A 56,116-nucleotide genomic window follows, 5' to 3' on the forward strand; every position below is an offset into this window, starting at 1 on the left:
CAGAGAGAGAGGGAGTCACAGACTGAAACAGGCTCCAGGCTCTGAGCTGGCAGTCAGCACAGAGCCCGACGCGGGGCTCGAACCCACGAACTGCGGGATCATGACCCGAGCGAAAGTCGGACGCTTAACCGACTAAGCCGCCCAGGCGCCCCTTAAGTGTCACGCTTTGTAGTGAGAGCAGCTGTGGCCAGAGGACACGGGTCTATTTTGTACTGTTCAAGAGGGAAATAATCAGCGAAGCGAAAACAAGGACAGAGCGCTAACTTCAGCTGGAAAATAGGTGGGCTGCATGAACACGCTCGAGCTTAACATAGGTAATAGTGACCTTACAAGGTGCGACTGACAACTGCATTACTTATTATTGTGCTTGAAAGGTTTCATTACAAAGTATTTCTAGGTATTCCGCCTGCCAATTGTTTGCATTTTTCTTACAAGTTGTTCTAGTTGCATAACAATATGCAATTATTTGTGGTCTGAAAGGACTGTTTTACAACATATTTAGAAATCACTAGTATTTGGACCTGCCAAAACCCTATAAAGCCAAGTCCCTTGCCTACATAGTCCATGGGCACTTTCAAACGCTCCCTCTCTGTAAAGAGAGCTTTCAGACTATTTTAACTTCCCGATCTTATACGCTGGTAACCTTCGCCTGCTGCTCATTTAAAAAAAAAAAAAAGAAAAAAAAATCATTGGTATTTCCATACTTACTTACACCGGGTCTAAAAACTGTGTACTTGGCATCTCACAAACCTATAATTTTAGTCACCTACTAGCACTGGCACTTGTGAAATACTCAAAACTGGGATTAGAATTACTATCTTGAGAGCCTAGCAGGTTAAGTAAAATTTGGAGCTTCGAACTTTCGGGATCCTAGCTACTCCAGTACGGAGCGGCTCTATACCAGGTGAGCCGGCAGCCGTTGGCAGGGGAGATGCTCAGAGGGGGCCCATCTATTCTCGCACCAAAACAAAGTTGTAAGCCTCCCCTCCATCCCCCAGACTGCGTGCAGTTTGTGACGTCCTTCCCTACCAGAAGATTCCTTAGGCATCTATTTTCTCCTGGATCAGATGGCGTGGGGGAGGAGAAAAGGCTCAGGGTGTCAGTTTAACCCAGACGGACTCTCTCCACCCTCCAGGGGAAATCCCACGCAGCCCAGGCTCTAGAAGCAATGCTATCTGAGTTACTGTTTTTCATAAAGAATAGTATCTGCAGCAAGAACAGAGCCGAAACATGGCCCGCATACCTTTTATTACAGAAAAAAGGACTCTGAGACACTCAAAGAGGCCTGAGCCTCAAAACCATCTTTATTCTCTGTACTTTTTATAGAACTGATGAGTTGGAGAATTTACTACATTTTATTTCTGAAATAGATTATTTCTCCTCTTTGCTTCTTTGGAAACGGGGTAATCCGACCAAGCATGAAGACTGAAAACTTGTTTTTCTCATCTCTTCCCATCTTCTGCTTTTACGTTTGCCGAATCTGGATTACCATAAAAGAGGGCATGGCACGTGAGAGGCCGCTTTTCTCACTTGATAAAAGATCTGAAGCCCCGAGAGCCTCCCCCTCCTCCAGGTCACAAACAGGACTCTGCATCAGAGGCGGGATTGCCAGCCAGGCCCTCTGCCCCCAACGCTCCGAACCACGCCTCACGGCCTCCAGGAATTTGCATACAAAGAAGCAACAGCCGCATCCAGGCGGTGGGTTAGCTTTAGTTGACGTGTACAAGGCGAAAGGCACTGACCTTTTTTCATTTTTCTTGACAAACCTAAACACGATGGAAGGCTGTATGTGGCAGATGGAGAGATAACAAAGCAAAGTCGAATCTGGTTGGCATGAACAATATTCGGGTTGGTACACACACAACCTCCGTGAAATCCGATGGCTAAAGGAGTTAATCAGGTAAAACATAACATATTTGTTAAAGCACACTGTGGACAGGTACATTCAAATGCTTACAAAAGATGGGAACCTACACTACGAGCAATAAAAACTTTACAAATGACATTAGCCTTTTAACAACACAGTATTTCAATAGTTTATTTTTGTTAATGATAGGGAGATGTTCTCAGCGAATTCAAATACGTTTGGAACAGTGAATGGATAAGCCAGAGCTAGAAAACTTAACCCCCCAGCACGATCTTTCAATTCCAGGTGGAAAAGTGGTTGACTGGAACTTCATCTCTCTTTATGACCCAAACAGTGTTGAAATGAACACATTCTGAACAGAACTGTAGCTGGTTCTTCCGTATTTCAAATGTAAAAGTCCTCTGATAGAGCAAATTCCATGTTTCTGCACCTGGTTTGACATTATTACAATAAAAGGCAACATGTGGATCCTAGAATATAGCGAGTCAAAACATCCGTGATGGAGACTTAAGAAATGAGCTTTTCCACATGACAGAAAACCAGTGATCAAACAAATTCAACATGATTATGGCGACTAAGGCAAAAACATCACGTGTGGTAGGGTCACAGTTCCTGCCTGGCACATGTATTAATACATTTTCAAATATCAAACAATAGAACACCGATACCTACTAAAACCAACTAGCACAGTAAGATTCCTAAAGCACTGTTAACTGTGAACATCGTAAGAAGCAACTCCCATGTGAATTCTGTAGCCAGGCACACCCTCTGTGCCGGACCAGCCGGACGGGCTGGTCTTCAGGCTTCTCCAGTATCTCGAAGTAAACTCCTGCTGAGCCCCAGCATTCCTTACGGAATTCACTGCCTCTTCTGTTCAGGCACTCATTTAGGGGGAGAGAGACACACACACACATACATTTCTCACAATTTTGAGAAAAACGGAAGGCCTTCATACATGTCAGTTTTTAGTTTTATCCAGTCATTAATTTTCTGCAGAGTTGTTTTTTCTTGACTTAGTATTTTTGCAAGTTTTTTCATTTTTTCTTCATTTCTTTCTATGTACTTCAGCCCTTCCAGCTGCAGCTGATTGAGCTTTTCGTTCCGGCTCTCATCTAAAGGGATGTTCTCACACATGACAGGATTAAATCGAAAGTAGGTGTCAGGAGGCAACAGGCCATCAAGCATTACATGGACCTCTGTTAAAACAAACACAGAGAGAACAGGGCAGATCAGAAAATGGACTTATTCTGCAATGATCTAATTTTACCCTTATTTAAAATGATCTTCTTATAGGGCAAATTACAAAGCCTTCCTTATTTCATCACTCCAGCCAATTAAGAGTAGGTTTCAGGAATTCATAATAATGAATCTAATGAAATTTATCTCCCAAGATACTTCTTCCTGTAATCCTGCTACTTGTTCGTTTGCACTCTTGTCTCTGTTTTGGGTCATCCTGTTGGCTACTGCTGAAAGGCCTTTCCAACTTGTTTTGTTTTTAATGTTTATTTTGAGCGAGAGAGGGAGGGAGGGAGGGAGGGGCAGAGAGAGAGGAGAGAGAGAATCCCAAGCAGGCTCTGCCCTGTCAGCTCAGAGTCCGACTCGAGGCTCGATTTCACAAACCTTGAGATCATAATCTGGGCCTATCAAGAGTCAGATGCTTAACCGACTGAGCCTCACAGGTGTCCCTCTTTTAGTTTTTAACTTTGGGTATCATCTTTATTGAGGCAGAACTTCATCTATAATAAAATTCACCGATTTTAAGTGTATAATTTGAGACGTTTTGACAAATGTATACCTTTGTGTAACCACAACAATCATGACATAGAACCTTTCTATCATCCCCAAAAGTCCCTTAATGCCTTTTTATAGTTCCTTCTCTTCTTACTCTTCGCCTTTTCTAGAATTTCATATACACAGGATCAGAAGTATATAGCTCTTCTGGAAATTCATCCCTGTCATAGTATGTATGTATCAATAGTTCTCTCCTTTTCATTGGTGAGTAGAATTCCACTATACAGATACACCACAGTTTGTTCTTTCCAGTTCTGTTTCTCCCCAGTCTTTAGCTATTTGGAATAATCCTACAGTAAGCATTTACATGTAAGTCTTCTTGTGGATATATGATTCCATTTCTCTTGAGGGAATACTCTAGGATGAAATTGCTGGATCATATGGTAAAAGTGTGTCTTATCTTTTTTTTTATTGAAGTATAGTTGACAATGTTAAATGTTTTCCAAATGGTCACACCATTTTGCATTCCAGCCATTAATATCCCAGAGTTCCCACTCTTCACATCTGTGAAAACTTGGTATTATCAGCTAAAGGCCATTCTAGAGAACGTGTGTGGTATCTTGTGGTTTTACTTTTCATTTCTCTAATGATGTAGTTTTTTATGTACTTTTTAGTGATCTGCGTATGTTTTTCAATAAAGTGTTCAAATATTTTGCCCATCTTTTTTTTTACTGAAATTTTTTATATGTATACATATATATCTCTCTATACAATTTAGACTGTTTATGTATTTGGTTCTGATAATGGATCAGATACATATTTTGCTAGTATTTTATTTCAGTTTACAGCTTGTCTTTTCATTTTACTAACAGTGTCTTCTGCAGAGCAAAGTCTGTAATCCAATACAGTCTGCTTTATGTATTTTTTTTCTTCTTTGGTTCATGTTTTGTGTGTCCTATCTAAAAAATCTTTACCTAACCCAATGTCATTTGGATTTTCTCCAGGGTATTCTTCTAGAAGTCTGACGATTTTAACTCTTATATTTAAGTCTGTGATCCATTTCAGGTTAATTTTTGCAGATGGTGTGAAGGGTCAAGGTTCACTTTTTTGACTATAGTTATCTAACTGCCCCTATACTATTGGTTGGAAATTTCCCCATTTAGTTAATCTTTTGAGCTTCCATGTATGGATCAATTTCTGTATTCTCTATTACGTACCACTCATTGATCTAAAGGTCTAACTTCATGCAAATACAACAGTCCTTTGCTTACTGGAGTTTTATGATTTGAGATCAGAGGGTAGAAATCCTCCAACTTTGTTCATTTTCAAAATTGTTTTTGCTCTTCTAAGTCCTTTGCGTACCTATGTAAATTTTACAGTCATCTTGTTAAATCTCCACCCCAGAAAAAGACTGTCAGGGGTCCTACAGCAATTGCATGGCATCTATAGATCCATTTGCAGTGTGCCACTGAAAGAAAACTATTTCCAATTCATGAATATGGTATATCTACTGATTTATTCAGTACTTCTTTAATTTCTTCCAGTAACGCTTTGCATTTTTTACTGTTGAGGTCTTGCACATTATTTGTTAAATAATTCCTTCAGGGTTCAGTATTCTCATGCTATTATAAATGATGTCTACCTTCGTATATATTTACTTTCGGGTTGTGAGTGTGCAGAAATACCACTGATTTTTACTGACTTTGTATTCTCCAACTTGTTGGTTCTAGGAGTTTTTTAATAGATCCCTTAGGATTGTCAATGTAGACCACGGTGTTACGTACAAATATTTATTTCACTTCTAATCTATCTGCTTTTAATTCCCTTTTATTGCCTTGCAGTGCTGGAAAGGACCTCTATGACAGTGCGGACTGAAAGTGATCTTACTCTGCTCCTGATCTTAAACAGAAAGTATCCAGTCTTTCACCATTAAATACCATGCTAGCTCTAGGTTTCTTGGGGTTCCCCCCCCATTTTTTATAAAAGTCCTTTGTCAGGCTGAGCAAGTATCCTTCCGTTTCTAATTTACTAGAGTTTTTATCATGAATGGATGTCAAATTTTGTCAGATGTCTTTTCCACATCTGATGAAACCATGCTTTAGTCTATTAATATGGTAAATTATATTGATTTTTTTTTAAATGTTAAGCCAACTGTGTATTCTTGGGATGGATCCTACTTGGTTATGCTGTATTCTCCTTTTGATATATTTCTGAATTCAACTTGTTAGTATATTTTAAGACTTTCAGCATGAGGGAACTAATAGGGAAATGGTATTTTTATGTATTTAACAAACGTTTTTTGTGGGGCGCCTGGGTTTGGTGTCAGGGTAATGCTGGCCTTAGAGAATGAGCTGGGCAGTACTTACCCTTCTTCTGTTTCTTCCAAGTGTTTATGTCGAATTGTTATTAATCTTATCAGCTGCATTTTTCATTTCAGATAGTGTATTTTTCACCTCTAGAAGTTTGATTTGGGTCCCTTCTGTATCATTCATTGCTCTCCATATCCAGTCTTCCGCCAACCCACTGAACTTACAAAGGAAATTTTCAATAGCAACGGCAGTGTCCTTGTCTGCTAATTGCCTACCTATCATTTGTTTCGTATCTAGGTCTGTTCTCACTGACTGGGTTTGCTCTTGGTGAAGGGTGTCTTTTCTTGGTTCTTTGTATGCCTGGTAATTTTTTACTAGACATCAAACATTGTGAATTTTTATTTTCGGTGTGTACTGGAATTTACTGCATTCTTTTAACAGTGTTTGATTTTATTCTAACAATGGATGCTATTAATTGGATTCGATGTGATCTTTTCGAGGATTGCTTTCAAGCAGTGCCAGGGTGGATGCAGAGCAGCCCTGAGTCTAGAACTAATCTGATGCCACTACCGAAACAACTCTCTTCTGAGGACCCCACTGCATAGCTCGTGTACCACAAGGTCCTTCTAATCTACTGACAAAAATCCAAGCTCAGGGTCCCAGGTGAGCTCCAAGAACTGTTCCGTCTAATCCTTCCGGGCGGTTCTTCCCCCTGCCTTGGGTAGCTTCCTCCCAGGCGTGCAGGGGACACCCCTGCACGTCTCCAAGGCACTCTTTCTGTGAAGCTGCCTCCTGCTGGATTTTGCCCACAAACTCTAGTTTCCTTGGCCTCCAAGAGCTCTAGCTCTGTATCCTGTTCTGCTTTCTTCAGGGTCACCCCTCCCTGTGCTATAATCTAGAAACTCTTTAGCCAGCAAGCTGGGCAAATGCAGAAATTACTTCATTTCTTTTCCTTCTTTCAAGGATCACTGACCCATGTCACCTCTAGAAGTCTGATCTGGGCCCCTTTGGTGTCCTTCATTTCAGACATCTAATGTTGGAAAACCACTGTCCGGTTCAGTTTGCTGATGGCTTAAGGGGAGAGGAAATGTATGGCTTCTGTTATTTATCATGGCTGGAAGTGGAAGTCTTAACTCAAACTCCAGTATCCTTTAAGACCTGTATCTAGTCTAATTTACTTCTTTTTTAAAAATTTTTTTTAAATGTTTTATTTTTGAGAGTGAGAGAGAGAGCACATACGAGTGGGGTAGGGACAGAGAGAGGGAGACACAGAATCTGAAAAAGGTTCCAGGCTCTGAGCTGTAAGCACTGAGCCCAACATGGGGCTCAAACTCGTAAACCCCAAGATCCTGACTGAGCCAAAGTCGGGCACATAACCGACTAAGCCACCCAGGTGCCCCTAGTCTAACTTGCTTACTGTAATCCCTCCACAATAACCTATTTTAGTTTTCTTCTTCCCCTTCTTAATTCATAGTCTTCATCATTTACAACTATTCACCACTTATTTAGTAACTGATAATACACTAGATGGAGCTAAATGAAATGGCGATTTTTATAGTTCAATAACCCATCTAATTACGTACATTTCAAATTTTTCATTAACTAGAGTGTAAGTACACTAGAGCGGAAGCAGCATTACTTATTTCTTGAAAATTCCAAATCAGCCCATCGCATGGTTTGCACCAGATACACAGAAGTATTCTGAGACTGGCTGATTCAAGCTCCTCTTTCTCAACACACTGCGTACAACAAGAACGTCATATACACCTAGATATATGCTTCCTGATAACAATGATGGTAATTCCGTAGTTTGATGAAAAATATTAAGAAATTTTCTTCTACTATTTTTTGGTTGCAGATCAAGCACCATTCTATTCTAACTTTGCACTTGCATGTATGCCACACGATTCACAGAAGCGGCCTCCTTCCCTTTTAAGAAAGCTGCTTTATGATGCCATAGGCATTTATTTCAACACATTCAGAAGTTTAGTATTCAGGGTGTAACTCAAATGCATCTGTGCTCTGATCTAATTAAGTAAAAATGTGATGGGGAAAAAAAAAGTATTTTATCGATTTGATAACAAAATTTCAGATAGTGAAAAATCCAGTCTATAAGCTTCTCTTGGGTTATCATTAATAGATAAAAGTCCTTAGTGGGGAGTTTAAGACCCTCCTGTGGGTTAATGACTTGGCCAATAACACGACGATATGCAAAGAATGAGATTCGGAAGCAAGGTGCTGTTAAATGCTAACAATTCTTTTTAAGAATCAAACAACAGATTTACAGAAGTTTTAAAAATAAAATAGTAAAATAAGGAGATCTAGACATCAAGGCCAAAACTGGACACTCCACAAATACTCAGTGACCACCTACTATGTGCTGGGCATTGCAGTCAACACAGTCAACTGGGTAAGTTTCTGCCTTGTATTCTTGCAGGACAGAGAGACTATAAGCAACTACACAAGCAAATATGTAATCCACATCCACATAATGAGAGAAATGCTCTAAGTTGGAAAAAAAGAGAGAAAGCAGCAGGATAGAGGTCGGAATGACATGGTGAGGGGGCTGGAAAGTAATCGGGACAGGTCTCTGAGGAAGGGACGTCCGAGCAGAGACCTGAACGAAACAGGGAAGCGAAGCAAGCACAATGTGGGGGAGACAGCACACAGAGCACGGCAACGGTGGCGGTCCCGAGGCAGGACACTTCTCAGCGAGTCCAAGGACAGCAAGAACTGAAGTGTGGCTGGACAACTGGACAGAGGGGACATGTGAGGAGAGGGGGAGGGATGCAGGTCTTAAAGGACCTGGCATATTTCAGTGATGGAGGCTTTGGGATTTTGTTCGAAGTGTGATGGGAAGCCCAGAGGGTTCAGGGCAGGGTAAAGACTGGATTGAGTTTACACTGCAGGAGTCTCCATCCAAACCTCTGTGCTAATCCTGCTTCAGACACTTCTCCCACTGCACACAGGCAAAGGTGCCACCAGTGCCCAGGTGAAGAACAGTCTCTCTTCTGGGGTCACTTAGAAGAAATGCGTGAGGAGAAACGGAAACAACGTAAGATCTGCTCCCCTACATTTATGAGCCCCCCATACAGATGCAACTCACTCTTCTGTAGTCAGCAGCGGCACCAAAAACTGTACTCTAGAAGTTACAGCGCTGTAAGGCGGCAGCAGACTAACCTTCTGTATCCGTCGCACTGTTGATAACGTTTGACAGCTTGGTTTTCAAGCTCGTGTACGTCACAGAGTTCCTCACGTCGCTCTCGTACCGCCCGGTGCCCAGAGACACGATGCACTCCAAGGGCACGTCCGGCCAAAGACATTTGCACTCGTGCATGGCGAGCGCGGAGGGGTTATTCAGAAGCAAGCCTCCATCCTGCCAAACAAAGTCAGGAAAATACAGTACAGAACTCTGAAAAGTGAGATTCCATTTTACAAATATGGAAAAATTGTATTTTAAAACAGTTCGAAATTTACTCACAAGGAGTGTAATAAACTGAACAAATTATTTAAAAACAAGAAGTTCCCTCAAGGTGTTTATTTTATATACTACAGCTTCACAAAGGGTAGTGGGAAAACCCACTGGCCTTATTACATCTTCCCTTCAGATTATGAAAGCTCTTTTAACTTCTTTGATTGCTATGCATATTTTTCTCAAAACTACTAAGATGAAAAGAATGACCTTTTAAAGATATTATCCTTGTTTAGCAGCTACTAAAGATTCTACATAAAACCTAACAGAAGAATCGTGGTTCTACCAAACGATTAAAACTAGCTTTCTGCTCACAAGTCCAATATAACCAAATTAATTCAACTAATTTCACTGAAACTTTGTTAACAATACAATTTCAAAGTATCATACTCATTAAAACGCAATATCCTCTAAACAAAGTAGGCAAACCTTGTACTGCTAAGCATTTATCAATCGTTAACTATTATTTTGAAGAATTTAGAAGGAAAGAAGGGTAAACCATGCCGAAAGAGTACTGCAAAACTGTAGTAGAAAAAAAGTATACAGCCAACCTTGCATTGCTGGGATAAACCCTCTCTCCATATCAGTGTATCCATTCACTTTTGAAAAAGTATAAACTGTTAGAAAGTTACTCCTTCTAATAAGCCCAAATCCCACTTCCTGTAACTGTCTTCCATTAATTTCAGATAGTATATTCTAAAGCCACACAGACTTGGTCATCTTCTAGGCCCACAGTCCAGTCATTCACAAATTATTCGCAGGTTTTTGATGACCCACATCCTTTGTGACTTTGGACGTGCTATCTCACTCAGAACATTCTTTCCCCGGCCCCCTCCTTGCTCAACTAACTCCCATTTATTCTTCAAAACGTGGGCCAAAAGTAACTTATCCAGCAAGAACCTAAGTGAAATAATCCTAACATGTTGAGTTGAAAACAGTCCATCTCTACTGGAAGATAAGAGACTGCCCAATTTGTACTAGAACACTGACAAAGAATTTTTTAAAAATCGGTTTTCCGCTAGAACACGAAGAGAAGATACAACCTTAAATTGGCCCTATCGCAGTACACATTAGAAATACAGGCACCAAGATTATAGTAGCACAAATATTTTGGGGTAAAGATCTATAAAAAACTAATTTTTTTTCTTGTGACAGACCCATATTTTCAAAATTCCTTTTCAGTGTACTACAGCAAAATTATGGCAAACTAGGACCTTTAGCAAATGAGCCACTTTGCATGGCTAAGTTTTCCTTAGAGCACAGCATGTGTACAGGTGTGTGTACTTAATAAAACCCTTTCTGCAATAAGACACATGCTTCTCAAAAAAGAATATAATAGTGTTTTAATTTTCTTGTGAGGATTCAGAGCTGTGGGGGGAAACATAGATCAGAAATAATGATACTTCCAATTCCAATCTCAGCTCTTGTATCTCCTGTTTGGCAGAGGCATCACGACTTTTAAAAATACGGTGCAACTAGGGGCGCCTGGGGGGCTCAGTCGGTTGAGCGTCTGACCTCAGCTCAGGTCATGATCTCACGGCTTGTGGGTTCGAGCCGCACGTCAGGTTCTGAGCTGACAGCTCGGAGCCTGGAGCATCAGAGCTGGCGTGGGTCTTAGGAAATCAGTTAAATCGTTCCTCAACTCAAAGCAGAGTGGCAGAGGCTACGCACACAAGATCAGAATCCTAGAGGCGTCAAAGCGCCAGTGCAGACCAGGAGCGGTCAGCTTTCCGTGACACTGAACAGACTGCCTCAGGGCACCCAGGAGAAAGCTGAGTGTCCGCCCACGCCACGCCAGGCCAAGACGCGTGCTACCCTTGCGTGTGCTGAGCCTGAAGCGGACGAACGGACACGGTGTCCGCTGGGAGTGATCACCACGGAGGGTGGGATGTTTGTTAGGGTTTTAGAGCTCCTAGGCTCACCTTCCTCAGACAACCAACAGGGGATAAACGCACGTTACTCTAAACTCCACGGAGCCTTTGCGCCCTCCAACATGCCACTCGATTCTCTGGGCCTCCGTGCCACCGACACGGTCTTCCGCTCCTCCCAGACATCTCCCACGGTGCCGTCCGGGACTGCTCCGTTAACACTGCCAAGGTCCTCTCGCTTGTCCTGAAAGTGCTCTAACAGAAACGTGGCTCTTCCCTAATACTGTTTCCCAGATAGCTGTGGATTCTTTCATGTCTCATACGCTTTAGTGGTCAGGAAGACAGTGTCCTACTTATTCTTTAGTGTTCCTTCTAGACCATTATTGGTCCCAATCAGCTTGGAAAACGCATGTGCTTTAAAGGCTCTGCTATTCCCCTGGGCCACCATCACTGTTGTCACCTGTCACCTTCTCATTCAAACTGGTGAGCACTTGGCTCCCAGGCTTCCTTACTATCCCGTGTCAGAAGTGGAAATGCCTTATCACACCCACGTGTCTTCACGTCTTTGTAACACGAGACCCTCAGTTCCTCAATCCTCTTACCGTCAGAAACCATTCTTCCATCTACTCTCCGAGGTCACACATTAGCTCCTGTTATCAAGATAGCTGGAGTCTTACAGTACTCAGTGTTTTGAGTCTGGTTTCTTTTACCTAGAACAATGTTTCTGAGACCCATCTACGTCACCGCACACGTCAGTAATTCACTCCTTTTTATTGCTGAGTAGTATTTAATTATTCGGATGTCTTATAGTTTATCATTCGCCAGTGGAAAGGAACTATTTTTAAATGTAGCTATCTTTAGGTTGCCTGGGCCGCTTGTTCAGTTGAGCATCTGACTCTTGATTTTGGCTCAGGTCATGATCCCAGGGTCGTGGGATCAAACCCCATTTTGGGCTCTGTGCTGAGCGTGGAGCCTACTTAAGATTCTTTCTCTCTCCCTAGGCCCCTCTCCCCTGCTCCCACGCTCTCCTTCTCTTAAAGAACTGAAAAAAAACTTAGTTATCTTTATACATCTGTTGAAAGTTTACACTGGCTGTCTGTACTGTTTAACGTTGTAAAAGCCTACTAGGATTCCTTGAATGGAGGTGGGAATAATTATTTCCTAAAGGTCTCTCAAGTATAAATTTTAATTTAATCTTTTCAACTTTCTCCTTTGTTTTCAATTAATAGGACATTAGAATAAAACTTATCACATAAAAGAAGTAACATTTCATTTCTAATTCAGCAAGTTACCTCTTCTAACTAAAACTTTTAAATTCTATAGTTATACTTTGTATAACTTCTAATCATCTCAGTACTTTAGATGGACTACTTCTTCACTATTATAATAGCCTATAAAGGGTCAGAAAAGACAAAAAGGGGAGAAAAGATAAGAAGGGGAAAGCGAGGCGTAGCAAAAGTTGATAATAGCAAAATCACTCCCAAATTAAAAAGCTGCCACGTTTCCAATGGCTTTAATAGCCATGTTTTAAACTAAATTCCCATTCCTTGAACTTTACTTATCTTCCATCACATACATGCAGAAGTTAAGATTTTTGGTGCTCACTCTAGTCCATGGAGAGGCACACCTTCTCTTAAGCCATGTTGCACTTTAGCCCACTCCTGTCCAAATGCCTCTTCTATCAGGAAGTCGTCAGGCCAATGTTACAACTATGGTGTTTCCTTCAGCCCCTCCTTTCATTTAAGTAGTCATGGTCACAGTTACCTATTGTGTGTTTGGGATTTTCCAGGCCCACTGTCAGATGCTCAGGTAAAAGAGACTTAAAAAAAAAAAAACTGACTGAAGGGGCACCTTGGTGGCTCAGTAGGTTGAGTGTCCGACTTTGGCTCAGGTCATGATCTCGTAGTTCGGGGGTTCAAGCCCCGCATCGGGCTCTGTGCTGACAGCTCAGAGCCTGGAGCCTGCTTTGGATTCTGTGTCTCCATTTCTCTCTGCCCCTCCCCTGCTTGTGCTTTCTCTCAATCTCTCTCTCTCTCTCCCTCAAATAAATATTTAAAAAATATTTTAAAAAAGTGAACTGACTGAATAATTTGCTACTTATCTCTCAAGAGGTACACACAGGATTGTGTTTCAACAGCAGTGTATCACACATGTACTTAACAGCCTAAAACTTAGATACTTTTGATTGCTTTCAGTGTACATTTAATTCTTTCAAATCATACGAACACCTTTCAGGAAATAACCAATGCACAACGTGAAGGTCTCCTAATCATCTCATCTCATTATTTTTTTGAGTTAAAAAAAATTTTGTTGGGGCACCTGGGTGGCTCAGTCAGTTAAGCGTCCGACTTCGGCTCAGGTCATGATCTTGCGGTTCATGGGTTCGAGCCCCGTGTTGGGCTCTGTGCTGACTGCCAGCTCAGAGCCTGGAGCCTGAGATTCAGGCTTCTGTGCTTCAGATTCATGCTTCAGATTCTGGGCTTCAGATTCATGCGTCAGATTCTGGGCTTCAGATTCATGCGTCAGATTCTGTGTCTCCCTCTCTCTCTGACCCTCCCCTGCTCACGCTGTCTCTCTCTTTCTCTCTCAGAAATAAATAAAATGTTAAAAAATGTTTTTAAAAAATTTTGTTTCTTATTATGGTAAAATATACAAAACATAAAATTGATCCTTTTAAGCCTTTTTAAGGTCACAATTCGGTGGCATTCATTACATTCATAATGTTTCATAACCATTACCACGATCTATTTCCGAAACATCTTTATCACCCTAAAGGGAAATTCTAAAGCCAGTAAACTATCCTCACTTCCCTCCCAATCCCACTTCTATCCTACCTGACTACTCTTTCTTCACATCTCAACTGCAGTGGAAACGTGTTTTTAAAACCCATCCTGAAAGAGTAAAGCACTTCTTCTCTACTACTTCTTAACCCCGTACGCATGTTCATTACCGAACTTATCATGTTACTGTTTCACTGGGCTTCTATTCTAGTTTGACCTGCTTGAGGGCAGGACCCAGGAGACACAAGTAATAAGACGGCACTTACTAAAACCTGTAGGGGCTTCACAGTTAGCAGGTTTTGGCAGTGAGCAAGCAGTCACAACATCTGTGACCAGTTATACTGAAAATTAACAGTGTGGCCTGGCACAGGCACAATCTGCCAAGTGCTAGGGAGTTCTTTCTGCTGAAAACACTATTTACTGGGAACATTTATTTGAAAGATCACAATCCCCTTTAGGTTAACATATTCGGAGTTCACAACTTTCAAAATGTAAATAAGGCCTAAGGGAAACAATATATGAAAATCTGTCATGAAAACCTTCAGTACAAATGAATTTATCAGGGTCTTTCTCCAAAAGCAGAGAATGAATGATTCGATTCTGGAGGTGGAGATGCGAAAAGGGAAGAGAGAAGGGATATGCACATGCCAAACTCATCAAAGTGTAGACATCAAATATGTTCACTGTTTGGTATATTAATTATATAGCAATAAAAGTTAAAGAGAGAGAGAGAAGGGATAATTTTAGGTTAAATGTACTATTTCAAGATATGATGCTACTTGGGTAGGGGAGAGAAATAATAGATTAGAAAACTACTCAAAAAGAATTCCCCTCACTTTATAATTTTCTAGGACATGTAATAAACCTTGTAAATACCACATTCTTTTCTTTATAGGCAAATGAAATCTTTCATCTACCTACTCACACCTCTTAATTATAGCACTACTTTCAATCACTGCTCAAACAGAATATTAATCTATAATTTATACTCTACACGGTTCCAAAAGGATATGAAGTAACTTACATTAAAACATATGTCAGACGTGACAGTTAAAAGAGATTTTAAAGATGATTCCAGAAATAACGCAATTATTCAAAGGGCTTAGGATAAGAGGATTGTAATAAATAAGTACCATATTTTAGTTTTAAACTTGGTAACAATTTCTGAAGGGCTGGAAAGGAACTTGACTTGAATGTTTTCTTTGTTTAAACAATCAAGATCATTCACATCTTAGAATATTCTAATCAATCTTTCACGGCATCCTTTGAGTAGAAGAATATCCCATTTTCCCCTCATGTTTGTAAGAGAACTGAAGTAAGAAAAATGTTCTAAATAGGGTTTGCTTCGAATCCAGATTTCATTTAAATATTATTAATTAGATGTGCAAATCTTCCCAGAGTCAAGTCACTGATTTACATAAAAGTATATTCTCTGTACATGTGATTACATGCTTTACATAAATTTTGTGTAATAAGCTATTTTAATCTGTAGCTCAACCTAAATTCAAAGATTATGGTCATCAATATAAAAATGGCTAAGCATGAAAAGAAACATCACTAGTCTAAACGAAATGGAAAGAGAACCACTGAATTACTTTAGTTTGTTATTATGTATTCTCCAGGACTGAATTAAACTTTAGAACTACTTCCTCTTAGAGAAAAAAATGAAAAGAAAATGAGGTAACTTCTTTTGAAGTCTAGGAACATATGGTCTCAAAATGCAGTAACTTATCATTTGAGACTTCTACTAATATTTGGCATAACTGTAATTTTGTAGTAGAACAATAATCTTAAAGTTATGTTATAAACCTTAACTACTATGTTTTGAATACACTGTCCAAATTATTTCTCCGTTTATGACATGGTGAGAATAAGAATATGCAGAAATCACTGTTAGAACAGCAAGGTACATATTCAAATAAGAATTTTATCTTGACCAGTAAGTCTTGAAGCCAGTGTCAGAAGGACTCTGCAGCTGGCTCCTTCTCTCTTGAGTAGATGGAAGAAACAGGAGAAAGGTGAGAAGGGGAAGTGCCTTACATAATTCAACAATGACTGACTGGACAAAGTAAGGAGGAGTCTGAAGTGATTCCAAAGACAAAGGGAATCCTATGTCAAATTCGTAACTACAAAGATTGTGACATTATTTCTAGAAAGACAAGGGAAAATGGGATAGCTGACCATACATTAAAAAAAAATTTTTTTTAATGTTTATTTATATTTGAGAGACAGACAGAGTGTGAGTGGGGGAGGGAGAGAGGAAGACACAGACTCTGAAACACGTTCCAGGCTCTGAGCTGTCAACACAGAGCCTGACACGGGGCTCGAACTCAGAGTGCGAGATCATGACCTGAGCCAAAGTCGGACACTCAACTCACTGAGCCACCCAGGTGCCCCACTGACCATACATTTTAAAATATGTGTAAGGTACTATAAAAATATAGGAGAATATGAAACTGATAAAAGTGTTTCAGTTATTGTAACATTGACACACATAAACTGAAATTATATAGTTGTTATGTAGTTCATGTAGATGATCTATGTATGAGTTTCTGAATGACATCAGAAAACCCTTATTAAAATAGTTTTCTTCTCAACATTTATCTACCAGATAAATAGAGCACAAATACTTCACTGACCAGAGAGGAAAGTTAAGGTTAATAGCTCTATGGAAGGAGACTGATTTTAAGTGGGATATCATTGAACAAATTAAGCATATATGAAACATATTTTGGTAGTATCAGCTCAAGGGTTTTCGTGACTTTTTCATCATTTAGCATAAGTTAGGAGTTAGGAACTCCATAAATAATGCGGAAAACTTAAGAGGAAAAATTAAGATAAATAAATAAATCCACATCACAGAAACAGAATAAATTACCAGAAATAATAGTAACATTGTACATCATTCAGCCATAAACGTAGAAAGAGTATAATTAAAGGCAGCCTCCCAACGCTGTCACTTGTCAGCTGTGATGGTACTCCGGTTACTGGACGTTTCTCAAGACTCCACTATCTCATCTGCAAAAGGGGACTAACTCTACCCACCTCAGAGGCAGTGATAAGTAAGTGAGACGGTGCACGCCAAGGACTATGTAAGTGTCCAGCACACAGCTAACTTACTATTGTATATCATCCCCTTCAAAATATGTCCACCAAAACTGTCAAACAGACTGGGGTCTGCGTTTGCAGGGACCACGTTTCATTTTTAATTATTTCATTTTATTACAAATGGATGTTTTGTTTTTAATTTCTATTACATTTGGAATGTCATACATTTTCTGATCAATAAATTAGTTAAAATTAGTTATGAATCACATTCATACAAAAAAAGGTCTTTCCTAAAAATACACAAAAAATAGTCTTTCCTAAAACGTGTTCTCAAGCCAAAGGCCAGTTAATTTAAGAAAAACAAACAACAAACAAAGACAACTTGTATGGCCCATTTTACCACATGTAAACATGAAGACCAGACGTGACATTTAAGAAGTACCGATTCTATAATCACATGAACGTTTCAAAGGTAAGCCACAGTCCACTTACTTGGTGAAGGTCATTTCCCAGGGCATACTCCGCAAAGTAGCCGGGCGCAGCAGACGACGCTCTAATGGCCTGCCACATTTTGTACTGACAGCCTCCCAGGTAGTGAGAGTTGATGCCAGGAAAGTGACCATAGTTTCTGAACACGAAAGCTTTAGGCGTTATCCCTCTGTTTACTATGGTACTTACTGCAGCAACCTAGCAAATTAAACAGCGAATGATACTCATTGTCAGCAGCAGTACTGGGAGCTGTAAAACCTTAAGTATTATTTACTAGTGTGTGAACCGCCTACAACTCTACCCATCATCATAAACGTGTATCATAAACATGATGTGAAGCAAAGGGAACCGAATTTTTCTAACGAGGTAGTTCTTTACGGAAAACAGATAACGAGCACTGAGACAATTTTGAGAAAAGCATTATAAGACAATATTAGCGAGCCCCTATACCTCAGAGGTTAGACCCCTGGTCTTAGAAGACAACAATAAGATATTTTTGACTACATGATTTATCTATGTAAAAAGACATAAATTGCAAATCTTTGTACAATAATCGATACAGCAGTAGTAGCAATGAATGCAAACTACTTGAAGAGGAATAAATATGCTATTTTCATAGTGCTTACAAACTCCTCTTTGTTTCTGTTCTCTTTGAAGGCATTATGACTTTAGTAACTGAAACTGACACTATACAAACTCTCAGGGCTTTCTTATCATAGTTAATAACTGGTAGCTGGGTAATTTCTTTTTTTTTTTTTTAACGTTTATTTATTTTTGAGACAGAGAGAGACCAAGCACGAGCTGGGGAGGGGCAGACAGAAAGGGAGACATAGAATCTGAAACAGGCTCCAGGCTCTGAGCTGTCAGCACAGAGCCCAAAGTGGGGCTCGAACCCACAAACCACGAGATCATGATCTGAGCTGAAGTCGGCCGCCTAACCGACTGAGCCACCCAGACGCCCTGGGTAATTTCTTATTAAAATAACTAACATGGACCATCTTGGGTCTCAGATTTTATTGATGTCAGTTGAATTTATGTAAATTGTTGTGTTTGTTAATGACCTATAATATAAACTGAAGGTGAAAGGTACTAAGGAGGCCAAAGTTATTAGGGTTCGGTGCCAACCCCTGCCAGGGGCCCGTTCGCTTTGTTATTTTACAAACCAAACGTGATACCCCTAGACGTTGTGAGTGACCCGAGTGTGTCTCCAGGCCACTGTGGAGAAAAGTCGTCATACACCAAACCCCAGGGGTCTGTCTGTGAACGGGTACACACACTGGCTGAATGAAGAATCATGTGGGAACCATGACAAACCCACTCATCACGAGTGAGGTACTTTTCGAGGTGGCTCAAGTTCTCTTACACCTACTCTTTTATTTAAAGTTGGCGAGTCCTCGGACTTAAAAACAAACAAGCAAAAGGCTCTGAGGACACAGGGGGGAACAAACGAGAGGTGAAGGGCGCCCCCCGGGACCTTCTCCAGAAGAGCTGTGTGAGCCTTACTAACGTGGCCTCGGGGCCCCCGCGGCGGCCTCGCCTGCCACCGCAGTCTCCTCTGGCACTGACGCCCGTGACTCCGCAGGCCCGTCTTCCGGAGCCCGCGGCGCCTGCACTCTCCAGGCCTCCTCCCGCACACGTTCTTCCCTCTGCCGGCAACGCTCCTACTCACCAGCCTTCGCACTAAGATCTCAAACCTCAGATCCTCAGAATAGCCTTCCTCGTGTCGCCGTAAGTACACGCTTCCACAGAACTGGTTTGTGCTCCGTAGCGTTTATTTCAGGGAAACTCTGTGTCATTGGTGTGATTACCTGACTGACGCCTACTGTGCCCCACTGGACTATACACCCATGTCTGCACTTACTCACTAAGGTCTCCAAAGTGCCCAGCATGGAGCTGACACGCCGGGCTTCTAACTAATATCTAAAGAATGAATGGGGGGCCCCCAGGGGGCTCAGTCGTTAAGCATGGGACTCTCGGTTTCGGCTCAGGTCATGATCTCAAGTTTCATGACAGACAGAGCCTACTAGGGATTCTCTCTCTCTGTCTCTCTCTCTGGCCCTCCCCCACTGTCTCTCCCACTCTCTCAGAAATTAAAAAAAAAGTATGAATGAAATTTAAATAAGCAAGAAAAATAAAGGGAACTGTATTGGATTTTTCATGGTTACAGCTTATTATCCTAAGAATAATTACAAGCTGAAAGAGATTCTGAAGGACATAAATCCTATTCCTTCTTTAAATAACAAGTATTATGAAAGAACACAAAACTCAAGCAATACTCAGATCACTGGGCTTCAAACAAAACAAATGAAAAGAGCAGACACACTGAGACATCTCCCAGTGGCATTAACACTTTTTAAATTTAGGTTGCATTTGCATGTTAACCTAACATATAGCTACCAGCACATAACATTTCTTTTAAAAATCTTAGGGGAAGAAATGCCAGACTTTTTCTTAAACCACTAGATTTGATTAACCTTGTAATAAAATAATTCTTATCTTTAGTCCTAGTCTTTCATGTTCCTAAACTTCTGCTGTACTCTTACTGGAAACAGAAGATGTCTAATGGGGCACCTGGGTGGCTCAGTCAGTTAAGCATCCAACTGCAGCTCAGGTCATGATCTCACAGTCTGTCTGTTTGAGCCCCGTGTCAGGCTCTGTGCTGACGGCTCAGAGCCTGGAGCCTGTTTTGGATTCTGTGTCTCCCTCTCTCTCTGCCCCTCCCCTGCTCACACTCTAACTCTCTCTCAAAAATAAATAAACATTAAAAAAAATTTTAGAAGAGGTCTAATGAACACATCCTGTATCTTCACAGAATGGCTCAAGATGTAAGAAATCAATATAATCTATAAAAAGACGTTCCTAAGAAATGTTTTCTTTAATAAAGAAAGGGCCTAAGTGCTTTCACCTGACCTTCAATTCCAACTTTGTGTTATATTTTAGACTCTAAACTTACCTTAGGACATGTAGGGTTTCTTGCTGTTTCAATCATTAGTGAGGATCCCATCCTATCCCTTTATAAAGGAGAAAATTAAATTATATCAAAATGATTTTATCTCCCAACATCATGGAACATACAATATGAAAATACTATTTGCTCAGGGCTTTGTCAAAGGACTATGAATGACAAAAAAGAAATATAAAAACAAGAAATATAAAAAACAAGGTCCCTCTAGCTGCTGTATAGTACCATTAATGCACATGAAACAACATATAGTTATTTGTTAAGCTGATTTGAACTGCCAGTATCTATAGTTCCGGGGGTGGGGGGGTGGGGAGGGGGTGCGGAATCAGTCCAGGCTGCATGGAGGGGTGGCTTGAGAAGGACCGCAGGAAACACACCCAAAGCCAGGACATGCGGGGGGTAAAGGCACGGAGGCAGAATAAACCTGTTGTTTTCCGGGTCCTCCTGACAGGATAAAGGAGCTGTGCTCACATAAAACTGCCTGAGTACATAGAGTAGTTACAGACCAGATCAGGACATTTAGACTTTAAACCTGTTTTAATAAGAGCCAATGTCATTTCTAAAAAATGCTTTTTAAATCATCTGAGCTGGCACGTGAATCACTGCAACGTTACAGATAATGTCCTCAGGCAGCAATTTCCACAATTCCATTATAAGGGAGTTTTATTTCAGAGCAGATTGTTTTCCTGGCTTACAAATATGTATTTTCCCCCTCTACTGAATACAAGGACTAGGTTTTTTGCCAACTTGCCTCAAAAAGAAAAAACATGTTTCTAATGACATTTTTTTCAAACAATATTCATGATTCTCAAATAGAGTATTAGTATTACTGAGTTTCACATATAAGTAGTATGCACAAATTAGGTGATGATCTACCCCACACAATCTTTTATAAATATCAATGTAAAATACTTTCTAAAGCGGACAAGATCTTTGTCTTCCTGAACCTGACCTATATGTTTCATCTGCGTGAAGACCAATGCAATTGAATTCTTTCAATGATCTTTATCTTTTCATAAAACTCGTGCTCTAAAATTGGGACAAAGACCCTGGGAGCAGGCTGCTTTTACAGTTTAAGCAAAATTCACAGGGGCGCCTGGGTGGCTTAGTCGGTTAAGCGTCCGACTTTCGCTTAGGTCATGACCTCGCGGTTCGTGGGTTCGAGCCCAGCGTCGGGCTCTGTGCTGACTGCCAGCTCAGAGCCTGGAGCCTGTTCAGAGTCTGTGTCTCCCTCTCTCTCTGACCCTTCCCTGCTCACGCTCTCTCTCTCACCTAGAAATAAATAAAAAACATTTAAAAACAAAAATTCACATTTGGGTTTTTTTTGAACCTTGATTTTATAAACAGAGGTAAAATGCTTTAGTGAAGTTATGAATATAATATTCAAAGAGAAAGTCAGGAACACTAATTGCTTATTTCAGAGAGATGTGAAAAAACAAAAAAATAAAAAAATAAAAAGTCAACATTTCTAGATTCTACTGATGGTATAATTGAAAAGTGTCCCTAAAATAACACAAAAGGATCACAGGGAGAAAAAAAAGGCAGAAATATGCTCTCAATAAATAAGAGAAACAAAAGACTAAATAAATAAATAAATAAGCCAGAGAGTAGATGTGGTAGGAACCATAACGACCCCCAATGAACAGCACTTCCTGATGTCCATATCCTCGTATACAGTCCCTTCCCAGAGCTTAGGTTTCAGGGGCTGCTGTCAAGAGGACATCAGCAAACATGTCATTAAGGTGAGGCTTGATAAATACTCCCGCACTGGGGCTTGCCCTCTTGAAACTCAGACCACTCTAATGGGATGAAGTCCGGAATGAGAGTGACCGCATGGACAGGGAGACCGGCGCCTGGGCCATCTCAGCCGTGGTGTGAGTGGGAGTGAGTTCAGACAAGAACAGAAGAAATGACCCCAACACAGAATCAGGCTGTTTTAAACCACTATGTTTTGGGGCGCCTGGGTGGCTCAGTTGGTTAGGCATCCGACTTGAGCCCAGGTCATGATCTCACTGTGAGTTTGAGCTCCGTGTCTGGCTCTGTGCTGAGAGCTCAGAGCCCGGAGCCTGCTTCAGATTCTGTGCCTCCTTCTCTCTCTCTTCCTCTCCTCTGCTCGTGCTCTGTTTCTCACTCTCTCAAAAATAAACATTAAAAAAAATTTTTAAATAAATAAACCACTAAGTTTTGTAGTGGTATGCTTTGCAGCAAAAGCTAGGTGAAAAAATAGGGAAAGAAAAATAACTAACCACACTTAGAAAGGTCATTAATGCTGAGATTAAAAATAAGGAAGGCTATGGAGAACCTTCACCGAAATAGCAATATGCAAATATATGAAGATACTCTAATGAGTAACGAAAGGGGGAAAACACATGCTTCCTAACAGAGAGACGGGCCTTACAGTCTATTTTACGGGCCTTTATTATACAGTTAAGCCTGCAGAAGTATCGTTCATAATCACAAGAAATTAAGAACATAAATACCCTAAACGTAAATGGTTCAGAAAATATGATACCATCACACTGCAGAGCGTAGTCTTTAAAAATTTGTCAAGAGATTTTCATAAAGTTGGAAATAGGGCAAGGATATAAAACTGCAACTACAGGGGCGCCTGGGGGGCTCCGTCGGTTAAGCGTCCGACTTTGGCTCAGGTCAAGATCTCAGAGTTTATGGGTACGAGCCCCGCGTCGGGCTCTGTGCTGACAGCTCAGAGCCTGGAGCCTGCTTCAGATTCTGTGTGTGTCTCTCTCTCTCTGACCCTCCCCTGCTCACTCTCTCTCTCTCTCTCTCTCTCAGAAATAAATAAAACATTAAAAAAAAAATTTAAAACTGCAACTACAATATAATCTGTGCTATATGAAACATATATGAAAACGTATGGAATCTAGAATAAAGACTAGAAGAAAATATATTGTAAGGTCCACAGCTCTGAATAGGATTGTGGGTGATTTTAAAGGTTTCAACTTTATGCTTATATTTTTGGAAAGTGAGTATAATGCCTTTGTAGTATCCTGGAAAAAATTTTTAAAAATTATTAATGTTTTAGAAGAATATTTGTTAATGACTTGAGAAAGACTCATATGTTCAATAGAAACAACAGGTGTAAACATGTCTATCTATAATATGATCTCAATTCTTACATAGATCTTAATTCTTAGAAAGGCAAATGGAACTTCTACATGCAAATCTCACACATGAGCTCAAAAAAATGGTGAGTGGAATTACACACCAAAATAGTAACAGGGGTCATCTCTAATTACTGGTATCAAGATTTTAATATTCTTTTAAAATTATATGTACATATTATTTATATACTCAAACATTAAAAAAGTAATTATAACTTACTTAAGAATATTTTCCCATGTTTGACTGTCATAAAATGCATGGCTCCAACTCATTTTGACTGTTCCAACAATGACATTTTGTGAAAACACATCGGATCCTAATTTTCGGTAAAGTTCCTCACACTCATCCAAGGGCATATGAAACAATCCCAACATGAATGCTAATATTGCACCTGGGAGAAAGAATGCTTAGTTTTTATCAGACATTACAGTACTTATAAGACTTCCCAAGTCACAGACTTGGTTAAAATTCTAGCTTCAACACTTTTTTTTCATGTCTTTATTTTATTTTGAGAGACAGAGAGCAAGCAGGGTAGAGGCAGAGAGAGGGGGAGACACAGAATCTAAAGCAGGTTCCAGGTTCCGAGCTGTCAGCACAGAGCCCGATACAGGGCTCAAACCCACATACCATGAGATCATGACCTGAGCCGAAATCGGAAGCCTAACCAACTGAGCCCCCCGGGTGCCCCGGCTTCAACACTCTGTGTCACCTGGGTGTCACCTGGGACAAACTTAACCTGCCGGAGCCCCGAGTTTTTAATCTACAAAACAAAGACAACTAAAATGTATACATGCTTTTATACTGAGATTAACACAGGTAAAGGTCTTTACTCGGCCTCAATAAGGACTAAATGTCAACCAATGATGATGAAGATCAATTTTAAAATATAAAAAATGGCTGTTTTACATTAAATCAAATAACACATAATTAAGTTGTGGTCAATGATGTTCTTTCTAACCTTAATAGATTCCTTACAACTTACCAGTTCACTGAAATAATTACTCCTTCAAGTTGGTCCAGGGAACTAAAATAATTAAAGAAATTAAGTCTCGGGGCACCTGGGTGACTCAGTCGGTTGAGCATCCTTCTTCAGCTCAGATCACGATTTCACAGTTCAGGAGTTCGAGTCCTACATCGGGCTTTGCACTGATAGCAGAGAGCCTTCTCTGGATTCTGCCTCCCTCTCTCTCTTCCCCTCCCCCATCAGCGCTTGCTCTCTCTCTCTCTCAAAAACAAACATTAAAAGATTTAAGAAAAAGAAATTAGGTCTCTAATCCTATCTTTTTTTAACAGCCGATTTCATATTCTAGCTGCACGGGTAGGACACACTGCCACCTAGTGTATCTAACTGGCATAACCCCAAACTAAGGAGAAAATAAGCGAGAAAGCTTTGGGGGATTGGGGGCAAAGATCGATAAGGTATCACAGTTTATTTTGACATTGTAAACAAAAAAAAACAGAAACTCATTATCATAATGAGCTTTAAATATTTTATTATCCTCGGTCTTTTTCTAGTAAAAGATAGGGCAGCTTAGGTTTCAAATTAAATTGTATGGCATAACTATGTAATAGAAATTATTTTTTTTTTCAACTTGCAGAAATCTCTAGTTAACACAAGAAATAAGCTGCCAAAAATTAAGTTCCTTTCAAGTACAGCTACTATAAGATGAGCATATTATTTTAAAACAAAATTTAGTGAACCAGGAAGGATATCACCCTTAAATTAAATATATTTATTAAGCCTATAAAAATTCTAAATGCAAAGAAAATTTCTACATTAGAATATACAAAATGGAAAAAAGGAAAACTATAAGCACTGTATTGGGAGTTAAGGTGAATGCAAGCCAGAAGACACAATGGAAAAGGCAGTTCGTGATAAATACAGAAATGTACATGTCAAATACACAGATGTCCCGCTCCCTGGATGATGAATCTCTGTGATCTTAAATTGTCTTTATTGAGCATCCTCCTACTAACAATGGTGCCAAAGCAAGAAGTTCGCTTGTTTAAATGGGTGTATTGTTAAGAACTACTACAAAATTTAACAGAAATGGTCAGGGTAAAGCTGCAAAACAAGTGCCAAAGAACACTACCCTGGGGAATGTCTCTTTAAAAAAAGTTTCTATAGTTAAATCAAATTGAGAAATAAGTATTATTCTCCTATCCTGAGAGTCACATTTTTATTGAACTCAGCGCGAAGCCTGCAGAGGGGCTCGATCCCAGGACCCCGGGATCATGATCTGAGCTGAAATCAAGAGTTGGACGCTCAACCGACCGAGCCACTCAGGCACCCCCAATGCATTTTTAATACACTAAAGTATCTCAGAAGTCCCTGTGTAAAGAAACCTGTATTACTTCCTACAACCCAACAACTTCCTGTAACCTAATGTCTTGGGGATTTAGTGTTCATTCCATGGAACACCGGAAGAATCACTAATTCCTTAGGTGTTTGAATCATTCCTTTTAACTGCTTTCGTTAAGTTTCCGCAACTGAACATCAATTATATGCCCTTTGGGCCTACTGGGCATACCCGACACACATAATGTGGAGAAATCATTTGATTTTGTTCCTAGCAGTCTTTAATATTGTTTTGATTCAAGAGAATGAGAAAAAATAGAAATAAAAGCCTATGAAGACCAACTAACATGAACTGAGAAATTATCAGGTCAAAAAGTAAAATACACAGCAAGGGCCCACAGTCCTAATAGTTCCTGAATGTTACCGAGGTGGGTAAACAATAGCTGTGTGTACCCCAAGGGGCTCAATGCATACACTGGGTGGGTGTGGGTGGAGGGATGGGTGACAGAGCTCATGTAAGGAAACAGAAAAACCAAAAATTTACCTGATGGAACGAAGAAATTATTCAGTAACAATCATATCCTAAGTTGCCAATTTCCTCTACAACAAATATGAAACTACAATTTTAAATGTACCTAGCAATATCAAGAAGCAGGCTTTAAAAAACATAGATTCTCGCATTTATTGATGTAAATTCAGGCTTTAAACAACCAGACCAAAAAATGTTATCAAAAGCAAGTTCCTCACAGAGGGACACGTCTCACAAAAAAGTAAAATCATATCCATCTTTAACATCCTATCGGTTCAAGTACAACTTTGGTCCCTACCTTCCTTCCGCTTTATCACTTTCCTTGAGGGGACTATACCGTAAGGCAATGATTCGTAGTTTGCGCTCGTCACCGTGACTTACTTAAAACGTATTAGAAAAGCACATTAAAGACCACCTCTGAATGTTACCGTATTCCCAATAAACATTTTCTGAAGTTCGGTAAGCCAATCAAAGATTTCCTCATTACCAAAACATAGAAGGAGGACCCGCCACTTGGGAGAATGGCCAGAAGTGTAAACGTGGGCTTTACATGTGTGCTGCGGGGAGGCGCTACTTCCGCGCGACGACAGAGCCTACCTGTGCTCACACCACAGATGTAGTCGAAGAGCTGATGTACTGGCTTCTGGGTGAGCTCAACCAGCTTCCGCAGCGTCTGCAGAGCAACCACGCCCCTGCGCACGGGAGGGAAAATAAAAGCCCCTGTTTCAAGGAAATTAAGTATTGAATAAAACAAGCCCACAAGTTGCCTTTGTAGCTCATGCGCCAACACAAATATCAATGATATAAATTAACATCGGTAAAAACAGCCTGTTTTTAAGGTTGCGTTCGAAAACCCAAGTATCTAAATAATGGTATAAAACGTGTGCTATAGCAACGCATTTTTACATTTCTACTGGTACCTCTGTGACGAAGACTACAGCGGCGTGCTGGTGTGAACTACGTATTTCTAACACGCCGGCTGTGGGGACTTAAAACCTCCTTTCTCCAGTTCTGGAACGCCACACACTGGTGGTTTCTTCTCTCTCCGATGTAACCTGGTTACCTATGTTTCTATGTATTTTCATTTTCTCCATTTCGCTAGTCATACTTTTAAAGTTTTCTTTTATTTATCATTTTTTCAAACTGTCAACTTTAAGATAATGCCCTACATTTAAGATAATTTATGCTGCTGGCTTTGCTCATCTCTCGATCTTTGCCAAGGCAGCAGAGAGCATGATGATAAATGTGAAAACTGAAACAGGCCAGGAGGGTGGGCCAATTCAGGAAGTGCGTGAGATGTGAGCAATTCTTAACAGGAGGAGGAGATGCAGACACCGTGAGATGGTCTAAACCCAATACAAGATGCGGGGCAGAGAACCGGAGTGGCAGGCAGGGTCTGGCAAATAAAATTTAGACTGTCCAACTGTGCTTTGCTACTGCTCATGGGAAATCACTAGACAATATTCTAAGATTAAAACAGAAAACCAAAGATGCTGATTTTTTTTTTAATTTTAAGAAATACTATGGATTTAAAGAGAGGTAAGAGAAGATGGCTTATTAAAGAGATACATTATGAAATCAAAGTGAAAGGACATGAAGAATTAGAGATAATGCTGGACAAATCTACTTAACAATATGACCTCCATTATCACATAAAAAGAAATAAAAATGCACATATATATATTCGGGCAAGAAAAAATATTTGAAAAAATCAAAATATTAAAAGTCATCTGGGAATCGTGAGCTACAATTTTTGTTTACTTCTCCTTATGTTTTTTTTTTTCCTCCTAAGTTTACTTGTATAATGAGAAAGAAAACTACTTTAAAATGCTGTATTTATAAATTACCTCAGGACAAATTTAAAAATAAATATCCTCGCCAGGTTGATTCTGTCAGCCTAACATGGTACCAGGCTCTCATATACAAAACACAGAAAAGAATCAGGTTCTTTTCCTCACAAGGCCTCACACCTTCCTCCTTTCAGCATGAACTTCCCATTCCAGCTGCTTTCTCGTTACCCTAAACCGAGGTTTCCTGACGGCAGCACGAGTGACATCACGAGCCGGACAACTCTGTGCCACAGAGGCTGTCCTGTGCCCTGCAGCCACCACCCTCGTCTTACCGGATGACAGGGGCAGCCCCCGGGCTGCGACAACCCAACAAGCCCCCAGACGCTGACACATGTCCTCTAGCGGTAAAATCACCTCCGGTGGCGAACTACGCATCTAAACCTCCCCGCATCCTAACTCACCTCCAGATGTCCCCGAACGTCTTCACTCCCATTTCCTCCCTGAATGACTAACACAGCTCCAGTCTAGAAAACCAAATACTTATTGGTCTCAAACCTCTTGTCAACATCCCTCCCTCACTCTACATGGATAGCTGAATGTTCCTGACTGTTCCCTTCAGATCTCTACTCAAATGTCACTTCTTCGACGAGAAGTCATAGTCACACTGGTGGCTGCCCACGGTGGTGGGTGGATGGGGTTGACAAAATGGGTGAAGAGATTAAAAGGTACAAACGTCCAGTTAGATAATAAATAAGTCTGAAGGATGTAAGGTACAACATGGTGACATAGTCAATAATACTGTGTTGCATATTTGAAAGTTACTACGAGAACTGATCTTCAATGTTCTCAGCACACACACAAAACATTGTTAACTATGTGCGGTGATGGATGTTAACAAGACTTACTATCAACATTCTGCCAAATACACAGATATCAAATCATTGTGTTGTACGCCTGACACATAATAAGTTAATATCTCAAATTTTTTTAAATGGAAAAAAAGTTAGTCACGATCACTCTTTACAATAGCACTGTTACTCTTTTTCTTTTCTTTCCAAGATTCTGTTTAAATTCAAGTTAGTGAATATACACTGTAGTACCGGTTTCAGGAGCAGAATTTAGTGACTCATCACTGACGTGTACACGCCCGGTGCCCGGCACAAGGCCCCTCCTCACTGCCAGCCTACACTGAGCCCACCCCCCCCCCCCACCGGCCACCCTCCAGCAACCCTACTTGTTCTTTGTGTTTCAGAGTCTCTTCCGGTTCGCCTCCCTCTCTGTTTCTATCTTATTTCTCCTTTTCTCCCCACTAGGTTCATCTGTTTTGTTTCGTAGATTCCACATGAGCAAAACTACATGGTATTTGTCTTTGGCTGACTTATTTCGCTTAGCATAATACATTCTGATTCCATCCACATCACTGCAAACGGCAAGATTTCATTTTTTTTGATAGCTGAGTGATATTCTACTGTGTATATGTGCATACATATACATACACACACATATACATACACACACATACATATATGTATCACATTTTTCTTTTAATTTTCTTTAGAGAGAAAGGCATGACTGGCGGATGGGGCAGTGGGAGAGAGAACCCGAAGCAGGCTCCACGCGCAGTGTGGAGCCCAGCACCCAGCTCAAACCCACAATCCTGGGATCATGACCTGACCCAAAACCAAGAGTTGGACGCTCCACTGTGTCAGCCATCCAGGGGCCCCTATACTGTATCTTCTTTGTCCATTCATCAGTTGACGGACATTTGGGCTCTTTCCATAATTTGTCTTTTACTGACAGTACAAAACAGCACTGTTACTCTTGATTACTTTGCTTTACTTTTCTTCATAACACCCATTACTACTCCAAAATACATTTTTTTTTCCTATTTGTCCTTTTTCCTCCCCTGGAACACAAGTACCATGAAGACTTGGGTTTTGCTTACTGAGTGACCCCAGGATCCAAACACTGCGTAGAACCCGGCAGGCACTCAATGCATTAGCTAACTCAATAAATTGTAAGATTCAATAAGTGATAACCATCCTTCCCAAATGCTCTGAACTTAATGGCAGAAGAGCACTGGCTTCTACCTGCTCCTCGGTGAAATTCCTTACTCACACAACCGCTACTCTCCTTACTTCTCATTACCTGGAACTAATTCTATGAACTAAAATGATTCTCTCCAACTCATTACCACTTTACCTATCATATGAATAATGTTCACTTTCTGGAATTTCACTTCTGTAAGAAACATCCCAAAGATCTTCTAAGACTTTTCTCTCCTCCATCAATTCCACCTTCATTTGCCAACTCAGCACTTCCATATTGCTGTGTGAAGCCTTAGAGGCAATGTGTGCAAGACAGAACGGTCTTTCTCAATACCAAACACCTCCTCCCAGTCCCTTGCAATTCTGTCCCAATCATCCCTAGGGTCTACATTTAAGAGTGATCTTGACATTTTTCAACTCTATCCAAACCCCTTTTTCTTCAAAGTTTTCTTACATATTTTTCCTTCCTCCTGCTTCCCACTGCCACCATCTTAGGTTGTTATTTTATTGTCCTCTGCTTAGATTATTAAATAGTCTCTTCTCTCTTCATCCACTCCTTCACTCACATTGGTGTCAAAATTAAAAGAATCTGGCTGGCACACGGGATGTTAGAATTTAACAAAAAGGTGAGGGTGGTACTTCGACATACAAAACACTAAGTGTCAAGATGGGAAGACTGGAGGACAAAATAAGGGAGGCAAAGTAAGCTAAGAGCAACAGGCTGGGCGTGTACGATGAGTTTAAGAGGGAAGGGCAGAGGTGGTAGGAAACTAGAACCCAAGCTAGAAAACATGGGGGGAGGCGAACACTGAAGAATCTAACCAACAAGTAGTGAGGAAGAAAAACAAGAAGCGAGGACGAACGGCCAGCAGCAAGGATGGAGTCTGATGGTGAAACAGTCTCCTTCTGAGCTGAGAAGGCTTAGACAGTGCTGGTAGCACCAGAACTGCTGTCTGCAAATGAAGAAGGTAGGGAGTCAGGAAGTCACTGATACAGACTCCTTTCATAACCATCGCTTAAGGAAGTGACTAGTCAGCTGATAAATACGGGTAAGATAAATATAATGAAAGAAAACGATTATAAGACATTGCCAAGATTTGAATAGTCACGGTTGGTAAAACGTCCTGAACTACCAAAAAGGCCGGAAAAGACCAAACTGAAATAAATTTTGAATCAAATGAAAATAAAAGCAAATCCAGGTATATATAAAAGAAGCTCTTAGATTGGTAAAGTAACAAGAAAAACTAATGTTCTGTTTCAAAAATTTGGCTTTATAATGACGTAGTTACTATAGTTACATAGAATCAGTTAAAAAAAAAACTCCTAAGGCTGAACTGAATCAGCAGATTTAAAACATAATTTTTGTGGGGCACCTGGTGGCTCATCTGGTTAAACATTCGACTCATGATTTCAGCTCAGGTCACGATTTCACAGTTCATGGGTTCAAGTCCTGTGCTGGGCTCTGGTCTGTCAGCACAGAGCCTGCTTGGAATTCTCTCTCTCCCTCTCTCCCCGCCCCTCCTCAGCTTACGCACGTGCTCCTTCCCTCTCTCTCAAAAATAAAAATGTTTAAAAAAACCAAAAACATTCTTCTAGCCTCACCTCGTCCCTCCACCATCAATTGAAAGAATTCGGATTCCTCTTCCTTTCACTGGATCCACATAGCCGATCAAGGCCAAAATTTCTCTAACAGCAGCCTGAAGAGTTTCATCCTTAATCTGTCTCAATCGTAATAAATATGGAATAACTTTTTCCTGTATTGGGAGAAAGCATATTTTATTGCTTTTGTCAAATCAAGAGTGAAAATGTATGACTATTTTTAACCAACACATATAGATCAATCATATATAATCACAGTGTTTATTAATTTCTCAGTAATCTTAAATGATGACTTTTTAATATATTATTGTCAATTAATATTCAAAATATATTTCTTCTAATATCTAGGTTAAAAATTAACCTCAATCCAAATATTTTCTTTAAAAAATACAATGTTTAATAATTAGAAAAAATATAATGTGTTTAACACAAATTTATACAGTATTGTTAAGCACAAAAGATTAACATTGTAATTACATGAAATATTTTCTCCAAATCCTGAAGAAGATGAAACTGCTTCATAATAATTACTGGAAATTAAACTTGTTATCAAAAGAAAAACATAAACCATCTTGTGTACATAGGATATAAGGGTAATTCATAGTGAAATATAAACAAATGTCAGTTAATAAATCAAACTAAGGTAGAAGGCAAAAGCTTCAAATTCATTACAATATATAAATAATCCATTTAAACAAAACTAGGACTTCAAGACTCCGAGTGTTCATATTGTTGATCAGAGGCAAGAGCTTAGATTGTAGAGTTCTATACTGAGTTTACCAAAGACTTCTAGGTTCTGTACACAGAAAGTCTCACATGGTCAATACCCCTAGTTTCAGGGAAAAGTTGAGTAGCAGCTACACTTGTGCTCTGTAATCTTCAGTAAATTAAAAAAAATCCCAATGTTTCATTCATCTTATTTCTTTTTTATGACCAATCAAATCTGAACTACTATTGTTCTAAATCTTTTTTCGGTTGTTTTATTTGCCCAGACTAATGTCGAGCTTCAAGGCCCCACTAGAAGAACCTTGAACCATGGTGGAGCATGGGAATGTAAATTTCCATTTTTGGTTAGGGTAGAACAAGTTGTTCTTTCCAAGAACAACTAGAAAAGTTTAATAAAAGACAAAAAATATCTATTTAAAAGCTGCAGAAGCAATGAGGACAAGGGAGGCCAAGAATCTGAAGAAGAAATAACGATTCAAAGGGGCAAATAAATTGGGCAAAAGCACCCAATGCTTATAGCTGCGCTATTGACAATAGCCAAATTATGGCAAGAGTCCAAATGTCCATCTACTGACAAATGGATAAAGAAGATGAGGTGTATATATATATATATATATACATATATATATACACATACATATATATATATGTATAATGGAATACTACTTGGAGAGCAAAAAGAATGAAATCTTGCCATTTGCAACAACATGGAACAAGACTGTATTATGCTAAGTGAAATAAGTCAGGCAGGAAAAGTCAGATATCATATGATTTCACTCCTACATAGAATTTAAGAAACACAACAGATGAACATACGGGAAGGGAAGGAAAAAGAAAATAAAAACAGAGAAGGAGGAAAACCATAAGAGACTCTTAAATACAGAGAACAAACTGGGGGTTGCTAGAGGGCATGCGCTAAATGGGTGATGGGCATTAAGGAGACTTGTTGGGTTGAGCACTGGGTATGGTATGTAAGTGATGAATCACTGGGTTCTACTCCCAAATACTATATTGTGTGTCCACTAACCTGAATTTAAATAAATAAATTTTTAAAAAGTGAGCTCACAAACTATAGTTTTTCTTCTCTTGAGGCATTTGATCATTGGGGAAAGAAACAAAAGACTGAAAAACTGGGATTGGTTAAGACAGAAAAACTAGTTTTAAAAGGTAACTCAAAGATCGGGAAAATACTTTTACAAAAAAGATATATGTAGCTATTATATATTACCATTATATATTATATGTCATATACATGCTATACATATTTTATGTAATATATACTATACATATAAAAACTTCTATCCATAACAAAGAAATTCTCCAAATCCTAAGAAAAAACTGGTCAACCCAATGGAAAACAAGTAAGACCTAGAACAGGCACTTCACAAAGGAAGTATACAAATGGCCAATAAACACTGGAAATGGTGCTAAACTTCAGAGTTTATCAGAGAACCACAATCTAAAGCCACAATATCGCTAAACAGCTAACAAAATGGCTAAAATTAAAAGAAATAAAACTGCTGGAGAGGAAGCAGAACAACCAGAAGGCTGACACAATTTTGGCAAAAGTATAAAGTGGCATGAACACTTTGCAAAGCCATTTGGCAGTATCTGCTAAAGATGAAAAGAGGCATACTTCATGACCAGGAATACTAACTCCTCAAGAGGGTATACACTCCCAAAGAATAAAGACCTGTATCTCCCCAAAAGATATGCCCCAGAAGCACTATTCCTAAATATTCCCAGACTGGAAACTATCCAAATGTCCATCAGCAGTAACATGGATAAATACACCGCACTATATTCATACCACAGAAAACACCACAGTGAGAATGTTTCACGACCATACCCAACAGAGAAGGTTCACACAAATAATGTCAAGTGAAAAACACCTAAAAAACACATACTGCATCATTCCATTTGTACAACATGCAAAAAAGGGCACAACTTATCTATGCTGCTAAAAATCAGGAAAACTGGTCAATCTTTTCAGAGACAGTGACCGGAAGGGGGCACAGAGGGGCTTTTGGGAGTGCTGCTATCATTCTGTTTCTTATACTGGATGAGGGTTTTATGGATGTTTTCAATTTTTGAAAATTCATGGAGCTGCATACTTAACATATTCTTCTCTGCCCATACTTGTTTTATAAAAAGTTAAAAAAGGTCACATGAATGAGCTTGGGGATCCTACCAATCAAAGCAGAGATGAATTCAGCATTCAAAAAAATGGAGGGGGAGAAAAAAAAATTATGATAACACAATTCACGGAAGACCAGGAATTCCTAATGATAGCTTTTTAGAAAGGCCAAAACAAAAAAAATTCATGTCACTAATGAGGTGGCTTTGAAAGCATCTCTTTACTTTGAAAACTGGTGACTAAATTTCTCTTGCTTATCCTGTAAAATCGGTCTTTGAGAGAAACCAGATAGCTTTAGCTGGTAAAGGAAAGCTCTACTTTTACAAAGAATGTCAATTACAATGCAGACTGAGTGACATTTAGAAATTTATCATTCTGCAACCCTAAAGAAATGACTAGTTCTGGGAACAATTAGGTTAATGGGCGATGGGATTTCGGTGCTAGCCTAACCATCCAATGAGATCAGACTGTCATCACACTGATGCACGAGTCAACATTAGCATTACTAATGGTTTTTCAACCGATTATGTTCTGATAGGATACAAGGTGAGGCCCGTGACATCATATACAATGTTCTCTAACAAAAAAATGTTTAACCCAACCAAATCTTTATATTTAAATTCCAGTGTTTGGGAAGTAAAAAGGAGAGAGGAATACATCAAATAACCCCAATGAGGAGGAAGCCAGGTAAATCAAGAAAGTGAACGATTCTACAGGATGACCAGCCTGGTCTCTTCAATGAGTTTTGGAGATGAGGTAAGGAAGAACAGTGCTAGAAGGGACTTGGGGGAAATAACCAGAGGGCATGCACGGTCTAGACTGGACCCTCATTTGGATCCTATCAGTTACATAAAGGACTTCTTCAACCTGGGTATTGGAGGAAATGAAAATGTACTCATACAGAAAGGTGTACATTATGAACTGGAAAAAAAAAAAACTAACAAAATTTTTAAAAAGCTATAAAACAGTACAGATATAATGACTTTATTTTGGTATGCATACCCAGAACAGTTTCTAGAGAAATACTGTGGTAGATGCTACTAACGTTCCCCAATACCCGGTTTGATCCCCCTTGCAAGCACACAAAGGCAGTACTGCAGGCACGATAAGTAAGTCCTGAGGAGAAGAAACCTGTGGTACTTTCTGCTGAAATCCTCTCTTACCTGCTAGAGATCATGGAGGAAGGCCTCGCACGGACACATAAGAGAACAAGGTCAAGGCAGCCACCACACAGACTTTCGCTGTCCTGGAGAGTCACCCAAACCCCTGGACCACGTTGCACAATGGACAAAGAAGCTTCTGTTGTGTTAAGCCACTTCGATTTTGGTACTGTTTGTTATTAAGTCTAACTCAGCATCCTCTGATTAATACAAGAGACCATAATACATTTACAGTGGTAATTTCTGGGTTGGAGAAATCCGTTATCTTTTTTTTTTTAATGTTAAGGGATGCCTTGGTTTTTTAAGTTTATTCATTTTGAAAGAGAGAGAGAGAGAGAGAGAGAGAAAACAAGTTGGGGAGATACGGGGAAAGAGTCAGATTCACAAGCAGGCTTCACCCTGTTAGCACCGTTAGTTAGTGCTTTTTTCCTTATTCTTTATGTTTACCCAGTCCTTTTTTTTTTTTTATAATAAAAGGTTACATTTTTATTTATTTCATTGGGAAAGATCCCATGAAAGTGTACATGTTAACATGTCTTCATTTATCAAGTTCATTCTTTTTGAGGTACTTCTTATTTAGGGTCATGATGAAACTTTTTTCAGACTATCTAGCTTGTCATTCATAATTGATCTGAATATATATTCCTGTATCACGCTAACCTTTATTGAAAGGTCCTCAGATTTGGGATCAGTGATGCAAAATAAAAGAGCCCTCAGAGTTTCTATTAGGATGACCATTCATAATAGACTAAAACCGAAATATACCCACCAGGAGTACATTAACTAAACTGTGATACACTCACACCATGGAACAAAAAACCAAGAATGAATGGTCTACAACTACCCATAACAATGTGAATGGTCTACAACTACCCCTAACAATGTGAATGGTTACTAAAATTATGCTGAGTGAAAGAAAAAAATCAATCACAGCAGCTTATATAATATACAAAAGCAAGCAAAACTAATCCAGTCTAAACTAATCTGGGGAGATTGTGACTGAAGGGGGCACAAGGGAGGCTTCTCAAGCGCCGGTAAATTCTGTTCTTCATCTGCGCATCAGTTACACGGAGGCGTCTAGTTTGTGAAAAATTCACTGAACTTTATACCAATAACCACATGTGTATTACACTTCAGTAAAACAGTTTTTAAAAGTTCTTTAAAGACTGCAACTCTACTTCAGATCTCTGCTTTCAGTGTATCCCTGAAATGTTAATCGGACTTAAAAGCATATTTGGGAGATTTGTCTTTTAGGTAAGAGATTAAGTAGCTATGAAAGATAATCCCCAACTTTATTAACATGAAATTCTAAAGTTTAGCTTACATACATCGTTATGTATGAATTATTCAATATAAAACTACAAAAGGGCAACTTATTTAAAGAATTAGATAATGCTTCAGCAAGATGGTTGTCAAAAAAAGGAATAAATATGAATGAAGTTAAAGATTTCTGAATGGCAAGTTAGCAGATCTCTAATTCAATGTTAACATTATCTATTTATTATATATTTGTAAATTGTTCATTAGATATTACAAATCATCTTAGCAGTAGAGATTTACAGAAACTTAACCACATCATTCATATTTTATACTATTTCTCTGGAAACAGCGTTTAAATGGGTCTAATTTAGCTTCACTATTTTATATTTGAAAAAAGCAAGACCAAGAAAAGCTCATTGTTTTATTAAAATAATTACCAATTATCATTAAGATCACTAACATTTTTAGATCTGCAAATACAAAAAGATCATGATATAAAAATTCGCAATGGTTTTACTTGTGAATTATATCTCCCGTCTTTTAGAGTAGAAGTATGGTATAAACACCTACATTGCATTTTAGAAAAACTTGGCAACTATTTGGCAATTCAATGAATGCAATGAGTTTTATCTTCTATTGTAAAATGTTTCAGCTCAAAGTATAGATAGTAGTACCAATAGCATAATGTATCATCACAGAATAAAAGAGGATTTATCACAATATATATCACAGAATAACTGGGGCAATTACTCACTCTATAACACATCATATGTACGATAAAACCACAAAAATATGCAAATGACGACAATGAAAGGCTTGGCCTTCTCCCTCCTACAAAGTGTATTAGTACTCTTATTCCAAGACAAAACTACATTCAGTAAATCAGAATTTACCTTGACAGCCACTCCTTTTCCTTCGGGAAATTCTAGAAGATGAAAAGTCAGTTCTTCAACCCTGTTAATGCAGAGCTTGGGGTCAGCTGTTCTTCTCAGTGCCTGGACCAAGGCCCGGGTTCTGTTATCAATACTCACTCTCGCGATGATCTACAACCACACAGTAAAACCCATATGAGTAGAGTATGAAACTGCCCTAGCAATACTAACAAACGACTGATGTTTCTTAGGTCCCATGGGGAAACGAAACGTAGGCATCGGATCAAAATAAAAAATTCCAGCTACACTGCTAACAACTTGCCTTTTCTCGCTGAAGAGATAACCGCTTTTTCTCCTCCAGATTTTTGTCTCTGCTGGCAGGCTGCTCGGCTTTAACAGCCTCTTCCTGTTCTTCCGGCTGACTCTTCGAATCATACTTCAGTTTGGGGACAAGTCCACCAATATAACCACCCACTAGAGCCTGTACACCTCCAGTGGGACGAGAAAGAAAGTTGGCAATACTCTGTTTGGCAGAAACTGGAAGAGCTTCAGGTGTCTCGCTGGGACCTGCGGGCTTGTCCTCCGAAGGTAAGGAAGATTCTGAATCTAGCTCACCCACCAGGAAGCCGGGATCTGAAGAGCTAGGTTTCTCTTCTTCAACCTTTGTACCTTCAAGTTCTGGTTTGTCCTGGAAATGTTTACTTTCCTTTTTTTGAGGCATTCTTTCCTCGCGTTTGAAGTATGAATTAATGTGACTTGATAAAAAGTAGAATGACTCTCCAAATTTTGTGGTTATCCTACGTGTGTAACGAAAAAGGCTTTGTTTACCTATATCTTCATCTAGAACACGACGTTGCTTTTCCGAAAGAGAAGTATTTTCCGTGGATTTGTCACTATACTTTTTCAGAGAGGTGATGGCTTGCTTAATGTTTTTCTGTTTTAACCAGCCGCTATCCGATACTTTTCTTAATAGTCGAAAACTTGGCTTCAATTGAGCTAAACGTGAGATCATTTCATTCTGAGTGCCAAAAACAGCCTTTGAAACGGAGTTCAAAGTACTTTTAATGCGGGACATACGAATGTTCACTTTTGTTAGTCCCTTGGGGGCAGAAGTGCTAAGTTTCAAAATTCCAATATGTAAGCCATGGTGGCCGGGAGAGGACCAGTGCTTGCCACAAGGGGGTGCTTCACTGTGGGGCCATTTACATCTTATTCTGCTTGTATGAAACCCTCTTTGTAGACCGATGTAGCTTATCCTCCAGCAATGTTTAGGTGAGCACAAGAAATGCAGCTGCTTGCTTCTCTGCTTCCCACAAAGTTTTCTTGCATTACTAAGGAGGTAAATATAATATATATCTATAGTCAAATTGATAGACATAACTTAAAAATCATTTCTTGTCTATAGGTTATGATTTTCACTTCATTCCTGAATGCTTCATTTAAGAAATTCCATAATTCATGGTCTTACCTGAAATGGCAAGAAAACAAAAATTAGGATCCAAGGTAAAACTGGGTAGAAGATAAAATACATTTCTACTTGAACTAAACGCAGCAGCCTGTCTCAAAAGAAGACAGAATAATGTATTTCCATGACAGATAATGCAGATTTGACTTTTAAGCTAACCGGAAAGAATTCATTTATTTGTCAGTGCAGAAATCAAAGAAAAAAGAAAGTGAATGGTAGGATGTGTGATGAGAACTAACTGAGGGAAGCTACCCAATAGACAAGTCTTCCTACAACACATAACTGAATAGCAGTTTAGATACTATGCTGTTTTTCTTCCTTACTGTCAAAGTCTTGACAGGGTTACGTGACACTAGAAGTTGAATTCTTTTCAAGAATCGTCTTCTACTACTTTGTTCATTGCAAACATTTACAGAATATTTAATCTACACCAGACATGGTGCTAGATGCTGAGACCACAAAGACAACAAGAGGGAGCTCTCAGTCTAGAGCTACAGACGCCATGCAGAAAACACTTCGCTCTCTAGTTGTAAGTGTTTATTAAATTGAAGTTGGACTAGAAGAAGCTATGTGCCACAACTAACAGACAAGGGGCTCATAGCCACAATATTAAAAAGAACGCATACAAATAAGAAAGGAACGATTAATAGAAAAATAGGCAAAGGACACAAACAGGCCAGTCACAGAAGAATAAATATAAAGGTAAAATTACACACACACCCTTTACCACATCAAAGAAATATACCAATTGAAACAGATTTTTTCTTTTAATTGGTAAAAGTGTAAATGGTTAATACCCAGCATTGAGAATGGGCTAGAGAAATGGGACACCTAGGGCTGACAGTATCTAATGAAATTTTAAATACTATCTATCGCAATTTTAAAGGCACATATTTTTTGAAGAGCAATTCCTATATTAAAAATCTATGAAAAATTCTACAGAAATACTTGCATTAAGAATGCAAAAGTATGCAAACACTTTCCCTAATGCACTGCCTGAACTCTTAAAACAATGAAAAACAACTCCAAAGGTCTTCTAACAAGGGATGGTAAAATAAAATAAGTCACGAACACACAACAGACTAGGTACCGGATAACATGACGCTGCATTCAAAGGCAACCGGTGATCTGCATATCCTCCATGTGCACTACAGTGAAAGAGGCGAGCGGCAACAGTACATGAGTTACGCGTGTGTGGAGAGTATGCGGAGATACAAGGAGGCAGATATGTAGATCCTACGTAATGAAAGAAAAAAAAAACCTACATGTGCCATTTAAATCTGTGGCTACAGACACGTGTGTGTGCACACACACACAGATTCTCAAAGGATGAGCACCAGTGTAATTTTTTTTTAACTCTGTACTTATTTTGAGAGACAGAGAGAGACAGCATGAGTGGGGGAGGAGCAGAGAGAGAGGGAGATACAGAATCTGAAGCAGGCTCCAGGCTCTGAGCGCTCAGCACAGAACCTGATGTAGGGCTCGAACCCACAAACTGTAAGATCATGACTTGAGCGAGTGACCTGAGCCGACTGAGCAACCCAAGTGCCCCAAGCACGAGTTTGTTTATTCCTGTGAACTGAGGAGTGGGATCCAAAGAGAACAAGGAGAAGGGCTTTGACTTTTCCTTTTGTGTTGTCTGAATTTTGTTTACAATAAGCATGCATTAATACTTCTGTAATTAGGAAAAGCCAACAGGAAAAAAGAAAGCCGACAGTTACGAACACTTGGACAGACAGTGCCGTGTCAACGGGGAAAGCAAATACCCAGGTAGGTGGGGGGAAAACCACTAAAAACTGGACAAAGGCAAGAAAAGATTCATGAAGTGGAAAGCTGAGAAACGGAGGAGAGGGTTTTAGATGATGTGAAAAAACAAACACAAACACAAAAAAAGCACTTAAGAAAGCACATCCAGGGGCTCCTTTGTGGTTCAGGTCGTTCGGCATCCAACTCTAGATTTTGGCTCAGCTCACGATCACAGAGTTACGGGACTGAGCCCCAGGCTGGGCTCCGCGCTGAGCTTGGAGCCTGCTTAAGATTTTCTCTCTCTCCTTCTGCCCCTCTCTCCTGTTCACGCATGCGCGCGCGCTCTCTCTCTCTCTCTCTCTCTCTCTCTCTCTAGAAGGAAGGAAGGAAGAAAAGAGGAAAAGAGGAGGAAAATACAGTATAAGCAAAAATGGCAAGCAGTCTAGTTCACTCCAAGACGTACCGAGGACAATGAGGGAGAGGGAGAAGATGATATTGCAAAGACAGTCAGGGCCAGATTATGCAAAGTCTTACAAATCTTGCCAAGGAGATTAAAAATCAAACTCAGAATAAGGCATTTTAAGCAAAGGACACTAGAAAGGTGATTCCAGCAGATCTCTGACAGAATGGAATAGACAAGACTGAGAAAGAGAGACGCCCAGAACCAACTACGATTGTTCAGATTACAGTCTGAACTAAAGTCTTTCTAAATCCCATGTGAACATATGTTACAAAACAAAACAAAACAATTTTACAGAGAAGGAAAAGAGAAAAGAAACCAAACTCTCTGCCTTCCAGGGTTTTTTTGAAGTCCTCAGGACTTGCAGTCAATGAAAGCTGAATTAACATAGAATCTCCACAACCCCCAGTACAGAAAAATACTCAATAAAATATAATTAAAGTCCTTATAAATAAAAAGCCATGCTCAAAACCAGTAAGACTCCTCCTCAACAACAAAAAATCAAATAACCTGATTAAAAAATGGGCAAAGAACTTGAACAGACGTTTCTCTAAATACCATATACGAATGGTCAACAAGCACAGGAAAAGATGCTCAACATCACTGATCATCAGAGAACTGTAAATCACTTCAGACTCATTCATATGGATAAGATTAAAAACAAACAAGCAGAAAATAACAAGCGTTGACAGATGTGGAGAAGTTAGAATCCTTGAGCGCCGCTGGTGGGAATGGAAAATGGAGCAGCTGCTGTGAAAAACAGTACTCTGGTTCTTTAAAATATGAAAAATAGAAGTACCCCCTGATCCAGCAATCCTACTTCTGGATTTACATACCCAAAGGGATTGAAAGCAGGGGCTCAAGCACGTATTTGCACACCTGTGTTCACAGCAGCATGCCACAGCAGAGTGGAAACAACTCAAACGTCCATCTCCATAGACAAACAGATGGACAAAATGTGGTATTTACAAAACAATGAAACATTCTCAGCCTTTAAAAAGAAGGAAATCCTCCCACATGGTTTAACAGGGATGAACCCTGAGGACATTATCTGACGTAAAATAAGCCATCACAAAAGGACAAATACTGTGTATGAGTCCACTGAAGTCTCTAGAGTTATTCAAATTCACAGATATAGAAGGCAGAATGGTGGTCCCTGGGGGCTGGGGGAATGGGGTAAAAGGGGTTGTTTCATGGGTACAGAGTTTCAGTTCTGCAAGATGAAAGAGTACTGGAGGTCTGTTTTGCCAACAGTGTGAATGTACTCAATGCCACTGGACCATATACTTAAAAATGGTTAAGATGGTAGATTTTATAACCTGTGTTTTTATTAAAATATAAAAAAACCCCGATTGTGGTAAACCCATAACTGAGAAATCACAGGCCTGGATCTTCTTCAGTCACACTGCCTTGAAAGGTACTCAGACCCCAAGCAAATGAAAACTAGTCAGCAGGTGAACCTCAAGGGGCCTCAACAGAGTCAACTAAAACTACCAAGAAAGGATGCTTCCACAACTCAGGGCAAATGGGCTATTTTACTTGACATGATCAGGAGAACTGAGTTGCCATTTTACTGGAGATCTGAATTAAGGTAAGAAGCAAATTATTACGAGTATCTGAGAAAAAACCATTCAAGGCAAATGAAAAAGCAACCAAGACTTTGGAGACAGTAGTTAAGTTTTGTCTACTCAAGAATAGCAAGAAGAAACCAGGGGCTGAAGCAAAAAAAAAACAAAAAAACAAAAAAAACAACAAACCAAAAAAAAAACAAAACAAAACAGGGAAAATGGTGGAAAAACGGGCCCAAGAGTCAAGCAGAAGACAGAGCTCCAAGGGGTAGAGTCCCCATTGTTTCTTTCCAATGATATAACTCTCAAGAATTACGAATACGCCCAACAAGGCACCAAAATACAGAATATGAAGCAAAAAAAAAAAAAAAGGAACAATTACAGGAAGACCAGACAATTCCATGATCATAACACTTTAATACGCTTCTCTAGAAACTACAAATATCAAGCAAAAATTAAGAAGCATAGAAAACTGCCAACAAAATCAACAAGATTCATTTAACTGCTTCCAAACCACAAACCCAGTAAATGCAGATCAAAGTTTGAGAATAAATTCAGCTAGAACAAAAGTTAGACTGCAAACAGGTAAAGAGAAGAATGTCAAGTGGGAAGTGCCATTATTTACTGATAAAAGACAGAGGAAGACTAGAGTACCTATTTATGGGGATGAATAAATTCAGTGGAGGAATATACAGAACAGAAACGTTTAGACCAACCTCTAGGGAATGGAATTGCGTTTTAACTAGAGGAAATAAGGGAATTGCTAGGTGGAGACTGTTGAGGATGGAAAGAATGAATCCACACAGCACTTCCCTTGGTTATTGCAAAATGCTGGCACAGAGTGACAAGGACTGAATTAAGGTAATGGCACTGTGCTACAGGACAAAGGGAGACTGGACAAAGGACTTGGTAACAGGGAAGAATGGGCTAAGGAGAAGATGTCAAGACAACGCAAGTGTTTTTATTCAGAGACACAAAGAGAATATCATTAGTGAACACGACATAACTGGAAAGGGGACCAATTTAATATGACAGGAAAAGCTCTTGGATTTACAGGATGAAGTAACAGTGGAACATTCAAATGGAGAGGTACTCCAGGAGCACAGGCTCGAGTTCCCAGCTCAGTGACGGTGAAAACATAAGACTGGATTTACCAAAAAAAGGTTTATAGTAATAATACTTGAGAATTTGGGGATCACAGAATCTGATTAAATCTCCTCTTCCTTGAAAACTGGTATTTGCATATATATGCAAATATATACACAAATAAATATACATATGCAAATATATACACATATATAAGCACGTATACACATGCATACACACACACATATATACACACTACATTTTCCATAATGTTTGATACCCATGAACCTACTAAAGAATTCCCTGGATCTGAAATTTTATAACTCGGGGCACCTGAGGGCTCAGTCAGTTAAATGACTTTTGAGTTCAGCCCCGCATCAGGCTCTGTGCTGACAGCTCGGAGCCTGGAGCCTGGAGCCTGCTTTGGATTCTGTGTCTCCCTCTCTCTCTGTCCCTTCCCTGCTCACGATCTGTCTCTGTCTCTCAAAAATAAATAAACATTTAAAAAATCTGAAAGTTTAAAACTCTGGTTTTAGTACTTTAGAGAGAATAACAAGGGTAGAGCCTTGACGGCGAGGAAGTCTTCCTAGGAAACAAAAACGCAGGAGGAAGCACAGCCTGAAAAACATCAGGCTGATGGAAACCAGTACAGCATCAAGGCGTAAAAAGAACTGGATAACAAACAAAGTGAAACATGAAACACACAGTGACGGATTATCACGAAGACTCGGCGGGAAGGTGTCCAGGGCTAAGAGTTGCCCTGACCTTTTTACAAATACGTGTCCCGCACGGGAGGCATGTACCCTGCAGCACAAGTCCTTTGTCACTAATGAGCAAAACAACAACTCAGGACAAGCTGTACTTTTACCAACTTCGCATGGGAAGCAGATAAATACATGGTCAACTGATCTTCTCCCTCCGGGTCACTATAAAAAGACAGTCTCTCAAGATTTTAATGTAGATCTAAGGCAGAAACTGGAAAACACCAAGGTCACTGATAAAAAGTCTGAACAACAAGAAGTATGAAGAACATGTTCTTATGCTGAAATACAAACAGACCACCCATTTTAACAAAACGACAATGCACTTGAAACAGCCTCCAAAAGGCATAAACTCTAGCTCACAGTTTAATACGCTTGAAGTGTCGTTATTAAAAACTCTTATTTTTCCACTGTTTCCCCCTACAATGAAACATACTTGTGTCATTTTGCAATCTCAGCAAATAGGACTCTAGACCCACAACACGCCACTTAAAATACGACAGTACTTTCTGGGCATTTCTCCCAGGTTTCTCCTACAAGGCACCACTTTTCTTGAGAGTCCTCATTAGCCGCAGAAACTGGGTTCCTCCCAGCATCACGACAGAAACGACAGCGACGAAGGGCGCTGCCACACAATGATTCATGCGTCCAGTTTCATCTCTTAAAAGGCACACACCTGAAGGCGCTGAAGCAACTGCAGCGGAGGCGGGCAGTTAAAAAGAAATCGCTGGTGACTGAAAATAATCCCGCCGGAGAACGCGCCGCGGCGCGGACGCGCGACAACGGCGCGGAACGGGGAAACCGCTGTGACGGTCCCCAGCGGTCCGGGGACGCCGGGCTGGGAGCGCGGGGGCGGGGCCGGAAGCGCGGGGCGGCGCCACGAAAACCCAAACAGTTCGCGGGGCCGAGCGGGGGAACCCGCGGGGGCAGGCGGGGCGGGCGCCGCGCACCGGTGAGCCCCCCCGGCCGCGGCTCCCTCAGCCCCCGGCCGCCTTCCGGAGCCTCAGCCCCGGGAGCTCGAGGCCGGGGTCGGCCCGCCCTCTCACCGACGACAGAGACGCGCCGGACGAGTGCCCGGGCGACCACGCCGCCGTCTCCCCTCCCCCGTCGTCCCGCCGCCGTCCCTCAGCCCCCCCGTACCGGGATGCAGGGGCGACGCGCCTCTCCCGGCCAGGACGTCTACTCCGGCCGGCGCGCATCAGCGGAGCTTCCGGCACGGACACACGAGCGGCGGCCGGGGCGCCACCCCCTCAGCTCCGACCCGCCCCAGCGGAAGTGACGCACGCGCGGCCGCGTCGGCCCGCCCGCCGCGGAGGAGCGCTTCCGCGGAGCGCCGGCCTCGGCCTCCCGGTCGGTCGCGGACCCCCCCCCCCCCCCCCCCCCCACCCGAGACATGCGCAGTAGAGCCGGAGGGAGCGCGGGGCGGGGCATGTGCGTGCGTGCGTGCGCCGCAGGGGGCGGGGCTGGGCGCCTGTCTGCGGGGCGGCGCTCCCGTCTCCGCGTCTCCGCGTCCACGGGGTCGCGTCCGCGCGCTGTCCGGTCCGCGGAGCTGGGGCGCCACGTTACCAGCCGCCGGGAGGGGGTGAGCGGTGTGGGCCGCGCCCCTTCCCCTCCCGGTCGCCGTTCCCGGGCATGGCCACCGCGTTGTTGGAAAGCGCTTCCACTTGCTACTGTCGGATTGGAAGTCCACCCGCGAGGTCGGCGTATTCGTCCCGCGCCTCTCGCCCCCGCTGGAGCGCCGACGGCGTGCGCGCCCCCGCTGGAGCGCCGACGGCGTGCGCGCCCCCGCTGGAGCGCCGACGGCGTGCGCGCGCCCCTGGAGCGCCGAAGGCGTGTGCCGCCCCCGCTGGAGCTCCGACGGCGTGCGCGCGCCCCTGGAGCTCCGACGGCGTGCGCGCCCCCGCTGGAGCTCCGACGGCGTGCGCGCGCCCCTGGAGCGGCCTCCTGCAGCCCGTAGCGGGCCCGCCGGCTGTTTGTGCACGTCCGTGAGCTGTTAACATGCCTTTTACATGTTTCAATGCTTAAGAAAATAAAAAGCATTTTGGAACACGTGGCAACAACATGAAATTCAATTTTAAGTGGACGCTTAAACAAGTGTTGTGAGAACAGAGTCCTGCTCACTGCTTATGTGTCAGGCAGCTCTCACGCTGCATCAGTGAGTGTGGGCAGTTACCACAGCTTCCTTCTGAACTGACCTTGCAGTTAGATTGAGGTTAGGAAACGCAGAAAAGTAGGCTCCAAGTGTTACGAAGACTTAGACTCTTCCCTTCAGGCTGACCGTGCTGTAAGCATGCTGTAAGTTATTGTAAGATCTTTAAGGAAGGAATTTATGAGCTGTCAGACATGGTGGGTGTTTTATATATATATATATGTGTATATACGCATATATATACACACACACAAATTTTTTTAATTAACAAAAAAGCCCCTGGCTTTCTTGCTAGGCTCTGGGGGCCCTGATGGCTGGGTTGCCTACATCACAATGTGTGGTAAAACCCCTAAAGCACATAATCCATATTATTTACTTGCACAATAGTTAAAAGATGTTTGTGACAAATTAGAGGTATTTGGAAGTAACTTTAGTTCTGGAGCGATGTTTCTCCTCGTTGTTAAAAAAGTTATTCTTACACTTGTTGAAACTATAGGGAGGACTTTATTCAGGGCTGTTGCTATAGGTGTTCAGACTATTGCAATAGAGGAGAGAGATTGGGCTCAACTATGAACACATCTAAGACGGCTGGAAATGTATAGCCAAGGAGCTGAGTGAGAGGGATCAGTGGGTAGAAAATTGCTAAGCGAGGGCATCAGGGTTAGAGGTGATTCTTGCCTAACTGATTTCACGGGATTCTGGCCGACGGCAGACCAGTGAGATCACAGATCAAAGGTGAGGGGTGAGGAATTTGATCAGATATCAAGGGTGAACATATTTAAAGGCTGAGAGAGTCTCTCCAAACTGACTTAGGATTCTGACTAAAGTTGGACTTGGCAGGCCAGAGATGGCGCCCAGGTAGAAAGCCTCGAGAGGAGGGCTCACGGACACCTAATAAAGTTTGGTCAGGCAGAAAGTCTTGGTCACCATCTATTCTCCCCTTGTTTTCCTTTATTCCCCAGTTTAGTCAGACTTCGTGATTTCAGATGTTCCTCCCATGTCAGAAATTTTCAAATAACTGTCAACTCCTCTTTCTCCTTCGCCCTTCCCTTCCCTCCCTTGTCTACCGCCATCGCTTAGATAGTCATGAATGAAGTCTGATGATTCCTACTGCCGAATCTCTCTACTCCTTCCACTACTCTGTGTCGTCATTTCCAAGGCATTGGTTTAAGCTTTCGTCCTTGGGACACGATCTAATCTAAACTGGTTTTCCAGCCCACACATGGCCTCCAACCCAGACCCATTCTCTTCTGTGCAGCCAAAATAACCTTTCCAAAGTGCAAGTCCAATCGTATTTTCCTCGATGAAAACGTTTTTGTTGGCATTTCATCTCAGTAAAAAAAATGCATAGCATGATAGGCTCTGACACTTGCCAACCTTCCAGCCTTAATTTCACCACAGGACCCTGGCTCTTTACCCTCCAGCCATACTTAGAGTTCTCCAAATACCTGTGTCTTTTTGTACTTAAGTGCCTTTGTTTATGCCTCCTTCAAAACCAGAAAAGCCTGCAAAACCTAAACAACCCAAACATACTCATACTATTACCTTGTGACCCAACAGTTGCGCTGCTGGGTATGTATCCAAAAAGAGTTGAAAGCTTATGTCCCCACAAAAACCTACACACAGAGGCATATTGCAGCTTTATCCATAATTATCAAAACCCGGAAACCACCACGATGTTCCTTCAGTAGATGAATGAGCAAGTAAACTGTGATACATCCAAACAGCGGAATTTTAATCAGTGATAAAAAGAAGTGAGCTTCAGGCCACGGAAAGGTGTGGAGGAAACTTAAATGCTTCTGACAAAGTGAAAGAAGCCAGCCTGGAAAGGCTACGTACTCTCTGATTCTAACCGTATGACATTTTGGGAAAGGCAAAACTATGGAGACTGTAAAAGGACCAGTGGTTGCTAGGGGTTGGGATGGGCAGGGAGGGGTAAATAGGCAAAGCCCAGAGGATTTTTGAAGCAATGAAAATGCTCTGTATGATACTATGATGATGGCTACATTTTTCCAAACCCATAGAATGTACAACACCAAGAGTGAACCATAAACTACGGAGTTGGGGTTATTACGATGTGTCAGTGGAGGCTCATTGATGTGACGAATGCACCCACCCTGGTGAATGTTGATAATGGGGCAGGCACTGCAGACGTGGGGTCAGAAGGCATATGGGAAATCTCCTTACCCTCCTCTCAATTTTCCTGTGACCCTGAAGCTCCTCTAAAATATTTAACTCTTTAAAAATCTAAAAAGAAACACCATAAAACATTTCTCTTACTACTTCATAGAGTAAACCCTTCCCTCCATTTGTGCTTGCTTCTCCCAGTGCCCCGGATGCACGGTCTTGTAATTTATTCATATAGATGCCTATGAGTTTCCTGTCAGCAGGGAGTATGCCCGATCTATATTTGTGTCTTCTGGATCTAGCGTAAATCCCCAGAAAATAGTAGACCCTCTAAAATTCTGTATTTTTGAATTGATGTTTAATATTATTCAGATTTCTAGTTAATAGATTTAAAAGTTCATGATTTTTGTGATGTTGGAAGAAGTTTTAGGAGAAAAGAGAATTTCAATTACTTTCAAACAAGAGATTCAGTGGCATGCAAAAATAGGAAATGATCTTATACTTTCAATGGTAGATTAATAACCTTCAGGAAAACATCCTACTTGGAATAACATTAAATACAGTTAATTGTTCAGCCCCATATTCTTCTGCTGCTAGATAAAATAGACATCCGCATTGCGCTTGTATCATTTGCTGCCTGTTCTCAATCCATTTACAAAGTTTACCAATTACCTATTTTATATCTTCCTTTCTGTGAATCCATAATCAACCCTTCTTTCTATTAACTAATAAGGTCTGGCTCAGAATAGCCATTCAAAGAAATTCTAGTCTCCTTATTTAAAGAATATTTTTTTTTAATATGTATTAATTTTTGAGAAAGAGACAGAGAGTGAAAGAGAGGGAGGAACAGAGAGAGAGGGAGCCACAGAATCTGAAGCAGGCTCCAGGCTCTGAGCTGTCAGCACAGAGCCCAACGCGGGGCTCGAATCCACAAACCACGAGATCATGACCTGAGCTAAAGTCAGACGCTCAACCAACTGAGCCACCCAGCTGCCCCTCTAGTCTCCTTATTATTAAACAAAACATAATGCAGTAGCCAAAATAAATTTAGATATAATGTGAGGTATTTCTCCAAATCACCTGAGTGAGGGAAATAATTCTAGAAGAATGTTACTGTGGTAGGCAGAATAATGGTCTCCTAAAAAACATTCATGCCCTTGAACTTGTGAATATGTTATGTTATATGGCAAAAGGGACCTAGCAGAGGTAACTAGGATACAGACTTCAAGAGTGGGAAGTTATCCTGGATTGTCCAGGGGGGCCCAACCTAATTGCATGTGCCCCTGAAAGTGGAGAGCTTTCTCAGGCTGGAAGCAGTAGAGATGTAGCAAAACGGAAGTCAGAGAGATTCACTGGTGGCCGGAACGGCAGGAAGCAGGGGGACAAAGTGACAAGGAATGCAGACGGCCTTAAGGAGCTAAGAGAGATTCGTGGCTCATAGCCCACAAGCTGAGGACCTCACCCCCTTAGCTGCAAAGAATTGAATTGCGCCAACAATCTAAATTACCTTTAAAAGCATTTTCTCCCCCAGAGCCACCAGATAAAAGCCTAGGTCGGCTGACATCCTGGTTTGCACTTCAGGAAATCTGGAGCAAACAGCCGACCCTATATCTGGACTTCTTGTGACATAATTCATTTGAGTTGTTTTAAGTCACGAAACGTGTAGTATTTTGCATCAGCAGCAATAGAAAATGAACACAATCACCATTCTATAGTTGTAAGACATGAAAGCAAGGACTGTATCTGTTTGGGTCCTTAGGCTCCAGGCCTGCCACATAGTAGGTGCTCAGTAATGTGTGCATCTCACATGAATTGCATATGTTGACTTGACAGTTATTGACTGAGTGTTTACTAGGCCTGGCACCAAGCTATTTGGTAAAACTTGGAGAACTTTCATGGAACTTAGGGAATAATTTTAGGTAATTATACTACTCATGTGGAAAGAACACTAATGAGGATATGCACTTTGTATTATAAGAGCTCAGAGCAGAGATACCCAGTGCAGTCTGGGGGGTTAGAAAAGACTTACTGGGAAGAAGACTTCTGAACTGTGTCTTAAAAGATGAAGTTGTTAGCAAGGCAGATGGTAGTAAGGGAGGTGGTAAAGTGTGGAGACAGGGGAAAGAGCTTTGCCGAGAGAATAGACATGGTGATCAAAGGTGCTGAAATAAGAAACAACACAGCTCTTGAGTGCCTGCCAGGAGGCGTGAAAGAAACTATCATCTGCTCCATGTTGCTGGTCCTGGAAATGGGATGTAAGGGTTGGGTGAGAGCTGAGCCTGAGCTTGGCCTTGATCTTCTAGGTAATCAGAATCATCATCAGATTTTAAGGCAAAAGGGTACTGTGGTCAAAGTCAAGTTTTAAGTAGATTCCTTTTGGCATCATGAGAAGGCAAGATGTGAAGAAGATGAGAAGCAGTAAGGTCTTGTGTTGTGTTCCTATTTCATCTATTAATAAAATCATTCTTTCTTCACCCTCCAACTTGCCTTAAAGAGTTTGCCTACCTATCTGTAGTCCAGATCTGTCTGTCAAGCTTGAACCTGTTTATCCAACTTCCTGCTGGGACATCTCCAGAGTAGCTAAACCAGTTGTATAAGGTGATTTTCTGGGTGGAGAAAGAAGAGTATTATTAAAGATTTTTTAAAATGTGTATTCATTTTTGAGAGAGAGAGAGAGAGAGCATGAGCAAGGGAGGTGCAGAGAGAGGGAGACACAGAATCCCAAGCAAGTTCCAGGCTCTGAGCTCTGTCAGCAGAGCCTGATGAGGGGCTGGAACTCAGGAGCCGCGAGATCATGACCTGAGCTGAAATTGGCCACTTAACTGACTGAGCCACCCAGGCACCCAAGAATAGCATTATTAATAGACAAGTTATATCCCAGGTTTTAGCAGGAGAGTAACAACACAATATTAAAATCTTAAGGACACACATAATTACATGTTCTTTAACTTGCTTTTGAACATGTTACATTTTACGTAATAACTTTTGTAGGTTATTCTTGCCTTAATATTTATTTGTAGGATGTTGGGTTTTATTGTCAATTTTTTGTAGCCAAGGGTCAGTCTTTGGGTCACTTACCTTCGGAGTTAATACAGGATTGGAGTCCTAACCTTACCGTTCACTGGTTGTGAGACCTCGGGCAAATAACCTGTGCAAGCCTCCCTTTTCTCATCGGTATAAATTCTCAGAATCTTGGTTCAGTCACCTAAGGGCATTATGATCTATGGCCAGGGGCTGAGGTACTTTGACTGGATGGCATGGTCAGCCTCCCTCAGACCCCTCAACGGCGCCCTCAGGTGTCGGATCTCTCAAGAGGACTGCAGCTCCCACAGAACTACAGAATTTGTCTTCGAGAAAAGATTTTCCCCGAAGCCGAGGAACGCAGGGAAGACAAAAGACTGGGCCACGCAGCAGGCGAAGGAACACTGGTTGAAGGATGGATGAATCAGTACCCAGATGCTAGACAGCAAGTCGCATCTGTAGCAAGTAGCAGTTCAGTGGTTTTTTATAGTCTGAGAGTTCAGGGGTTTGTCAGAGACCAGCACTGTCTGGGAAGTTAGCCTGTGTCAAGCAAGGACCCTGAAGTCCGGCAGACTCAGATCCCTCCAGCTCTAGCTTGGACACTCACCTGAGCAAATTACCTAATTTTTAAGACTAGTTCCAACATTTGCAAAGCACATTCTTCTGTTCACAAGGACCTTTTCAAGAGTGCTTGAGTCTGGCTTGAGATAGAATGTCGATTTTTAAAGGGCAACAATACTTGCATATATCATATGATAAAATCCTTAAAAGTATGGATTGCAGGGACATATCAACCAAAGCTATTATTTTGTTTCTTATGACCTCTTTATTTCTTAATTTAAAATTTTTTAAAGTTTTATTTATTTATTGAGAGAGAGAGAGAGAGAGAGAGAGAGAGAATCTCAAGCAGGCTCCCTGCCGTCAGCACAGAGCCTGATGCAGGGCTGGAACTCATGAACCATGAGATTATGACTTGAGCCAAAATCAAAAGTCGGACGCTTCACCAACTGAGCCACCCAGGTGCCCCTCATGACCTCTTTAAATCTTATTTTTCTCATCCTCCAAAAAAGTGAGTACGACAGTACTGATCTCATAGGGGTTTACAGAGGCATAAATGACATAATACACGTGAAATGTATATTTAAAAATATTGTGCACTTTTTATAATCTGATCATTGTGGCAATCTTTGCATACGTGTTGGTCAATAAAAGAGACGTGGTCCCAGCCCCCATGAACTGAGCAGTTCAGTACTGTATGCACACAGAGAATAGACGCAGTAAATTTTGTTATTATTTAGAGCAAGCATATCGATCCCAAATTTTAGGGCTGAAAAGAAGTGCATAGGATATTATCTGAAGTAAGAGGCTACCCTGAACCAATGTAGTAGAATACCAAATTCCGTTCAATAAAAATGACATTCATGAGCACTATTTGGAAAAAAAAAAAAAAGGGAGGTAGATGGCAATTCTTACCTTCAAAATTTTTTTAGAGTTATAGAAGAGGCAGATCTCTAAGTTTACTGTAAAACTAGGAAGGGTGAAATATATTTTATAACAAAAGAAACACGTGATGTGAGAATTCAGAGGCAGTGATTGATTCCACAAAGGGGTTAGGGATAGGATTGCCAGGTTTAGCAAAATAAATATTGCTTGGGACAAACTTATACCAAAAAAAATATTTGTCGTCTATCTGAAATGCAAATTTAACTAGGAAGTCTGTGTTTTAGAAAATGGGTTGAAAGCCAAAGGTTTAGGTGATGGGAGGGGAGATAAAGCTGTAAGTGTAATAAAAAGCAAAATCACTAACAACCTTGACTGATCTAGGAATTTGCTCCTTTTGATGATGATTACTTATAGTGGGATATAGTTCTGGTGAAATAGAAATCTTTTTAAATTTACTTATTTATTTTGAGAGAGAGAGAGAGAGAGACAGAGAGAGGGAGAGAGCGAGTGGGGGAAGGAGCAGTGAAAGGGGTAGAGAAAGAATCCCAAGCAGACTCCATGCTGTCAGCACAGAGCCTGATGCAGGGCTCGAACTCACAAGCCCCAAGATCGTGACCTGAATCCAAATCAAGAGTCCAATGCTTAACCTACTGACCCACCCCAGGTGCTCCCTGCTGAAATAGAAATTCAAACTTTCATTCCATTTTTTAATATCTAGGTTGTAGATGTAATGCAGCTGTAATGACAGAAAATACCATAGCAAGGGCCAGGTAGGGGGCTGCTCTGGAAGGAAGTACTGGTTATTACAGAAGGACAGGACCTTAAAAGAAGCTGGAAGTGGGGCACCTGTGTGGCTCAGTTGGTTAAGCATCCGATTTCGCCTCAGGTCAGGATCTCACTGCTCTTGGGTTTGAGCCTCACGTTGTGAGGCTATCAGCACAGAGCCTGCTTCGCATTCTGTCTCCCTCTCTCTCTGCCATTCCCCAACTCACACACTCTCTCTCTCAAAAATGAATAAACGTTAAAAAAATTTTTTTCAAAAAGAAGCTGGAAGTGACTTCAGATGAATTAATTAAAAAGAAACAGACACATTCTAAATTAATTCAGGTTAAATAAACAGTCAATCAGAGCACCTGGAACACCTTGCGAAGAAGAGGAAAAGACCTGTCTAAAGGAAATGAGAAATGCGTTCTCTCGAGGAAAATTAACAAATGCTTAGACATGTGAGTCAGAGTCCAGAGTAGGCGAAGCAAGCCCATATGCAATTGGAATATTCTGAAACTATGATGCACCTTACAAATCCCCAAAGATCAGGAAGTGAAACAATTCAAGGGAATGACAATGTGTGAGTCAAGAGAACATCTTATCCCAGCAAGAAAACCCAAATGCAAAGCTTCCTTATTTTTTCAGCCAAGCACCTACAAAGCCAGGAATTTGGCGGAATGGGAGAAGGAGACGTCTTGCTGACTAATATGCCAACCGCTGTGATTCAAGTTAATGATCAGTTCAATAGACGGTAGGGGAAAAAAATTCCTAAACTGAAGTAAAATAATCCCAAAACTGTGATGCGGGACATAGGAAGAGACGGGGTGGGGGTGGGCATTGCTACACCAACAATATTCTTATAACACCGATTACATGCTGGAAACCATGTAAGCATATTGGTGTTACTTTCCTCTTTCTCACCTTTTGGCTTTGAATAACTAATTTTAACTTCATGATGTATTTGCTCTCTGAATAGAAGGAGAAATGAAGACAAGTAAAACCTGACTCTAACCTCCTTGAGAAATTCTATTTCAAATATTTTCAGACTTCTCAAACAATAATTTTAAAAGTTGAAACGGTATATTTCATGCCATTTTCTGTGTTTAAAAAAGCTGCCTCTCCAAATAACAACAATAAAAAAAGACTACCAGCATCATGACTGTATGGTCTATATAGGTCATTATATTTATAGATTTTTTTTATCTGCACCAAAATGTCGTGGTTTTGCTTTATGCCCAGTAGAAAGCTGAGATATATATATATTCCATATAAGGCATCTTGAGTCTAGAGAACTCTAGATTCTTTGACTAGAGTGATTTAGGTAGCCTTATGATTCTTTTTTAAAGAAGTTTTTTATGTTTATTTATTTTTGAGACACAGAGAGACAGAGCATGAGCAGGAGAGGGGAGGAGCGGGGTGGGGGGTAGGGGGGACACAGAACTCAAAGCAAGCTCCA

The 56,116-nt window shown here is 40.8% G+C and overlaps 1 protein-coding gene across 6 annotated transcripts; it reads right to left on the reverse strand.

Annotated features, from left to right (window-relative positions):
* Positions 1-2,008: 2,008 nt before the first annotated feature.
* On the reverse strand, positions 2,009-46,416 carry PNPLA8 (patatin like phospholipase domain containing 8). 6 transcript variants are annotated; one of them, XM_039247205.1, is made up of 10 exons: positions 45,832-46,272; positions 38,392-39,537; positions 38,091-38,240; positions 31,918-32,069; positions 27,075-27,169; positions 23,869-24,040; positions 20,518-20,575; positions 17,568-17,762; positions 9,088-9,283; positions 2,009-3,063 (listed from the first exon to the last, which is right to left on the reverse strand). In XM_039247205.1, the coding sequence occupies exons 2-10, from the start codon at positions 39,445-39,447 to the stop codon at positions 2,789-2,791; spliced, it is 2,349 nt and encodes a 782-aa protein (XP_039103136.1). In that variant the 5' UTR covers positions 39,448-39,537; positions 45,832-46,272; the 3' UTR covers positions 2,009-2,788. The 6 variants fall into 6 exon arrangements, with proteins under 6 accessions (XP_039103136.1, XP_039103140.1, XP_039103139.1 ...); XM_039247209.1 differs by having other exon boundaries at positions 38,392-39,400; positions 45,832-46,270; XM_039247208.1 differs by lacking the exon at positions 45,832-46,272 and adding an exon at positions 45,662-45,809.
* Positions 46,417-56,116: the final 9,700 nt, after the last annotated feature.

Source organism: Hyaena hyaena, unplaced genomic scaffold (genome assembly GCF_003009895.1).
Source record: "Hyaena hyaena isolate Hyena2069 unplaced genomic scaffold, ASM300989v1 scaffold_294, whole genome shotgun sequence".
In the NCBI taxonomy this organism is placed as follows: Eukaryota; Metazoa; Chordata; class Mammalia; order Carnivora; family Hyaenidae; genus Hyaena; species Hyaena hyaena.

Excerpts from the sequence above, each read along its gene's own strand:
- PNPLA8 (XM_039247204.1), bottom strand. The coding sequence starts at position 46,354 with ATGCGCGCCGGCCGGAGTAGACGTCCTGGCCGGGAGAGGCGCGTCGCC. Across the intron at positions 38,241-38,391 it reads TATCTCTTCAGCGAGAAAAG|ATCATCGCGAGAGTGAGTAT; the intron begins GCAAGTTGTTAG and ends GTGTGGTTGTAG. Across the intron at positions 27,170-31,917 it reads ATTGATGGTGGAGGGACGAG|GGGCGTGGTTGCTCTGCAGA; the intron begins GTGAGGCTAGAA and ends TCCCGTGCGCAG.